This window comes from Aulonocara sp. 'chitande type north' Nkhata Bay, linkage group LG13 (genome assembly GCF_057382095.1).
Source record: "Aulonocara sp. 'chitande type north' Nkhata Bay isolate Kocher_YH1m ecotype deep benthic linkage group LG13, A_spYH_male_GT1.1, whole genome shotgun sequence".
Lineage (NCBI taxonomy): Eukaryota > Metazoa > Chordata > Actinopteri > Cichliformes > Cichlidae > Aulonocara > Aulonocara sp. 'chitande type north' Nkhata Bay.
The window spans coordinates 596,499-668,587 of NC_141356.1; the positions used below are offsets into that span (position 1 = coordinate 596,499).

At 41.9% G+C, this 72,089-nt stretch overlaps 2 protein-coding genes and 3 pseudogenes across 10 annotated transcripts in view; 2 read left to right on the forward strand and 3 right to left on the reverse strand.

Moving 5' to 3' along the window:
- pitx3 (paired-like homeodomain 3) overlaps nt 1-4,587 on the forward strand; it is a 17,613-nt gene extending 13,026 nt beyond the window's left edge. For both annotated transcript variants that reach the window (XM_086258195.1, XM_086258196.1), the window contains exon 4: nt 3,182-4,587. In XM_086258195.1, coding sequence (XP_086114321.1) covers nt 3,182-3,754 — 573 coding nt within the window. In that variant the 3' untranslated portion in view covers nt 3,755-4,587. The remainder of the gene's footprint in view (nt 1-3,181) is intronic.
- Nucleotides 4,588-24,849: 20,262 nt separating this feature from the next.
- On the reverse strand, nt 24,850-27,589 carry LOC147315394 (uncharacterized; annotated as a pseudogene).
- A 9,698-nt stretch (nt 27,590-37,287) lies between these two features.
- On the forward strand, nt 37,288-41,457 carry LOC147315395 (uncharacterized; annotated as a pseudogene).
- A 5,065-nt stretch (nt 41,458-46,522) lies between these two features.
- On the reverse strand, nt 46,523-48,187 carry LOC147315396 (uncharacterized; annotated as a pseudogene).
- Nucleotides 48,188-71,370: 23,183 nt separating this feature from the next.
- hspa12a (heat shock protein family A (Hsp70) member 12A) overlaps nt 71,371-72,089 on the reverse strand; it is a 373,254-nt gene continuing 372,535 nt past the window's right edge. For all 8 annotated transcript variants that reach the window (XM_086258187.1, XM_086258184.1, XM_086258183.1 and 5 more), the window contains one exon: nt 71,371-72,089. This exon is cut by the window's right edge and continues 3,404 nt beyond it. The gene's annotated coding sequence lies outside the window, so the exon portion shown is untranslated.

The following is a 72,089-nucleotide window of genomic DNA, read 5'->3' on the forward strand; positions in this document are numbered from 1 at the left end:
ACAGATAAATGAAGCTTTTAACCTGCTTGTGTGGCTTAATAGAGTCGAGGTCTCAGAGGTCAGCACGTTTGGTCTCTTACTCTAAAGATGAGACTAAATTGAATAAACAGCTCCCAACAGTCAGGAGTGCTCTGGGTTTGCTAAACCTGTAAACTAAAGCTGGCAGTTGTTGAGCGGGTTGCTGTGAAACCTGATTATTGTTTGGTAGGTTTGGCTTTCTGACAGCTCGGGTCAGTCAGGTGACGCACTAAAGACGGGCCCAGTCTCTGCACTGGTAGATGTGTCAACAGACGAAACTGGGTCAGAGTTTCTGTGGTGACTATTTTTCAGGCACAGACAAAAAGTAACAAAGTGGAGTACGGTAACCAGTCCATCTCATCAAATGTGTCTCACTGTGGTTTCAGAGGGATCGTTGGATTTGTGTATTTATTTCAGCAAAAGACGCATAAAAGTGAAAAAAACCTCTCTCAGAAACCTTCAAACAGCATTGCAGACGACTCTCACAAGCTTGTCCTGACACTTCTCTGTTACTGTAGGATCGGGTGATGCACAGCATGCACCAACACAGAGGTTCAGGAGGATTAAAGCAGCAGAAAACGTGAATATGACAGACATGTGGTTCTGAACAGATCACCAGGAAGCAAATATAAAGTGTTTTTCACAGACATGTAGTCACAAAGCTCTGTGCATCACAAATGAAAACGACAGGAATAATGACAATAAACTCATAGGAAATACAGTTAATAAGATAAAAAAAACAAAACAAGGAAAAATACAGAAAAAAATAAATTCAAACAAAACAGAATAAAGAAACAAAAATGTTTGTAAGGACTTTGAGTCCATAGAGTCAGCTGAACAAAGTCTTTGTGCTGAAAAGCTCCGTCACCCCGAGCTTCAAGGGTAGACCGCCCGCAGGGGCGAGACGGGAATTAAAATATATATTTATATATATGTAAAATAATTTAAAAATGACTTCTAAAATCTGCAGGAAGCCAGTGTAAAGAGTATAAAATAAGAGCACTGAAGCACATTACTGATCTGGCAGTGGTATTTTCTATAGCTTGGAGATGTGACAGAGAAGTGGCTGAGTGGAGCGTCACAGTCATCTGTGCACGATATCAGAAATATATGCACAATTTTCTCCGGTTCAGCCGAGGAAACTCGAGCTCACAGTTTAGTGTTGCTTAATGAAAGAAACGGGGATGTGAAATAGCGTTTACATGTCAATCAGAGTGAATCAGATATTACACCAAGTATTTATATGGATGGTGGAGTGTGTCAAACACCATTGTTCTGCAAAGTTTGTCCAGAAATGTAGCTACAGAAGAACTCCTCTCATTTTGAAAAACCCTAGATTTGAATTTTCCACTAAAGCTTTAATCCGATATATATCCTCCAAATATAGGGCCATAAAAGCACCAATGTGACGCTTGCCCTTCCCTGACATTTCTTTCATTGAGATTTCGCAATTCAAATAAGTGAATTATGAGTTTTAATAAGCCTTTCCTAATATGACTGTTTGACAGTACACTTACTGTCTGTGATCATCACGTATTTCAGAGACTGTGGGTTCGTGCGCACACAATATTACTGAGTATTTGACAGAGAGTTATGGTTAAGAGACAGTTTCTAACTTTCTTGGTCCTTCGCTTTTGTCTTTGTTATTGAAATAAAATTATGAGTGAAACTGTTAGACGTCAACTTTCAGATAAATTACATCTTCCTGTCTGTGGCATTTCATGCTGTGTGTTTCTCTACAGTTTAACCTTTTCTACCCTCAACATTACCTGTTGGCTCTGTCATTGCAAATGAACTTTCATGTAACTTCCACAAAACAATAAAAAACAAAAAGAATAAAAGTTTTTTAATTAGAGCTAGTCTTAATTTGATGTAGCAGCTAAAATAAGTATTAAAATGTTACCAGTTTTCTAAGTAAATATATTTGTAAATGTGATACAACAACACATATAAAAGGTGTCACACAAGGAACATCTCATGATCTCAAGACCTCTGCAGCCTCACTGCTGCAAAACATACTGATGGCGTTGGTTAAAGAAGAAAGGACTGAAGGTGCCAGCGAGCACTGTTGGGGCCATAATCACCATAACCACGTTTATAATGACACAAATTGCCAGATATTTATGAAACTATTCTTTTTAGTGAGATATAGCCTTCATGCTGTTCTTTAAACCAAAATATGTTATGGAAATATGAGCATGCTGTGCAGCACTGAGAAAGCTTACATGCTGGAGTTGTAACAATGTTTGAAAAATCTCAAAATAAAATATATATGAACTTATATTTGTATGATTATACAAACTACGATTCTGAGCCCAGTGCAGAATTGTCAGGTATAGTGTTCCCACAGTGTTCCCACAGTGTTCACATAGTGTTCACATAGTGTTCCCACAGTGTTCCCACAGTGTTCCCACAGTGTTCCCAGTGTTCCCACAGTGTTCACATAGTGTTCCCACAGTGTTCCCACAGTGTTCCCAGTGTTCCCACAGTGTTTCCACAGTGTTCACATAGTGTTCCCACAGTGTTCCCACAGTGTTCCCACAGTTTCCACAGTGTTCACATAGTGTTCCCACAGTGTTCCCGCAGTGTTCCCACAGTGTTCCCATAGTGTTCCCACAGTGTTCCCACAGTGTTCCCTTCCAAACTGGCAGATGTACAAACATCCAGAATGACCACACAGTGATATCTGTGAGTTAGGAGATGCTGAGCATTGTGTATTGTCCTAATTATGATGAGTTATGTATACCTGTGTTTAATGGAATTGTCTGGGTTTATTAATGACGACAGAATAAAACAGTGTTTTGGGGTTACAATACATATACGTATATGTATGTTTTTATAGATGTTCCAAAAATGTAACAAATACAGACAAAATGTAAGGTTTTCTTCTGAAAAGAAGGCAGCTGTAACGATTCACTGTCTGAGCTTGTTTGTCTGATGGTTTCTGTGCAACCTGACTGTGGAGCTGCAGCTTTCACGAGTAACTGAAGGATTTAAACCAGGAAAGTGAAGCCAAAAAAGAGAATTCAGAACATGTCCAGCTGTGTTTGTGAAAAAAGAACGTTTTGGATGCCAAAACAATGTTCTTATGCCTCACACTGACCTGTTCATACACACACTGTATGAACTGTAACATATAACTAGCTATTTTTGTGCGTCCTAGGTATGGTTCAAGAACCGGCGTGCCAAGTGGAGAAAGCGCGAGAGGAACCAGCAGGCAGAGTTATGCAAAAATGGCTTCGGTGCCCAATTCAATGGACTCATGCAGCCCTATGATGACATGTACACGGGTTATTCCTACAACAACTGGGCCACCAAGAGCCTAGCAGCAAGCAGCCCACTCTCTGCCAAGAGCTTCCCATTCTTTAACTCAATGAATGTAAGCCCCCTGTCATCCCAGCCCATGTTCTCCCCACCAAGCACCATCCCCTCCATGAACATGGCCTCTAGCATGGTGCCCACAGCAGTAGCTGGAGTTCCTGCTACGAGCCTCAACAACCTGGGCAATCTCAACAACCTCAACAGTCCCTCAGCACTCAACTCGGTAGCAGTGACCGCAGCCACCTGCCCCTACGCCACCACAGCCAGTCCCTACATGTACAGAGACACCTGTAACTCCAGTCTGGCCAGCCTGCGGCTCAAGGCCAAGCAGCACACCAATTTCGCCTATCCAGCAGTGCAGAACCCCGTGTCCAACTTGAGCCCCTGTCAATATGCTGTGGACCGGCCAGTATGAACTAGAAACTCTGACTCAGTCAACCAGCTGTAAACTCACTGCTACCCCACTTCACATCTCCTTAGTTCCATCTGTAACGTGGCCGATGCACAGCAGACTGCCAGCTTGTGTGTTCATGGTACACAATAAGAGTTATCTCCACAACTGACACAACAAATAGACGTGTTCAGATGGACCACTGCGCTTTGTCGCTGAACTGACCAACTGCTTCAAATGATTTTTAAATATTATTGTTCCTTTTCATTTTTGCCTTCTTTTGAACTGCATGATTAGAATAAATGTAGAAACCAAGGCTAAAGAAAACAAAGATGCTGCAACTGGACTGCTGCTGGCCCACAAAACCCTTTGAGCTGCAGTCTTCGCTGCAAAGACAACTGGAAGATGTATATAGTTGAATTTTTCTGTTTGTTTTGTATGTGAAAAATATATCAAATGTAGTACGGATGACAGGAGCATGTTCTACAAATACAAAGGCCTAGTTTGATGTTCTATGAGCACATTCTTTAAGAACTTTATTGTGAATTCCTCGACCGTTGAAGGATCATAGGTCAAAGGTCGGCTTGGAGAGGTGACAGGTTAGTCCTGAAATACGAGCACAACCTCGAATTTAAACAAACAAACACACACACATGCACCAGAATGAGCAAGAAGTTTCAAGTAAATATAAAAAGCCATTGAGTATATAGATTTGTGTGGTGTTATACAAAGAAAGTCCATGACTGTAAACATGTATGTAAGAGTGCAGTTGTTATAACAAAAAACCAAACAAAAAACAAGCGAGCTTTCTTCCTGGTGTAGCCTGCTTTGTCTCATTCATGAACCAATTAAAGGATCCGATTCTATGAACCGTGGAGAGCATCTATCACTCCGTTTCTCTCATTTCAAAGACGTGACACGAACTAAAACATGCTGTTCTCAAAGCAATGTGCATGATGTGATGGAAACAGACTCACCTCAGCAGCAAGTAGCAGGCTGGAAGAGAGTTCGATGGGAAATAGTGCTCACTGATATGTTTGACCTACAGTGTGAGTGGTGCCCACAGGAGATCCAGTAACGCTGAGAGAATTCACAGAGACGCTGCCAGTATTATATAAAGGCTTTGAGGAGCAGGGTGTCCCAGCAAAGTCAGAAACAAGGAGTTTGCATCAACATTTCCACTGCTGTTCCCTTTATCGGACTCATTCAGCTTTAAACCACAGGGTGACTTTATCTCGAGTGGGTTTTAACACTGAAGCACTGTGAAACTCCCAGAATTAATATGGAGAGTATGAAGAAAATGAAGACACTTAAAAAAATCATTTTATATAAAAATTAAACAAAAATCTTAATATTCCTTTGATTATGGACCGTGAGGCAAATACAGAGTTTAAAGAAAAATCTCTATGAATATGTTTAGATCTTCTAACACAATTTTCAGCATGTTTTTGTGACACAAAGTCAGAAGCCATAAACAAAAAGCAACAATCAAATGCCACACGTTTACAGTAGGAGCCTTTTACCTTTTCAGTGCTTTTCTCTCCATCACTTTTAAGACAGTTTTTACTCAGAAGACTTACCAGATGAGCGTGCTTTGGAACAATGGAGAAGAAGATTTAATGTGAAGCATCGTGGATGTTTGAAGCTTGTTACCAGCTCACGGTTAAGCTAAATCAAGCCTCAGAGACCAGGGTGGGGCTGGAAAACAAGATGTTAGAGGGGCAAATATTTCTTCTTATCCATATTTAAACACTTATTGAATTACCAATGGCTGAACTTAATGCACGCGTTCTTTGTTTCTCTATTGATTTATTTCTATGTATTATAATTATAAACATATCTATATATTAATTAGATCTATTTCATTACAAATGTCATTTATTAGACCAGCTGTAAGAACACAAAAAGGAAAATATTTTAGAAATCTGTCAAAGACGTAAATAACTGGTTTCACACCCGCCACATTGGAGTTCTCTGAGAAGCCAGAAATCAATCAAGCTTAATATTCAACGACTCACATTTTTCATTTCTTTTCAGGAATACAAATAAATATGTGTCATTTTTGTATCTTAATTAAATAAACAAAATAAAAAAATTTTCAGCTTTGTTGAAAAACAGTAAATTTAAAATGAAAAAATAACAATAATTAGAATTAAAAATATTATATTTTGAAATCTAATTTCACATATTGTGAACGCTTGCAGGTGGATTAACATCACACAAACAAAAACAATGACTCTCAGCTGTCCTATTGGCTGAGGGTGTAATTAACTCATTAAGGCCTGTATGTCCATAATTACATTACAGCCCTGCAAAATCAATAGAATTATTTTACTTCTCAGGCTGAATGAGATGCTTGTTTTTAAAATGAAATATTAAATCCTATAATAATAAAATCAAACAGACATTCTCCAGTGGAGATCCTGATCACAGGACCTTTCATCAGATACTGATTGTTGTGTGAGTGTTTTTTAAGATTTGTTGTAATAATTAATAATCCAGTAATATTCTTCATACAGCTGAAGAGTCACATTTGCATAAGCTTCTATATAAACTTCTATTCACCAGAATTATGAATATTTAAAAACAGGCCAAATCACCCACATCTAAAGAACAGTAATGACTACATCACCCTAAATGTTAAGCTGTAGATTAAGGGTGTTGTGCACACACAAACATGTGCTGCAGTATTAAACACACCCTCAGAGACAAAGCAGCACTGTCAGATTGTACAACAAGCAGCAAGGAGCGCTCAAATTAACCTGCTGATCCAGCTGCAGCGAGTCTCCTGGTGGCCTCCTCACAGACCTGTTTTGTGGAGTGAAGAGAAACGGTCACAGTATGTGCTCCTCACAGCCACACCACAATAAAGAATCAATACTCCACCGGAGGGTTTATAGGTCCCCGATGTTTCCTCAGACCCACAGAAAGAGAGGAGAGGGCACAGAGCGTGGTCTGGAAAAAATACAGAACGAAGGAAGTTCTAACAATTACCTCAGAGAGTAGGGGAGAAGAGCAAACTAACAGGGAGGAGTTAGCGCTAGAAACAGAGAAGATTCAGCCGTTCTCTAGTTTTGCTTTAACCTAATATTTCATAAATGGTTTTAAAACAATCCCGACACCTCAGAGGAAGTCAGGGATTATGCTTTAAGAAATGATGCATTAATTACTTTTAACATAAGGACTTTAGATGATTATGTTCAAAATAGAAAAGGATAGATTTGATATATGTACAACACCGATGAAGACGTAATCTAATGTTTGTAATATTTTTATTTACATTATAATCACTACTATATTACTTTTTTAAAAAAAGCATAATTTTAAAATAGAATTAGACAGGCGGCGTGGCATAAATGACACGTCTGGAGAGTTTAGGAGTCAAAAATATTAATTAGAACATATTACAGTTTTTGCCCGTTGCCTGAACACATTTTGCAAAACTTTGCTCATTGTGCCAAAACCCTAAACACAAGTACACATGACACAACACTGGGAAATATACCATTCACATCTGCACCAAATTGAAACTCTACTCTCAAAACCTAAACTCTGCTATCAAAACCTGACATTCCTTTGTCAAAATGTAACTCTGTTGACAAAATGACACATACTTGCATCATATGCAAACACTTACAGAGCAGGGGGAACACACTAGTCTACTTTATATAAAGCACTGCAGTCTTTGATTTCCATTGTTCATTCAGAAGGCATATTTTCAGGAGACACATTTGCAAACAACCAAAAAAGCAAATAGGCCTACTCAATATTGTACATTGCAGCACTGTACATTGCAGTACCATGAATTCAGATAAAGCAAAAAAACAAAACAAAAACAAAAAACCCATAATACAGTAATAGAAAAAACACTATACTGTAAACAAAAAATCATGACTGTTACACCCCGGCCTAGGCAACCGGGGTGCAACGTAGCAAAGCAAAGATAATGAAAATAAAACTACGAAGAAAAACACTAAGGCTCTCCACCAAAATCCCAAAAAGTGTCTCAAAACGAATTTATTTACATCAAAACACAAAACGTCAAACTATTTACAACGGGGGGGAAGATCGCGACCATGACATACAGAAACACAGGGCTTAAATACATAGAAGGAGCAATCAGGGAATGGACCACAGGAGGGAAACACAGCCGGGGCAAATTAGAACTGACGAGACAAGGAAACGTAAACTGAACACACTAAGATGACACAGACTTTCAAAGTAAAGTAGGAAACACATAACAGTCACGCAAAAACAACACATTACCAACGCCAAATCGTAACATACCCGGAGGAGCACCTAGACACTCAAATCCCCACACAATTACGGCCACAGTCGTAACAATGACAATTGTGCATACGTGGGCTCATGGATCCCGCCGTCTGTTGGGGTCTGGCCACAGGACCTCATCAATATCGCAAGCAATGTCTTCTCCCGCTAGGCACTGGGGAAAATATCCTCTTCCATGTCAAAACCATCCATGGATTGCTGTCACCTGAATGTCGCCGCAGGCCTGTTCCATTGCCTGCAGAAGAGGCATGCAGGCATGTAGTTGGCGGTCATATACACGCCATCTCCAAGCCTAAAAAAATTCCTCTATAGGGTTTAAAAATGGTGAGTAAGGGGGCAAGCATACCACTTCAAGTTGACTGTGGTTGGAGAACCAGGCCTGGACCAGAGCAGCCCGATGGAAACTGACATTATCCCATATCACCACAAACCTGGGCTGATCTGCTCTGTTCTGTACAACTATATCATGGAGAGCATCTAGAAATGTGAGTATATGTTGCCTATTGTATGGACCTAGTTTTGCATGATGATGCAGAAGCCCTCGAAGGCTTATGGCGGCACACAATGTGATATTTCCCCCGCGCTGCCCTGGAACGTGCACAATTGCCCTTTGGCCAATTACATTACGACCCCGTCGTCTTGTTTTGCACAGGTCGAATCCAGCTTCATCAATGAAAATGAATTCATGAGGCTGTGCAGCTCCATCCATGGCCAAGATTCTCTGTAAAAAAAAAAAGAAAAAAGAGAACATATTACTGTACTACAGTGCTACACATACAGAACCCTCACCCATCACACAGGTACCTGTGTAGCTCTCAGAATGTATTCATGTGGTACTGATATGGTACATATTCAGCTCGAAGTCCTTTGACCCTGTCACTGTTCCTCTCAAATGGGACTCTGTAGAGCTGCTTCATGGTGATGCTGTGTTTACCCAAGATGCGTCTGATGGTGGTGATGCTCACATGGTTTATGTTGTTGAACACTTGCCTGTCTGCAAGTATTTGCTTTCGTAGCTGGTGGAGACGCATAGCATTGTCTGCCCTCACTAGGTCCACAACGGCAAGTTCCTGCCGTTGTGTGAACAGGCGTTGGCGTCCTCCCCCAGAAGGTCTTCGAGTCATTCTAGAGAAATACAACCACATATTGTCATCGGTTTGCTTATTTTTCTTACAGTACTTTACTGTATATAGTGTATCATCCACTGTACAACACTGTACTTCAATATAAGTAATCATGGTATGTTTCACAGAAACTACCACTTTGGCTGCAAAAGGAGCATTAGCACCCTGCAGTACCCTGCACACTTGATATGGTAACTGTAGAACAGTACTATAAAAACCATCTGAGTAGAGTAGAAGGCAGTGAGATGAAGACAGACCTGTTTTCTAGTTGGAATTTTCTTACAGTTTTTTCTGATTGCTTAAGCACATTTTTTGTAACTATTGGCTAATTTTGCAAAACTCTTCACACAAATAAGAAAACCTGTCACCCAATCATCAAAACATTGTAGTTCTCTTGCAAAAGCAAACACAGCTAGACTAACTCTTCACACCTTCGTAAAAATGGTGTTTCCGTATCAAACAGTACACACAAGCCATCATCTACTAAGCACACAATGCGCCAACTGCACACTGATGGTATGAATACAAAACACATCTGGCTTTTGCTTTCTCTGTGCACAAGGTAGGCTATGTCAGTTTGAGCTCATACTTCTGTCATAGATCCATAAGCATAGAGGGATCCAAACTTCAAGTACTGGTGTTTAGTCAAACACATCAAAACAAACACAAGTGTTTATTTCCAAGTATAGGATTATTTGCAATCGCCATAATGACTATATGGGTTACTTGGTCTGCAGTGAACATGCTTCCTCTCCCCCCTCCTCGTCTTCCTCTTGCTCCTCCTTGTCCTTGTCGTCCTCTTCATCCTACTTCTTCACCTCCACGTCCTCTTCCTTGGCCTCCTCTACTTCTCACTCTTTCTGCTCCCTCCATTGTACTCCGCACACACAGCTTACCTGTATTATAGTGCTTAGGCTGATTGCAAAGTGAACGAATTATCTAAGAAAGTTTTCACATGTGAAAGTGTGCCAGACAGTTGGCAAATTAGTGTTAATGATAGCCATACATGTGTATACTTTTGCTAGGAGTGTGTTGGAAATTTGGTAATTGAGTGTTGTGCAGTGAATTGTGCCTACAGTCTTGCAAAGTGTGTGTTACAAAATTGCAAACTGAGTGCAAAGCAGTTTTTGTGCTTTTAGTTTTGCACACTCAGTGAGTGGTTTTGCTATAAGTCTGACTAGTTTTAGAAATTGTGCTACAGGATTCACAGTTAGTGTTTAGGCATTCGGTAAAAACTGTATTACAGATGCCACTGTGAAGCGGCTTAGATGTGGGTGGACTCTCTGCCCAGCTTCCCTCATAGTCAGGCCGTGGTTGATGACATGGTCCACCAAAGTTGCTCTTATATCATCAGAAATATGGGTCCGTGCATGGCCTCTTTGACCTCCTCCTCCTCTTCCTCTTGCTCTCCCTCCATCCATGCTTGCAAAGTTCTTGAAATGGCTAAACTGAGGGCTTTTTGTGGTTGGCTAATTGGTGTTCAGTTTTGCAAGTAAGTGCCTTCAGGTGTATATTTGAGTGGTTGCAATTACCCGATGTGTTTTGTATTTTGGATACATGTGTTTTCCAAATGGCACCCTGAAATTTCATTTTTGAACGAAGTGTCTTATGTATGAAATAGAGTGTAGTATGCAGGACCATGTGTGTTGCATAATTGCAACCAGAGTGCAAAGCAGCACTTTTGTTTAAGGTATGGGTACATGTGTTTGGGGTATGGTAACAAAAGCTTCAAGTTGTGTTACTTTAGTCTAAGCATGGGTTTATAGTGTTCAAGCAACGAGCAAAAACTGTAAAATGGCGACCCATGACACTATTGGCAGGACTCATGCATTATGGGAGTGCTGCTAAAACTCCTTATGTGTGTGTTTGACATCTATCCGCCCATTTTCTTGCTCTTTCTGGGATTTAAGATCACCTTTATTAGTCCCACACGTGGGAAATGTGTTTTGTTACAGCAGAAAGTGGACAGTGCAAAGTTACATAGCAAAAATGAGAAAAACACTGGTATAGGATAAGATGATAAGGCCACTTCCAGCTCATCTAGGAGACACCAAAATGTTCCAAAGCTAGTCAAGAGACATAATCTGTCCAGTCTGTCCTGTGTCTGCACAGGGGTCTCCTCCTGGTAGACCATGTGCACAACACCTCCTCAGATGACCCAGTTAGAGGCCTGAACCACTTCAGCTGGCTCCTTTTGTTATGGAGAAGTAGTTATGGTGCTCTGTACCTCCGAATGACTGAACTCCTCACCCTATCAGTGAGGGACAGCCCAGCCACACTTCTTGGATCAGCAGTCTCATTCTTTTGGTCACGACCCAATGCGTGAGACCATAGGTGACGATATAGGATAGAAAATGGGACTGACGGTCATGGCAGGGATGGGCACCGCTGCAGTGGTTGCGGGACAGTGTCAGGCTTGCAGGGCAGCTGGGACTGACGGGGTAAAATGAACTCAGCTGAGCTGGAGACACGGTGACTCAAAAGTCTTAGTATCACAAAAATGTGATTTAGTGTGGTCGTGTGTTGATATTGTAAATGATGATGGGTTAAGGTTAGGGTTAACGATACACCAGGAGCAGGCAGTGGTGCATTATGTGCAACTAAAGAAGCTGCAGGCCTAGACCAAGTGCCAGATGTAGGGGCTAGAGCAGCTGGTCCCACAGTCTGGATCTTCTCCAGTGCTGCTTGTCTCAAGCCCGATAGTGACACTGCATTGAATCGGGAGGAGGATGATACCCAGGCGTTCCTGGAGACGATGCAGGAGACAGCAGAGGCATGGTCACTGTGGTTGTTGCTGCTGTCGGGGGAAGCCCAGCCTGCAGCCAGCTTTGTGAGGGTGCTCTGCTGAATCCATAAAGTATTTATGGACTCACTGGGCCTCTGCAACACCAGGATGGAGGTGTATGATTGCCCCTTTGCATTTGTTATCCACATCTGAAATTGGCCATCCACAAGCAATTTGTGGAGGAACTCTCCCGTGAGACAGCCCAGTGGGCCCACTGCCATCAGCAGCCAAGCCTGGAGGCGGCAGCCACACTGCAGAGTATCACCTGGTGGCACCGGTCCCTGCCCTGAGGCTCTCCAGCCCTGCTCCTGCTTTGTTGATTGTTGAGCAGTGTGTCTCTGGAGTGAATAATGGACTGATTTTATTGGCCGGGTACCTGACAGAACGTGCACCAATGATGTGCATCCTGCCCGCACTGTCAGCTGCTGAACCAGCGTGCCATTCCAAAAGTGTCTTTGTGCTCATTACCAGTAGTTAAGCACAGTGGCCTGGACCTTATCGGGCCATTTCACTGGAGTGCTTGTATTGCTTTGTATTATTTCTGGTGGATTATGGACACAGTATCATGAAGCTGAGCCAGAGTTTCTGCAAAGAGTGTATTTAATTTCTGCTAGTGCTGTTTCTGGTTATCTCCAAGCAAAGATACTGACTGACTGGGCACATGTCTCGCACACTGAAACAGCTGTATGAAATAGGGGGAATTAATCTGCTACCACCCTCAGACTGACGGGTTGGTGGAGCGGCTGAAGAAGAGTTTAAAATCCATGACTCCTTAGTTAATTCCCGAGGATGAACACAATTGGGATCCTGCATAGTCACACCACTCTCACAGAGCAACATGTTGAAACACATCCCTACAGGTTAGCTGAACACAAGAGGCAAATAGCTCAGAAGGAGGTGACTGCTATGCTGGAGATGAGTGTAACAGAGAAGTTCCACAGTGCCTGGCGTAGCCCCATAGTTCTTGTATTGAAGAAAGAAGGGTCTGTCTGGTTCTGTGGGGACCAGGTGGCCAAGGTGAATGACGTGTCACAGTCTGATGCTGGAAGGATGTTGCCCCTAGTCCATGACACCTGGGCAGACACATGCCATAGCATGATGGTCACAGTCCAACATGGCCAACCCAAAGAAGTCTTCAGTTGCATGGAGGGAGGTGCAATATCTGGGTAGTGACAGCATCTGGGTACATACAGGCTGTGTCCCAATCCAGCGACCGCACGCTTCGTAGTGCACATCTGGAGACCGATTACGTCACAGCGACTCGACGAAGGGTGTCCCAATTCGAAGTGTACTCCAAATGCGGTCGACAAATGCGCAGTTCATTTCCCCAAATTTGAAGTGTGGTCCGGTGTAGACTTTGTGGTCCCACAATTCATAGCGCGGCGGTGGGTGTGGATATTTTTTTCGGAAAAAAACGCAGATGGCTGAAGCGGAGCGGCCGAAGAGTAAACTGTCAAAAGTAAGTACTGAATATGATGTCACTTATGTGCGAATGTTTAGTAACAAAGAACATTAAAACATGACTGTTGGCCACATGTCGGCAAAGTTATGTGACATTAGCGATGTTTGTACTAACTTGATTTTAAAGCCTTTACTTTAAAATATGCGCCGTTCAATAGTCGACCTTAATCTGACAGAGACTCTGATGATTTTGTGGATAATTAAAGTCAGTCATATATCCACAAACACAACGAGCTGAAAGTCAGTGATGCTGCTCGGTTTGCAGTCCTGAATATCACGGCACAAGCAGGATCCACTGCACTGTTAATGTTAGCTATGTTATATTGTTGCCTCTGTGCGGTGGTGTCGAGCCAAACGGACTTTAACGTGTGTTTGAACGAGCTGACGGTTCACTCGTTAAGCTGAAAGAAAGATGCTGGGAGAAAGTACTCAGGGCCTTCAGGTTACACACTATGAAAGGCAGCAACAAGTTTAATGTTCAGAAACCTAAAGTCTGTATCAGCAGCAGAATGGAGCTAAAATAAATGTTGGTTTCAGTTCTATGAAGCTTTGAGTATTTTGGATCAGTAGCTGCTGTGTGTGTTGCATCATATTGCTGTAACTGTTTATATGCTTTATATATTCTGAGCTAAGTTGATCTATAGTGTTACATCATATTCTATAAGGATGTTATGTGTTTGTAGACTTTCTGCCCAGTTTGACCCATTTAGCAGACATCAGCCTGTTTAAGGCTCTGATGTCTATTCTGTGTGACTTACAGCAGTTATGACATGGTCTGATTTTCTCACCCAATAAAGGAACATTTCATATATCAGTCGACTCTTCATTCTATCAGACACAGTTATCACAGCTCCTACATTTGCTTTTTATACATGTATGTAAACATTGAGCCAAATTTAGTAATGCCAACATATTAAAAGAACAATATTTGTCTCTTATATATAACACATCTGTATATACACTGTCACAGATACTTGTCTTTGAGTGAAGATTTAAGGTGACAGGAAATATAAATAACTGCGACTTGAATCTTTGAATCTTTGACACAGAGTTCAAGCTCACTGCTGTGATATATCATAATAATCTGACAATAAATATAACATTGTCCATATTATATTTACATTACACAGTGAGATGACTTTAGTCTCATGAACAACATTAACTAATTGTTATTTACTAACTAATCTTAAATGACTGTTCAGCACAGAAATGAAGCCCAACAATCATGTTTTACAGTCCGGTGGTCTCAGCCTCAGATACTCAACTAATCAAAGTGATGTCATGACAAAAATGAATGAACAAATGGTTGCTAGGAAACCTGAGCAGCGCGACGAAGGCCAGACCGTCCCATTTCACAAGCCTCTCACTTCCGCACTTCTCATACTTCGTAGTACCCGCCGTACGTGGTCCGTGAACTGCGCGTACTCCGAAGCGTGCGGGCGCTGGATTGGGACACAGCCTCAGTCTCTGATGCACCTGCCAGCCTCCCAGGTGGGGGGGGGGGGGGTGGATCCACAGATGGAGAAAGCTATAGCCATCACATACCAGGACCAAAAAAACAAGTGGGGCAGTTTTTGGGGCTGCTGGCTACTACCTCCAGTTTGGTAAATGGACTGATTCTTATACAGCGCTATACTTCTCTCCCAGAGTACTCAAAGCACTCTATACAACACACAAGTGCTCTACACTCACACTCCAGAGGGCAACTTTGGATTAGCATCTTGCCCTAAGATATTTGACATGCAGACTGAGGAAGCCAAGGATCAAACCACCAACCTTCCAATCGGTGACTGATCTGCTCTACCACCTGAGCCACAGCCACCTCCAAGTTTGTGCCTCACTGCACAGTGCACTGCTACACCACCACATGAGGAGTGCCACCACCACCGGGTTTTGCAGGTTTGAGGAGAGTGCAGTGTGTCAGCATGCTATGGTAGATGCGTTGTCTTGGAGAAGGTGGACTGAATGAAAGCAAAGAATGTGACAAATATAATTAGGATTCAAGCAGAAAAGCAGTTCACAGAATTACTGTTGAAATCACAGAGTAAATCAACAGACGGGTTACTGTTTGTTCCTGGGAGGGGATTAGAAAAAAATGAGAAGAGCCGGGGTGGAGCAAGCTTTTGAAGTAGTTAATTAAAGAGACTTTTTGTGATGGTTTTTATTACCTCGTTGTTCACCTTTTTAAAGTGGAAAACATCTCAGCTGTTAATTGCCAGCAGTAATTTGGAAAAAGATGCATGTAAAGATGAATAAGTGTGACACATAACTCTGGATATTTGTTAGCGCTTGAGCACCACGGTGACACTACTCTATCTGCTGCAGTTATTACTACAAGGGCTGGCACATCAACAGCATGAAGGCCATGTTGTAGCTGCTCCATTTATTATTATTTGGTCAAATGAAGTTATTTTACTTATTTTTAATCCTGTTCTGCAGAATCATGGTCTGAATGCTTTCTTGCGGCAATCACGTTTGCTTTCATAAGAGGAGCACTGTAGACTCTTCTTGTTAATCTTGTTGTTTTATTTATTCGTTTTATTTTATTGTATCTTTCCTATTATTATCTGTGCGTTATGCCGGAGTGGACGGGGGTTAAGACCAGGTTGGTGAAAGAAAGGAGAAGAAAACAGAGGACTAGAACGAGAAAATGGACAGAAAGAAAGAGAGAAAAGAACATGCGGGGTTTCTGCTACATCTGTAACAAAATACACCGAACAAAACCCAGGGAGGCACACAAACAAACATGTGTGTGTGTGAGAGAGTGAGAAAGTTGGCCGAGGATGGGGTCCTGGACCCAAGGCCCCCCCCATGGGATGCAGTTAATCCGCCCCCAGATCCCCAGCCAGTATTCAAGAAACGTACTGTTGCTGAGTCCATGTTTTGGTACCTTAAATGAAAGTTTCCATCTTAAATAACCTTTTCTAGGTTTCCGCCTTTTCGTGCCATGAAAACTTTCTTTTTCCTGACAGATATCTGGATTGTTCCAAATGGATGTTGGTTTACATGGGATAAGTGAAGATGCTGTTATTTTAAAAAATCGCCATCAGCCTCTCAGCGGTGTTTATATAAAGATGCTTAATACTGGTGCTTATGAGAGCGAGATGAGACGTTTTTACAGGGTTCTTGTTCTCGATCCAGCCACAGATCTAGAACAAGAACTCCATCTTGATTTGATCCATTCTGAAACATATAGCAACCTGTTGGATAAGAAATAGTCATGAGATTGTGGTAGTTCTACACCACCATTGTGTTTTTGTTTTTTGTAGTTTTCAGACTTATTCGTGATGGTTGATTTTTCTGTAAAAGTTTCGAGATGGTTGAGTCTAGTGACCTGAACTAGACAGTAGAGGGTTTATTGGGAAACAGTGGGAACAGTTTATTTTAATTGTGTTGTAGGTAAAGTGCTCCAACATGTGAGATCATCTTCTACTGATTTTAGTAGAGCAATATGGTTCAATCATATGGTCTGAGCATCTGGTGGAAAGATTATACCCGACTGTAGTCAAGATGTTCTGAAATGTACCATTCAGAGGCAGAACTGTAGATTTCCTCCAGGTAACAGAGTAGTCTGACATGGATGAGAAAGTATCTATGAGAATGATTGTCTTCAGAAGAGAGGTTTGGGAGTTGCACGTAGGCTAATCTTATGGTCTGGAAAGTAACATCTACATGTTGGTTGCAAAAGTTCCAGTTTACCCAGTCAAATGCTTTCTCTGCATCTATAGAGACAGCTGTTTCTACGCGGATGATGGTGGAATAATCTGTGGGTGTATTATTGGCTCAGTGTCTACCTTTGAGAAAACCTGTTTTATTATGCTGTATTATGAATGGAGCGATTTTTTTCATCAATCCAATTAAATCAGATTAAATTCAGTTTGATTTCTATAGGGCCAATTCACAACAACAGCTGCCCCAGGGCACTTTATATTGGAAAGTAAAGACCATACGATAATACGACCCTCTTCATGTTTCTAAAGATCACTTTAAAGTCTCTGGTTTCATTTTTGCTTTGTGTTCATACCTAAACACTAAGAGTAAGATCACATGTGTGCTGGTGTGTAGGACTGTAGCCTCAGGTATATATTGTTAAACGATAATTATGAGAGAATGTGTTTCAGGTCATTTCACAGAGAAATGCAACAGTAATGTAGTTTAACGACTTACTTCCTCCTGGGAATAATTAAGTAATGCATTACATTACATTTAAGGTATTAGTAAGTAATTAACTCAAAAATGGTTCTGTGTAATACATTACTTTTTTTGAGTATTGACACCTACGCTGATCACAGCAAAGTGCAGAAATACCAACACCCACAATCCTTTGACCTACAGCATGTAATCAGTTTGCAGGAATGTAATGTCTTTGATTTGCTGCTTAGAGATGGTGGCGACTCTCAAACCGGAGCCGCTAACAATTAATAAGGGATTGATAAGGAACTAAATCGATAATGGAATCGTAAGTGCTAAATTCTGATCAATCCCCACCTTTAGCCCTAACTATATCAAAAAGGTGTGTGTGCAGAGCGAGAGCGAAGTGCTCTAATAGGGTGATAGAGGAATGGCTTATTTGAAGAGTTTCAGTCAGGTTTCAGAGCTCATCACAGCACAGAAACAGCTTTAGTGAAGGTTACAAATGATCTTCTTATGGCCTCTGACAGTGGACTCATCTCTGTGCTTGTCCTGCTAGACCTTAGTGCAGCGTTCGATACTGTCGACCATAATATCCTATTAGAGCGATTAGAACATGCTGTAGGTATTACAGGTACTGCACTGCAGTGGTTTGTATCATATCTATCTAATAGACTCCAGTTTGTTCATGCTGAACACCAATGAGCTTTGTAATAAAAAGCCACCAGAGCAACACAAATCACCGGGAAAAGACTCGGGTGCTGCTGAAACAGTGTCTTGGATCATGCTTGAAGGAGGCGTAGGACTGGCTGAGCAAGTGTGATCTGTGGGGGGAGACAGCCGAGTAGGACCTTCAACGGTCCCAGAACGGATGTCCTGAGAGAATCTGCGCCAGTTAGTCATTAATGGATTTATAATGCTGTACTAACAATCGCAGGGACTGCTCATGTGATTATGATGCCCTGCTTTGAAATAGCGGTCCTGACTGTACTGTCACTGTACAGTCCGATACGTGGGAAGGACCCAAAAGCAGACCCAATGAACAACAAATTAATTAAGTGAACAACCTTTTATTTGTCCAGGGGGTGAACTGGGGTAGTGGGCTGAGGTGAGAGTCTCAGGCATCACTGGAAACAGAGGAAGAGAGCGGTTAGTGGAGGGACAGAGAATAACAGCCTGGTGACAGAGAAGAATGGAGAAGGTGCTTCTCAGGTTGAGAGAAGTGAGGCCTTGGGGGAGGAGTGTGTGAGAGGTAGACAGTCCAACCTTGTGAGAGACGGGCAGGAGGGCAGGCAGAGAAGAGAGCCAGCGGAGGCTATTCAGGTGAGCCGTGAGGGAAAATCCAGCGACGGCAGGTAAGGATGCAGAGAGCACAGGAAGACACAAAGGTAGCACAGAGACCGCTCCCAAATTCAAGAGTACATGAGCCAAGTTACCACCAAGGGTAGTAGACGGTCTGGCAGAGAGTGGAAGTCTTAAACACTGGATGGCTGATTGCTGTTTGAAGGCTTGCAGGTGGTCACAGCAGGTGAGAAATGGAAACCACGCCCTGATGGATGGCAGCACACAGACCACGACAGATAACTGGTGTGTACACAGAGTCGAGCTACATGTTTCAGTCTTCATATAAAACTATGGAGATTGTTCTTCACATCACTTTTCACAATGCATGTATTATAGCTGAAGCCAGCGTTGTGTCATGCTGGAGACAGAAATGGGTGTGTACCGCACCATGGTTGAGGTCGAAGCTGAACTTGGAGGAGAGCTCAGGCAAATTTGTGATGGAGGCTCAGTGAAGCAGGAGCTGGCACATCTCGTATTAATAGGACAGGAATGATTTAGGGCTTTCAGAAAACCTATGTTCATATGCCAGGTGGTGGAAAGTTTGAAAACACACAAACAGACAATACGTTACCACACTTCCTTTTATCTTTCATCACATCTGCCTACAGTTTGTCTTCTCTCTTCTGACCTTGTATTGTGTCTCCTCTCCTGCGTCTCCTCCCCCTTTGTGCCCCGAGGCCACGGGTCAGCCTGTGGTCCTGTTCTTCCTCCAACTGTAATACATTAGGAGGATTAACATTCCTACAGTAAGCCTTTGCAGTGCCGAGCCGACCGATCTAGCTTTTCTGTTCTCTTCTCCAGCCCCTCCAGCTTGTGCTGTCTTGCATGTAATTTCCTGTTTGCCTTAAAACTCCCCCCACTATCCTGATCATGGACTCCAATATGCATGCCATGCACACAGTTTGAAGAGATGTTGTGAGTTTGTGTTGCAGACACATTGTCAGTTTACGGCACGGGCTCTCCTCACTTTCACTTTATTCTTCTTCTTCTGTTCATGTTCGATGCAATCTCCTGTAATCAGTAGATATGTTGAACATAACATGATGATTCTTCTTCTTGTTGTTGTGATAAACCATTGGGCTTATGTCACTTTTTATTCCAAAATACTGCTGTAAAGAAAGTCACACAAAAAGAAACTAACAACATTGACACAACAGTAGAATTAATCTACATTTGTACAATAGCTATATTTAATGAGAAACAATAACATATTTTACTGATTCTCTCCAAAGGCTGTAGCTCTTCACTCTAAGCCCACAGTTTCCTATTAAAATAGCTTTATTGTGTCGTCGCGTTTATCAGTGAAAAAATGCTTCTGTAGAAAACTGCAGAGGATCAAAATGATAAATATTAAGTCAAATATAAATATGCCTTTTTAGAACCTGAAATGCTACTTAATAATGATGCTATATTTGTCTATATACAAAGAAACTTACATGTCTGTGACGTATATCACTGAATATCCATTCTTAGGTTTATGAAGTAAAACTATGAGGTTATCTTTGCAATGATGATTGGAAAATGCCTTATGTGTGCGCAGACACACACACACACACACACACACACACACACTGACTGCAGACTAGCCTGGTATAAAACCAGTCCCAGGCACCTCTAATTGGGCGATATTTATCCAGGAGCCCAGGAGAGCAGAGTGCATGCAGGGCTGTTTTCACAAGGGATTAACCCAGGTCCAAATCCAAACACTGTTCACAGAGAAAAACCCCGACAGTCTCATTGCATTATCTGGCAAAGACTCGCCCACTCTTATTTATCTCATTGTTTTGGAGCAGCAGGTCTGCTGGAAGGTGACAGAGCTTCAAAAGCACATTAAGTTATAAAAATGTGTCTTTATGTAGAGACTGCAGTTTTGACAAATTAAACCCCTCAGTGATTATATTCAATCAGGGTCGATATCTATGTATCGATGTAATGTGCAGTAAGTCCATTTACTAACAGTCAAGAGAGGAAAGATCTAATATGACAGTTTTCAACACAGTGTGCATAGTACCAATTAGCTGGGACAGGCTTTCTCTCTCCTGTTCAGAAATAATGACAATCACAATAACATGCCTGTTATGAGTGATGTACAAATCAGTTTTTTAAAGAGTAAATGTATTTTTTTTGTTCGCTGCAGCAGAACATTATTAAATAGTGCCTGTGTGGTCATCACGAGTCGGATTAGGCTCTGGTAGATGGGATCTATTAGGTCCTGAAGTTTTCACTGAACACATGGTCAGTTGTGGCCATCTTCCAGATGTCCTGTTGTTTGTTGTCTTATCCTGGATGGTGGTTCGGATTCACTAGTTCTCAGCCTCCTTCCTTCTGTTTAGCTGCTGGTCATGATGTCGGTTTGGATATGTGGTGAGAGGGAAACATGAAGATGAAACCAGGAGATGTCCTTACTGAATTAACAGGGAGAGGGGGGCCCAAAGAAATACTTTTCTTTCTTATTCTCATTTAAAATGTCTCACTTTTATTATATAATTATCTGAATCTTACAACCAAAGTTTTTATCTGACGTAAAATGTATAGAAATCATACATATACCAACAAGACTGTACATCACTGTCACAACAGCGTTTTCATTCAAAGGCTTTATGGCTTTAAGACCTGGTCTCTAGTCAAAATGCCCGGATTGATTTTTTGTCCCAGTCCAGCCCTGTCTGCAATGTTGCCGACCCGCTCAGTTAGCAGTTAGTTTCCCTCAGTTACCATGCCACTGCACTTCTCCAGTCTGAAGTCATCACTGTAAATAAGGGGTGTCGAATTCCAGGCCTCAAGGGCTGGTGTCCTGCAGGTTTTAGATATCACCCTGGGTCAACACACCTGAATCACATGATGACTTCATTCCCAGGCCTCTGGAGAACTTCAAGACACGCTGAGATCATTTAGCCATTTAAATCAGCTGTGTTGGATCAAGGACACATCTAAAACCTGCAGGACACCAGCCCCCGAGGCCTGGACGTCAACACCTGTGCTGTAGATCCTGGTGGTGTGGATCAGTGAATCGATGTCTCGTTCACTCCTGGCACACAGCTTGATGTCATACAGGAGGTGCCTGATGATTGCTTGTGAAATTAGCTTGTAGTTGGTCTCTAGTGTTGTAGGCCACATCCCCATTGACTTCCTGATGAAGGCCCTTAGGGTCTTACTAACACTAAACCAGTGAACTACTGTGAATATTGACATGAGCTTGAGCTGTTGGTTCACCTCGAGGCTGATCTTGTTGTAACACTACTGCTGATGTGTTAACAGACCTCTCTGCATTGAATCATATCTGTTATTAACCTCTGTCTCTCTTCCACAGCATGTCTTTATCCTGTCTTCCTTCTCTCACCGCAACCAATCACAGCAGATGGCCCCGCCCCTCCCTGAGCCTGGTTCTGTCGGAGGTTTCTTGTTGTTAAAAGGGAGTTTTTCCTTCCCACTGTCGCCAAAGTGCTGCTCATAGGGGGTCATATGATTGTTGGGTTTTTCCTCTGTATGTATTTTTGTAGGTCGACCTTACAATATAAAGTTTGTTCTAGCAGTTGATATACCTTGGACAAGTAAATATGACTGGAGCATTACATCTTTTCACAATCTGAACTACTGATGTGAACTTTGGGGGAGATCTTTTGGAGAACATTTGCTGTTCTGCATCATATGATGTCCATCTGTCAAAGCAAAAGCATAACCCCACATCATGATGAGCAGGTGCTGAGCTTTAACCTCAAGACGAAAGCTGCAGGTCCCAATAATATACCGAGTCGTCTGTTAAAGGGATGTGCACAAGAACTCACTCACATCTTCAGGGAGATATTCAGCATCTCCTCGTGTCAAGCTGCTGTGCCATTCTGCTACAAAACTGCAGCCTTCAGCGGTGCCAAAGAAACCCTCAGTCACCTGCTTAAATGACTGTTGGCCTGTAGCACTTACATCCTTGAAAATGAAGTGCTTCGAGAGACTGATTAAGAATAACATCACCTCACTCTGCCACTCTCACTTGACCCTCTTCAATTTGCATATCAAACGAACTGAGGATGCTATATCGACTGCACCTGAGCCTGAGTCACCCAGAGGAAAAGAACTCGTGTCCGGATGCTGTTTGCAGAATTCAGCTCAGCATTTAACACCATAATCATCCAGCATCTGGTAAAAAAAACACCCGTTCAAAACTGGTACTCGATTTTCTGACAAACAGGCTTCAGTTTGTGCGGGTGGGAAACAACACATCTACCATCTAAGCACTGGTTCTCCTCAGGGGTGTGTCCTGAGACTGCTGTTATACACCCTAATGACACATGACTGCTGTGCAAAGTTTGGTACAAATCACATCATTAAGTATGCAGACGATACAACAATGGGGAGACTCCTACAGGGAGGAGGTGGAGCGTTTCACGTTTCACGTGACGTTTTACGTCAGGGTACAGCAACAACAACTTGGTCCTGATTTAGGATAAAAACAAGGAGTTACTGATCGACTTCAGGAAAAACAGCTCACAGTCACACCACTCTAGATCAACACCAGCACAGTAGAGAGCGTGCAGCACATTCCTGGGAGTTCATGTGATGAACAATCTGTCCTGGTCCCTGCACACCAAGTAAACCACTGCCTGCACTTTTTTGGAGGCTGAAAAGGTTGCATCTGAGTCCAGATGTTATCACCACCTCCTACAGAGGCACAGTTGAGAGTGTGCGCTGACAAGCACAGCCTACAATTATATATATATATATATATATATATATATATATATATATATATATATATATATATATATATATATATATACCCATACCAACAAACCCGTGCATGCGCACACACATGAAAATATTAGACAAGAACACCCTATCAAATCTCTACCTTTTCCCTGTACCCTGTAAAAACCATATCCTTAAACCGCTTTTTAAACTGCGCCATGCTTGGACATTGCTTCATATCTTTACTTAGTCTGTTCCACAGCTTCACTCTACACACAGAGATGCAAAAACTTTTTAATGTTGTACGGATACGAGGATGTTTTAAATTTAATTCCCCCCTCAAATTGTATCCCCGTTCCCTTTTAGAAAACATTTTTAGAATATTGTCAGGAAGCAGGTTATTTATTGCTTTATATATAATTTGTGCTGTGAGAAAATGAACCAGATCTGTGAATTTTAGAATTTTTGATTTTAAGAATAGTGGATTTGTATGATCTCTGTAACCAGTTTTATGGATTATCCTTATGGCCCTTTTTTGTAATATAAAGATTGATGATAGCGAACATTTGTAAGTATTGCCCCAAACCTCTGCACAGTAATTCAAATACGGTGCAATCAGGGAACAATAGAGAATGTGGAGTGATTTGTGGTCCAGAATGTGTTTTACTTTACTCAAGATTGAGACACTTCTTGAAATTTTGTTATGTATATGATTTATATGAGACTTCCAGTTTAATTTATCATCTATAATCACACCAAGAAACTTATGTTCAAGTACTCTTTCAATTTCCACACCATCTACATGAATCTGCACTTGTGCATTTCTAAGGGAATTCCCAAATAAGATAATTTTAGTTTTACTTAGATTTAGCGATAGTTTGTTCCTGTTAAACCATTTTTTAATTTTGCACATTTCTGAAGTAATTGTATCCAGCAGCTCCTTTAGATTCCCCCCAGAACAAAAAATATTTGTGTCATCTGCAAATAATACTAATTTTAATATATCAGATGCCTTACAAATATCATTTATATAAATAATAAATAATTTTGGACCCAGTACAGAGCCTTGTGGAACACCACAAGCAATGTCCAAGCATGATGAGGAATGGACACCCAGCTTCACAAATTGTTTCCGGTCACTTAAATAATTTTTCACCCATTGCAGTACAACCCCCCTAATCCCATACCGTTCCAGTTTATTAATTAATATGTGATGATTGATTGTGTCGAATGCTTCCTTGAGATCCAGAAATACTCCAGCTGCATACTGTTTCTGATCTATAGCATTCGTAATCTCCTCAATTGATTCGATTAATGCCAGAGATGTTGATCTTTTTGATCTGAATCCATATTGACTGTCAGAGAGTAATTTATATTTATCTAAGAATTTGTCTAATCGTTTATTAAACAGGTTTTCTAGGATTTTGGAGAATTGTGGTAGTAAAGAAACAGGCCTGTAATTTGTGAAGTGGCGTCTATCCCCGGTTTTATACAGCGGCACAACTTTAGCTATTTTCATTTTGTTTGGCACTTTTCCCGTCTGAAATGATAAGTTGCAAATATATGTTAGAGGTCCTACAATTCCTTCAATGACCTTCTTGACGATTTTCATGTCAATATCATTACAATCAGTGGATGTTTTATATTTACACATGTGTACAATGTCAATTATTTCTTTTTCCTCCACTGATGTGAGGAACATTGAGTTAGGGTTCCTATCAATCAGGTTTTCACTACATTCTACTGATGGCAGTGACTCAGGAATTTGTTCTGCCAGTTTTGGTCCAATATTTACAAAATAATGATTAAAGCTGTTGACCTTATCAGCAGTGTTTTCCATAATATTGCCATTATCGATAAAGTATTGTGGATAACTTTGTTGTCCAGAATTATTTTTAATGATACCGTTTAAAACATCCCATATTCCTTTCATATTATGTTTATTGTTGTTCAATATTTTACTATAATACTCCTTTCTACATACACGTATAATATTGGTCAACTTATTTTTGTATTTTTTATATTTATTTTCAGCTTCTTTTGTTCTTTGTTTTAGGTATTCCCTATAGAGTGTATTTTTCTTTTTACATGCATTTTGTAAACCCTTAGTGAGCCATGGTCTATCTGAATATTTGTGCTTTCTGTTGTATTTTATTGTTGGACAGTTTTTATCGTACAACTCCATGAATATTCTTAAAAATATGCCATATGCAATATCAATATCAGCTTCTTTGTACACCTTGTCCCAGTCCTGATTTAATAGATCGTTCTTAAATGCAGTCATCGTTTCTTCTGTCCTTACACGTCTGTATCTCAGTTGTTCTTCATGCTGATTTTTCTTATAATTAGTGTCATAAACTGCAAAAACTGGTAGGTGATCACTGATGTCATTAATTAATATTCCGCTCACAATGTTGTTTTCCATATTGTTAGTGAAAATATTGTCAAGTAAGGTGGCACAATGTGGTGTAATTCTGCTAGGCCTGGTTATTTTAGGATGTAAACTCAAACTGTACATAGTGTTTAGGAATTCGTCGGTCATTTTATGCTTTTTTGGATTCAACAGGTCAATATTAAAATCACCACAGATAAACATAACTTTTTGATTTGTTTTAGAGAATATTTCCTCTATGAAGTCATTAAATACTTGAATACTAGAGCCAGGTGTTCTATATATACAGCTAATTATTACATTTTTTTCTTTTTCCTTATAAATTTCAATTGTTATACATTCTAGTAAATTATCAATTACAGTTGTCATACTTTCTACCACCTTGTAGTTTAGGTTTTTATCCACATACACAGCTACTCCCCCTCCACTCTTGTTCCTTCTATTTACAAAATTCACTTCATATCCCTCCAGTCCAAAGTCCATTCCTTTCTCCGCATTGATCCATGTTTCAGAAATGGCAATAATTCCAAATGGATTTGCCAACTCATTGAGATATTCCTTTATATTGTTGAAGTTGGCATACAGACTTCTGCTATTAAAATGGATTATTGATAATTTATTTTCCGTGTTGATGGTGTGCTTAAACTGTTCATCAGTGAAGTAGCAGCAGTTACAGCTGATGTTGTAGAAGAAATTATTTTCCGGGTCTATATCCTTTTCTAAGTCTAGAACATTATGGTCTGTGTATCGAAATGTTCTCAGTTCCAGATTATCATAAAGAGAATTCCAATGAGTCATGTTGATATTGTTGCCGGATGCAGATGAAGTTCTTTTGGACTGTGCCATGTGTTGTGTTGTGTGTCACGTCACATGTGTATTCATACCTCCAGAGTAAGTTGACCTCAGTATTTGTCCAGCTCTTCCATATTTCTGATGACCAACACTTTGGCTTGTTCCGGTGTTCCATTGAGTTTAATGAATACTTCGCAGTTGGTGGTCCATGTATTTTGAATTTTTCCCTGTTTCTTCAAGTAACGTGCTTTCCTGGCAATGTCCGCATTTCTTTTTATCAGATGTTCGTTCATGAAGACATCGGATCCTTTCAGTTTCTTTCCTTGTTTTAACAGTGCTGTTTTCTGTTTGCAAATCTCACAATGATGGCTGGTTTGTCACTGTCATTTTTTCGGGGTAGAGGGTGGCAAGCCTCAATGTTGTTATAATCCACTTCCACACCTTTGGACCGTAGAAAGGTAACCACTTGATGCTCCGTGGAGTTGACATCTTCCTCTCCTGGCCCTCCTACATTGTCAGTGGCGACCGCCCGGGCGTATGACCGGGGTTTGATGCGAAGCCCCGTGATGATAACATCGTTCATCCGGGTGTCCTGCTCCAAATCCACCACTCTGTTCTCCAGGTACGCCAGCCGCCGATCCTTCTCGGCGTTCTGGATGCGGAGAGCCTTAACTTCCTCGACCAGGTCCAGGATGGCTTTCTGCTGCAGTTTGACAGTAGAAATCTCCTCTGTCATAAACTCCAGCGACTTCTTAATATCGTCTCCTTCCTCGGCTGACAGAACTTTTTTCGGGCCCATGCTGAGAGACGCTCTTGTAGCTTTGCCGTGACGACCGGCTAGCTAGTTGATGCTAGCGTCCTTCCTCTCACTCCTTCCTCTCAACGTGTTACCCACTCACGTGGGTAACACGTTGAACCAAAAGAAATCTGTTCTTTTACTGATGTGAGATTTTTATAACTGTTAACATTTACAGGAAGAGCTGCAGCAAGCTGCACATTTGTGGAACACCAACAGAATACGCAGAAGCAGAGATGCAGTTGCTCCAAGTGGATGCGTGATTCCCACGTACACCATCCCTCATGGTTTTAGAGGACAGGATCCTCTGAAACAGTTCCTCGGGAGGCAGTGGATGCCAGCAGAGAGGACCTTATACCTGTGATGAACCCATTCTCACCTTGTGTTGCCTTATCACGTCAGAGAACCTCTTACTTCAACCAAGCACAGCAGATGAACCCAATGAATATCTTTTCCTATAATACAGAATGACTTATAAACCTGCTTTGGGAAATTTTGCTAACAAAAATGATTTTTATTATTTGTTTTGATTTTGTGTTCAAGATTGTAGCAAATGAATATGTTTAACCAAATCAATGTTCTCAAGTGAACGATCAAAGTTGAACCAGGTCCTTGACATGAACTGCCCCACGCCCACCCGTGACTACGGTTCCTGCACTGTTACCTTTCCATCCTTAGCTGAGATCTTTAGTTGCAGTGACAGCACTACAATCCAGTTTCTGGGACAGACACGGCTTATTTTTATTCTTTAGTTTTAAACAAAGAAAGAATTCATTGTTTTTATCTGATGTTAAAAACTGGTTGATTTGGGGATGTTAATTATTAATTTTTTTTACTACAGATAGCTTTATAAAAGTAGTATTGTTTTTCTTTTTTAATGTTTTGACTGACATATTTATGCAAACAACAGGCGTTTTTTTCCAGCTAAAGAAAACATTTTAAACCTGTTTATTAGGTGAAATGAAAACTTTGTAAATATTTAAATACTCAAAATGTTTAGAAAATAAAAGAATAGAAAGAAATGCATTTGATCCTGTTTGATTTCTGTTTTCAGATTAAACTGCTGATTTATACATTCGTTCATGAATTCTTGTTACCAGTGTTTTCAATATGACTAAACATGCTGTACAGCTGCTACACACCCTTGAACAGTTTCTTGTAAACTAGTAAATGTAAAAGTTCAGGATTATTTATCGATAAACAAACACTGTTAGATATTAACCTGCATTTTATTTGTGTTTGAGGAAGAGAAAACATGACTCTTGATAAACACTACAGAACTTAGATGCCAGCCTTCTGTGTATTTTATTCTGGTCAACTATTGCATCGAACACACTCCGATGCAAATAAGTTATTCCTCGATACATGTTCTAAAACAGATGACTGGTGTAAAGGTTAAAAACACTTCATATTAAATCTCTTAAATTATGACTAAAACGAGATCCCCTCCAGCAGACATGTTGTACAACATAGACCCGGCTTTGACACGTCATCAGAACTCTGTCAGAATAAACACAGTTCCAACAATATGAACTGATTAGAGATGCTTAGTTAACATTTCAACTAGTAAAACTTTGAAGTATGAAACTTTAACATTTATGTTTTTCATGATGAACACAAATTGATGTTATTCCCCATTTTTGAAAAGAAATTCAAATAACATAAAAAGTTCCTGTGGGTTACTACAAAAACACATCCCTGAAATTTAAGCTCCTTTTTAATCCAATGATGTGTTTCCTATATGTGGGTGAAAACAAACAAATTAGCACCTCATTGTTCCCTCAAACCTGTCATCCAGAAACAACAAACTCTTATCCTTTGGGCAACTGAAGAACACTTGGCTCTTTAAAGCTACAGTCACTGGTGCAAATACGCTGATTACATCTGGGTCAAAATCAAAATCCATGAAGTAGAGTCGTTCACTGCTCACATTTACTCAGTGGATAGAAGGCATATTCGGAAAAGCACATGTCGGTGGACTGTGTGTTTACATCAACACAGAATGGTTACCGAGCACTGCTGATGGAATTTATCTATTTCTCCTGTTTTGGCTTCCTGTTAAATCCAGAATTCAAAATCCTGCTCCTCACATACAAGGTCTTAAATAATCAGGCCCCATCTTATCTTAATGACCTTGTAGTACCATATCACCCTATTAGAGCACTTCGCTCTCGCTCTGCAGGCCTACTTGTTGTTCCTAGAGTATTTAAAAGTAGAATGGGAGGGAGAGCCTTCAGTTTTCAGGCCCCTCTTCTGTGGAACCAGCTTCCAGTTTGGATTCAGGAGACAGACACTATCTCTACTTTCAAGATTAGGCTTCAAACTTTCCTTTTTGCTAAAGCATATAGTTAGGGCTGGATCGGGTGATCCTTCCAGGTTTCTTCCTGTTAAAAGGGAGTTCTTCCTTCCCACTGTCGCCAAAGTGCTCGTTCATATGATTCTTGGGTGTTTCTCTGCATACATTATTGTAGGGTCTACTCTGCAGTATAAAGCACCTTGAGGTGACTGTTGTTGTGATTTTGTGCTGTATAAATAAAACTGAATTGACCTGAATTGAAATTGAGCTATGAATACAGTGTAGAGGAGTTTTTGACCATACTTCCTGGGAGATAGTTGATTGAATTGCTCTTGCTCCTCTTTGAGAAAGAGGGCACATTGTGAGCCTCGGCTGAACGAGAATATTCATTCTCTGACGTATCTGCAGACAAGCGCAGTGAAAATGAAAAGAGGAGGCACTCCAAGATCCTCTCCGGAGTTTCCTGAAATTCTTTGAACATAATGTTTAGTATCAAAGAGCTGTAAAGAAGACAAATCCTGAGTTTTTGTATCACCACCCAGGTCTCAAGTTCCTTGTATGGTTTTTATTTCTCTTATTGATCTTCTGACTACAGATCAATATCTGTAGTTACATTAAGCAATATAATGTGTGAGATCTTATTGAAAAAACTTGTAACCTTATGCAGAGAACCTGTTGTTATTGACCTCTTAATATCCCCTTTATGTCCTGCTCTTTGTGATGAGTGTAATTATTATGTTCCCCTATTTATCTTATTTAATCCTGTTTTTATCACTGTTGGCTGTCGTATTTTAACTGTGGTCAACACATCTCTTAGTTCACGTGCAGTTCTCACTTTCTTTAAACATGCTATTGTGCAACCACTCATAAACATGCATTATATAAACATTATTTACAAAACAGAACTCAGAGCTCAGCATGATAACATTCACAGAGTCCTGAGAAACTTTGAAGGCAGGGGACGGAGAATGTTACACGAGGGGAACACACAGGAAGTGATGTAACGGGGAGCCAGTGAGTCCTGGGGGAGATGTCCATCAGAGTGTGCTGTGGGGTGAGCACAGTGAGGGAAGGATGCAAGGTGAAACTCACATACAACCTCATCTTATCTTTGTCTAACATTTTAATTTGTTTGATCTGAAACATTTAAGTGTGACAAAATCAGGAAGTGGGGCACTTTTTCACACCAGCACATGATGCCATCTCTGACCTCCACACAGCACATCCAGTGTTTTCAGGTCTGTATCTTGATATTACTTACTACACATAACAAAATGACTCATACTTTCTTAATCACGCCACTTAAAATGTAGATTGTCCTGTGGAATACTGGACTTGTCCCAATGGAAAAGCTGTAAAGAAATCCCAGGCTGAGTTATTCCAGATGGACCATTCTGCGCAGATATTTTTGATAAGGGATGATGATGTCCTTCTGAAATATGCTGCTGAGCAGAGAGGCTCAAGTGACAGCATTGGTGCCATTCCTGGGTCTGGAATGGAGGAGATGAGGGTGTTGTCACAGTGGTGACTCTGCCACTTTTGATCCTGTGGATAAGAGCGGGTGAGTGGGAGCTGGCGCTGCATAGTTCGAGGTCTTGGAGTGCCTGTTTTTCCCCGTACTGGAACAGAAAACAAAAGGACCCCTGACCTCTTTCTATGTCTGTCTCTGCACTGCACTGTCTCACATTCTTAGTCTGACTCTCAGATTAGTTTTAATGTTCCTACTCCTCTGTGAAAATAAAACTGAATTGGTAGATGTGAGTCATCTAAAATGCCAAGTGCTGCTCAGCGCTCAGAAATACTGATTTAAATTGGCTGTGAAACTAGAAATAATTCAGTTGATTCAAACTGAACTCATATTTTGCTAAGTGAAATTCAAGGCTTTAATAGTGTATGTATTTCTGTCTTTAAATATTGCTCCTTACCTGATAGCATCTCCGTCTCAAACTGATCGTTAAACACACCACGAGTTAGATCATTTTTATTTCTAAGACCTTTGAGCATTTTTACCCTCTTTAAATATATTCTGATAATAGAAAGAAAAGAGAGAGAGAACCCACTCAGTAAAAACATGCTTAAAAACCCTGAAGAGAAGTGAAAGAAGACTTTGCCAGATGTCTAAAAATGTTGAGATTGGGATTGCACCTCTGCAAACACCTCATAAAACAATCGATTCAAACTCCGATCTGTCCTGCTGTGAGGCAGTGTTGCTAATCACTACACAACTGCACATATATGAACCCATAAATGTGCTTTTTTATATTGCCATCTGGAAATCTATGTTCTCCTATGCTCAGAGTTGTGTCACTGTCTGATAACAACCATTTCGCAAATAAAAACAAAAGTTCAAGTGTTTGCAACATGTACGTGTCATAGATCGGCTGTAGGCTGCAGGGTGGACTGAAATGCAGGAGACATCAGAATCCTGTCAGGCAAAAATAAACAAAGTCTAAAAACACGAGGAAAGAGTCGGAAAACATGGCACAAGGACTTGAAAGGAATTAAAACTAAACATCAAGCACAAGAAACAAAGACTGCCACGAATGAAATGGGAAGTAACGTACCACAGAGATGAAAATGAACAAGGATGCAGGAATATACAAGAACTTAAGGAATTAAATATACATCCGACCGTTACCATGAACAGAATTAGATGAGAAACTAAAACCACAGAATATAAATATAAAGAAAACAACCAGGAAACTATGTTATAAGAAAAATACTTATCATATAAAGCAGACCCAAGTCTGCCAGGTCCAAAGTCAGGGATCTTAATCGTAGGTGTTATGTAGGTGTCCCCTTAAATGTAACTTTTAAACCAAATGAAACAAAATTTTAGCTTTGATGTTGACAGTGCACCATCACTTTTCCCTTGACTGGAAGTCTAATCAAGACAAAATTGCTCAGTAGGTAAGTGTGAATTCAAATTTAGCTGATTTCAGGTCTTTGAACAACATCACACCCATGGCTTCATTACCCATGAATGCTAATTTCAGCCCTAAACACATGCTAGGCTTTGAGGCAACAATTCTAACAACTACACCATCATGCTAGCCAACCACTGGTGCTTCAGGGGACATGATCATAGACTGGGAATTATGAAACTATAAAATAGTGATCAGTTTAGTCGTCTTTGGAGACCACTCTCTCCTTATTTGTCACATAATGAGACTTGGTCGCTGCCCTTCAGTGTCACATTTGAAAGCACAGAGTATCACAGTAGATAACGTAATATTTCACTGACAGGCAAACAGGTGTATTGAATTCAAACCACGATGTAATCCCAACAATAACCTGCAATCTATGGTTGAACTGCTTGCAGGGGCCGCTGTTATTTTCATGGTGCTGGGTGTCTGACCTGCATCTTAAAATTCAGGCCTTGTAGAGTTTTTGCTTCTTTGAGTTTTATATTGTAGGTCATTGTTTTGCTTTTTGTACTTTAGCTCGGGTTACTTTTGTAGTGTTTCAGTTTAGTATAGCCTCCCCAGTGTCCTTCTGTTTCTTGTGAAGTCCTCATATCTGTTTCCTGTTTGTTACTTCCTGCTTTATTTTGGTAGTCTTTTGTCTCCTGTGCTTTGTATTGATTATTCAGTTCCTTCTTGTCTTGCTATACCCAGATTCTCTTCACCTGTACATTATTTTCCTCAGCTGTGTTCACTTCCTCTAATTTGTGGACTTTGACTTAGTCCAAATCGTAAAATAAAGGCATGTTAATAGTTTATTCTGTTGCCTCAAAAGCCTGCATTTGGGTCCTCCTCCTGCAAATCCTTTATGCCTATCACCACTGACCAAAATATACTTCCTAAATATACTTTGGACCAAACAATTTTGTGTGTGCACGCATATTTCCAGAGGTGAGAAGTAACAAAGTACAAATACTTAAGTAGAATTTTAGGCGTCTTTAATTTTCTGCCAGCTTATATTTTACTCCCAACTACTCAGTGATGGAGAAAGAGGAAGATGTAAGAAACAGGACAGGAAAGAAAGAATGGAGATTGGACTGATTTTTGTGTGTGGTGGATGGGTTAATGTAAACGGGCATCCCCCATGGATGGTAGGGACAAATGTCCATGTTAATGACACTATATCCTTGCTTTGGACATGTGTCCCAATCAACAAAGAGCAAGAATGGCCTCATATGTCTTCTACCATTCTGAGAGATGATAGCATCTCCTCGTTTATCTCACAAATGCTCTCTGCTGTTATTCCAGCAGGCCCAGCTGGCAGCTGCACAGTCAGTCTTCTCCTATAGAGTAACTTACTGCAAAAGCATGAGACTTCCCCACATTTATATTTATAGGGTGGAAATCTGTAACATTTGAAGGAGTAAAAGGCCAAAGGTCTTTCAGAGTTGTCACTTTTTCCTGGACCGTTCACTGACAGGAGAAAATTCCTACACTCGATCACAGGATGAGCTCATTCTTGACACCTCACGATGCCCTTGTCTTCAAAGGGAAAGTGTTTCCCATGTGCAGACAATAATTGTCCACTGATGAGCCATTATGTTGACAGGTTTACTGACTGATGGCATTTTCAAGATGAAGTACTTCCTCAGCACAGACAGTTCAAAGCCCTGTCCTTTCTCCAATACAATATATAGATTTGACTTTCACACAGTTTGTAAGAACTCAGTGTTTAGATTTCACTATAAAAAGAGATGGAGATATACCTGCATTGTTTTCCATTCTTTAAGCTCAATGATGACGGACACTAATTCCATTAAATCAATTTTGTCACTTCAGGAAACTTTGCACAGTAAGACCAAGGCCCTCAGGAGCACACATGTAACAAAACACTAAAAGGAACCAAAACATGTCATGTTAATTACATTTAGGGACTTCCAGTAATGGCAGGTGAAACAACTGCTGGAGATGTAAGGTAGAGCAGAACAGAAGCTAAATATAGCCTAACTTTGTGGTAGTACCAGCTGAACATATGGGGGGGGGGGGGGGGAGATGAGCAAGAGTTAGTTCTCCATCATCAGCCTGACAGTAACCAACTGTCAGGTGATATTTCTAATGAGAAAAGTCAGCTGCTGCTCTATGCTGCTGACTATGTTGCCATCAGTTTCACCGGCTCTGCAGACCCAAGTGGAAGATGATGCGGTGGACAGTGGGAATGAGCATGCCTGAGCAACATCTGGGGATGCCTATGTAGGATGCCCCCCTCAGTACCTGGCTACGCAAACCAGGGGTCTCACCTGTGGCACCTCCTTCATGTCTCTGGTCCTGGTCCAGCGGATCCAGCAGCATTGCCCAAGACTCCCTGCTCAGGAAAATGTCGGGCCTGGTTAATAATACCTGTGCATACTGGACCACAATGGGCAGTGCATTACCAACAATCCTGTTGTGTTTTACGTTGCACTGTTGTTATTTTCACAGTTTGGCAAGTGCAATAGGTCAGGCCCCCCAAAATTGCGTTATGGAGTTTGTTACAGACATGCAGTTACAGTTGGGATGTTCTGAATGTTTTATTTACATAACTGAAATCATCTTGTTTGTACAAAACAAATGTTGGGGTGCCAGCATAAATAAAGTGCAACTATGTACATTAGCTGTCTGTGAACATGACTCAATCCTTTTTCTGCTCCACTGGCTTCTCAAGGACACCTAGCAGCCTGTCCATCCTCTCGGCTCTCCGTTCCTCCATTTGACGTTGCTGTGCCATGTCCTCTTTTATTAGAGCAATGAGTTCATCCTTCCCATCCCTCCTCCTTTTTTGCCACTCGTGCCTCGTGCAAACTGCAATGTCAGGCAAAAAATTTCTTGTGGGACAGGGGCAGCACTGACTAAGGCCACACATTTACTTTTTCAGGCCCTAGGTTGGGGTCAGGGGGTTCTGACATGGCAGGTGTGATAACCTTTGCAAATATATGATGTGCTGCAGACACAGATATTTGGCGTGTACACAGCTACATTCCTGCCTGGTATATGTTGACATTTCTGTTTGTGGCCCAGGAAGGGTCATATTAGTACAATTGATTACACGTGTAGTGGTGATACTTCTATTCACACTGCCTTCTGTCTGGTAAATGATTCACGGATTTGTGGGACTGTGCATTTACGGTCACGTGGGTCCGACAGGTGTCACAAGATTCACCTTGACATTTACTGTTCAACTTCCACTGACTTTTACATCTTGGTATTTGTTTCGCTCCTTCACACATATCTTACATTTTAGGGTGTTGCTGTCCTCTGCCGCCGTTTCAACCTCCTCCGCCGCTGATGCCATCATTACGCACTGACCTGGCTGCGTCGCGCTATGCATTGTGGGATATATGGGACCACAAAGCGTGCACCGGACCACGCTTGAAATTTGGGGAAACTGACGGCACATTTGGAGTACGCATTTGGAGTACACTTCGAATTGGGACAGCCGACGTTGTGTCGCTGTGACGTAATAGGTCTCAAAATGCGTACTCCGGAGCGTGCGGTCGCTGAATTGGGACACAGCCTATCTCTCCACACCGTTACATATTCCATATGTACGGGTTACGAGCCCCCTTGTCCGTGGCTTGTGGATATTTCTTTAAGACACCCGGCTGTGCAGACATGACACCAGTGATTGTTTGACCTCCACTTGTGTTGTGTGTGTGTGTGTGTGTGTGTGTGTGTGTGTGTGTGTGTGTGTGTGTGTGTGTGTGAGTGCCTTGAGAGTGCTGTATGTATGTGCGTCCGTTAGGAGCGTGCTTCGGCATCCTCCGTGGGCACTGCCTCTCCCCCGGTATTCCCCTGGTAGCCCCGGTATTTCCGGTATGCCCTGGTATTCCTTAGCTTGGTTCCCCCTAGCTGGCCCTTTGCTTCCCCTTGGTTGGTCTCTCTTCCCCAGCTTATTGCCTTGAAAAATAGGCTTATGCGCCGTCGGACCACGCTGTGCGGCTGCTGGCTAGCGAGTAGCTCGGTTACAGTGAGCAAACACAGCAGGGACACAGCTTCAGCGTTCAAGCATACGCTGTCGCCCGGGCACTGTGCAGCTCGGCTGCAAAGTATGTAAACACAGAGGGGCTTCAGCATTCCAAGTGTTCGCTGTTGGCCTGCTTAAAACTGTGGGGAATGAACAGTGGGGAATTAGGCTACGGTTCGTGCTGGCTAATTGTTAGCCGGCCTGCGAGTAGCATTCCAGCCAGTTAGCCTGTTTGGCGTGTCGCCGGCACTAGCGACACTGCTCGGTAGCAGAAGTATGGCAGCCCACACGTCCCAAACATGTCTGTGTATGGCACTTTTGCCTTTTGACGATAGGCATGAGCAGTGTTGCTGTGCCTGGGTGAAAAAGGGAAAATAACTAACTACATAAAAGCAGCCTAGAGCATGCTGTGCTGGCTAAAGAAACTGAGGCTTGCATGCACTGCTTTGTTGCCAGCACGAACTAGGCAGACCATGCTTGGTCTTCTGACATCATTAAATGGCCCGCCCCTCCCCCTTCTCCTGCCTCCAAAAATGAGAGAGCAGGCCACTATGGGGAACATGGCTGCCACTGCTGTGCCACCAGTTAGGCAGGCCATGGGTTGGGTCCCCTCCCTCCCACACCTGTTGCTGATTCACTGCTGGCCCCTCCCACAGCGTCCCTCCCATGGCTCCGCCTCTGTGAGGCCTGGGCTGGTGGAGGTTGACTATCAGGTGACGGATGTTGAAGAAGCTTCCATCCTCTCCTCCGGTGTTGCCCACCTGTCCCTGGGCTGCGCCCTGCTGGTCCCCAGGCACAGTGTCGGGCGAGATGGGTCCCTTCAGCTCTTGATTGGAGCATGCCGGGTGTGGGAATTAGCCCTTCCTGAGGTGCCATCTAGTAGAGTGGAACTCAAGGTTGATGCTGTCACGCTGCCTCAACGCCTCCTGTCTAAGGTGCCGCTGCTGCCTGGTTGGCCTGGTTGCAGGCAGTTGAGTGCCCTGCCTCCCAGCATTTATGGTCCCCTGCCCGCAGTTGGTTGCTGCCGTGCATGGTGGGAGTAGTTACCTTTGGCCCCTCCCCAGATAGCCCTCCCCCGGTCCCTTGTTTCCCCTTCGGGCCTTCCCTGGGCAGGGTGGCATGCCCTAACAAGGGCGTGAGGGTTACTTATGCCCTGCTGGTGGCCATTTTGTCGCTCCCTCTATGGGGTGGAGCTTGACACGACAGCTGCAGGCCGACTGGGCATGGAGAGCCTGCCCCAATCCTATGCCTCTCAGGCTAAATGAGGATGATGGCTGCAGCGTTCCCTCCCATGGCCCTGCCTCTGCGAGGCCTGGGCTGGTGGAGGTTGATTATCGTGAGGTGGATGTTGAAGAAGCTTCCATCCCCTCTGGCTATCACTGGAGTGGGGCCCCAGACGAGTGAACCCATTTCTGGGTCGCCTGATTCCGGGCCCCTCCGACAGCATTCCCTCCCATGGCCCTGCCTCTGTGAGGCCTGGGCTGGTGGAGGTTGATTGTCAGGAGGTTGATATTTATGACGCTCACTTGGGCCCTCAGTGGTCTGAGCCACCAGCCCCTCCCGTGTCGTGGATGGTGCAGGTCAGCTGCTCTGCTCCTGGGACAGGCCCTGGGTCTCGTCCTACCTCGGCCATCCACTGAGTGGCCGAGCTGCTGCAAAAGGCTCTCTCTCCCTGGCACTGTGTCACTGCCTAGTGCCAGGTGGGTATCTGTTGTGACTTGACATCTCCAGCCTTCCCGTATGGAGCGTCATCCTTTTTTTTTTTTTTTGTATGGAGCGTCATCCGCATATAGCGGCTTTCTGTCACAGCGATAGCCAGCTGCTGTGCGCGAGTGGCTTGGTAGGCTGTGTTCCCCTGGCGGTTCACCCGCGTTCGCTGGGTTACACGCCAGTCTCACCTCGCTGGGGGTGAAGGAGGCAGGACAAAAGACACGCTGTCCAGGAATAAATAACTGAATGAAAAGAGGTAAGAAGAAACACCTCAAGTGCATCATGGGAATCCCCTGGCAGCCTAAAACTTTTGCAGCATAACTAAGGGAGGATTCAGGGTCACCTGGTCCAGCCCTAACTATATGCTTTAGCAAAAAGGAAAGTTTGAAGCCTAATCTTGAAAGTAGAGATAGTGTCTGTCTCCTGAATCCAAACTGGAAGCTGGTTCCACAGAAGAGGGGCCTGAAAACTGAAGGCTCTGCCTCCCATTCTACTTTTAAATACTCTAGGAACAACAAGTAGGCCTGCAGAGCGAGAGCGAAGTGCTCTAATAGGGTGATATGGTACTACAAGGTCATTAAGATAAGATGGGGCCTGATTATTTAAGACCTTGTATGTGAGGAGCAGGATTTTGAATTCTGGATTTAACAGGAAGCCAAAACAGGAGAAATCTGCTCTCTCTTTCTAGTCCCTGTCAGGACTCTTGCTGCAGCATTTTGGATCAGCTGAAGGTTTTTCAGGGAGTTTTTAGGACTTCCTGATAATAATGAAAGGTTCGGCCTGATCGAGAAGTGTAACAACAAGACCCCTTACACCATGAACCGCAGTGCCATGAAGATTCATCAACTGCGCCAGGAGCTCAGGAGCCTTAAGAAGCAGTTCAAGAACGCTGATGTGGAGGAGAAGCAAGCTTTAGAGGAACTGCATAACATCTTGCGGAAGAAGCTGATTACCCTCCGTAGAGCAGAATGGCACAGGAGGCGAGGAAGAGAGAGAGCCAGGAAACGTGCAGCTTTTATTGCTGATCCCTTTCGCTTTTCCAAACAATTGCTTGGGGTTAAGCGAAGCGGGCAGTTGGAGTGCTCAGCAGAGGAGGTGAATAACTTCCTTCATGAGACCATGAGTGACCCACTGAGGGAACAAGACTTGGGACCAAACGAAGCTCTCATCAACCCTGCCCCACCATCAGTAGAATTCAAGTTGACGGAGCCAAGTTTGAAGGAGGTGTGTGAGGTCATCAAAGCAGCCCGCTCAGCATCCTCCCCAGGTCCCAGTGGCGTACCCTACCTTGTTTATAAGTGCTGCCCAGAGCTGCTTCGCCACCTGTGGAAGATCTTAAAGGTGATATGGCGGAGAGGGAGAGTTGCTGATCAGTGGAGGTGCGCAGAGGGAGTCTGGATTCTCAAAGAGGAGGATTCGAAAAACATAAACCAGTTTCAGAGCATCTCGCTATTGAGCGTGGAGGGGAAGGTGTTTTTTAGCGTTGTCTCCCGGAGATTGACCGAGTTTCTCCTTAGAAACAATTACATTGATCCATCAGTTCAGAAGGGGGGGATCCCAGGAGTTCCTGGTTGCCTAGACTCATTAAGTCTGGCTCATTAAGGTGGATAAGTCCGGCCTGCCTGGAAGATTTAAAGCCTGGATCTACCAGCATTCCATCCTGCCCCGAATCCTGTGGCCCTCGCTTGTCTATACAGTTCCAATAACTACTGTGGAATCCCTTGAAAGAAAGATCAGTGGCTTTCTTCGTAAGTGGCTGGGACTTTCCCGCAGTCTCACCAGCGCTGCCTTGTATGGGGCAAGCAACAGCGTGCAGTTACCCTTCAGTGGTCTCACAGAAGAGTTCAAGGTGGCTCGCACACGAGAAGCCCTACAGTACAGAGATTCTAAAGACTGCAAGGTGGCATCAGCAGGTATTGAGGTAAGGACAGGAAGAAAGTGGAAGGCTGAGAAGGCAGTTGAGGTTGCGGAGTCACGCCTAAGGCAGAAAACACTGGTGAGGGTCTTAGCAACAGGGGGAGCAGGCTTGGGGTACGTCTCAAAGGCCCACGTCAGCAGGGCACAGGGAAAGGAGACACACCAGCTACTCTAGGAAGAGGTCCGATCAGGTGTGGAGGAGGAGTGAGTAAGTAGAGCTGTAGGCCTTAAGCGGCAGGGAGCATGGACAAGGTGGGAGAGCACCTTGCAGCGCAAGGTCACCTGGGCAAACATCATGCAGGCAGACTTCCACCGGATCCGATTCCTAGTGCAGGCAGTATACGACACTCTGCCAAGCCCAGCAAACCTCCATCTGTGGGGAAAGAGCGAGACACCTGTCTGTCCCCTGTGCTCTGGAAGAGGGACCCTAGAACACCTCCTTAGCAGCTGCCCAAGGGCCCTGGCCGATGGTCGGCATCGTTGGCGGCACGACCAGGTGCTCAGAGTAGTTGCTGAAAAGATTGCCTCAGCAATCAGCACCAGCAAGCATCATCATGCTCCGAGGAAGGCAATCTCTTTCATTAAGGCTGGAGAGAAACCCCAGGTGCGCCCGAATTTGACAACTGGCCTCCTCAACACAGCCTCTGATTGGCAGCTACAGGCTGACCTGTGTAAACAACTAACTCAGAACATTGCAAAAACATCACTCTGGCCAGACATGATAATTATTTCTGAGGCATCAAAACAGCTGATCATGCTGGAACTCACAGTGCCCTGGGAAGAGCGGATTGAGGAGGCCAATGAAAGGAAACGAGGAAAGTACCAGGAACTAGTGCAGGAGTGCAGGGGAAGGGGCTGGAAGACTTTCTATGAGCCCATAGAAGTGGGTTGTAGGGGCTTTGCAGGACGATCACTCTGCAAAGTCCTAGGCCGGCTGGGCGTGGCTGGGGCAGCCAAGAAGAGGGCCATCCAGGCTGTGAGTGAAGCGGCAGAGAAAGCCACAAGGTGGTTGTGGATCAAGAGGGCTGATCCGTGGGTAGCTACTGGTACGCAAGTCGGGGCCTGATCACCCCCGGCTGGGTCGCCTGGGCGAGGGTGTATGATGTTGTGAGACCCGAAACACCTGATGACCCTAGGATACATCACTGAGATGTGAGATGTGTCTTTGTAGTATAGATCTGAAAATGGTTTTTGAAGTGAGGTTACTATTGAGAGCTTTATCCTGTTTTTTGTGAAATCCATGCACCATTTGAAGCATTTATTAATGGAGTAATAATTACATCAAAATATTGATTTATAATTAGTGATTTTAAATACATTATTAAGTAATACATTACTTAAGTAATGTAAATGAAAGAATTAAAAAATTTATTTTAAATAAATTCACTAATGCATATTTTATTGCACAATTCATTATTGAAGCATGAAATTCTTTATTTTGGTGTGTGTTACCCTTCTGGTCAGGCTTTCAGATGAATATAAATTTTATCGAGGTTTCTGATCAAAGTGCTGGAGGTAAAAGCTGCTGCCCTCCTCAGCCTGTGCTGTGAGAATTCTGCAGGCTAGCAGGACTTGTGGGTGTTGATTTGTGGGCCCTGATAATGACACCCTGTGAGCCACTGCACCAGCTCCTGGTTGATGGAGCAGCACACCAGGCAGACCAACCTGAACACTGGACAGACTACAAGAAAGACCAGTAGTGGCTCACGCTGATATTGGAATACAAGGCAAATAGTGCACTCATGGCATTCATCAAGCACTCAATGGGACTGTGAAGACAACACTGGAGGCCAACTCAAGAATGGATAGAGATATCGATTCAGGAGAGGACATGGATTGATTCTTACAGAGTGCTTTTTCACTCAAAGTGCTTTACACAACATGCCACATTCACCCATTTACACCAGCACTGTTTGAATACCATCAGAAACCTCCTGTACATGGATGATATTAAGCTGTAAGCCAGGACTGAGCGACATTTCGACTGACTGATCCATCATGTCACCATCTGTATCGAGGATCCGGGAGGGCATTTGAATTGGATAAGTGTCACCAAATGGTTGCAAAGAGAGGGAAGGCAACACAGCTGGACTGATTTTTTATGTTTGTTTGTTTTCTTTAATGGTATAAACAATGAAAGGTGGTGGATTTGCCAATTGGTCATGATGGGCTCTGGGCAGGACCAATTACAATACATCATTACTGAGGTGAAGAGGAAGCGATTGGTCCTGTACTTCAGCTAGAATGAAACCAAGACACAAAGCTGGATTTATTCTGTCTTTGCTGCGCTGCTGCCTCTTCTTCTCCCCCCCTCCCTCTCCTGTTCATACATCATGAAACTGATTAATGATCAGCTGATCGGCTTTTCTCTCTCATTTGTTTATTGCCCACTTTGCGTCAGAAAGAGGAAACCAGCGGATAAACCACAGCAGCACGTTTAAGCTTAATAAGCTGTTGTTAGAATTGATTTAATATCACTGTCTAGTATCAGCTGATGTTTGCTGGAGCCACAGCCCTAAAGTTGCTGGTCATGATGTCGGTTTGGATATGTGGTGAGAGGGAAACATGAAAATGAACCCAGGAGATGTCCTTAAGTGGCCATCTGGTGTGAACTGTATAGAAATCATACATAAATACCAACAAGACTGTACATCACTGTCACAACAGCGTTTGTTTTCATTCAAAGGCTTTATGGTTTTTCCTGTAAACCTGGTGGGCCGGTCTCTAGGGCCAGCCCAGCCCTGGAACGTGATCTGGATTTAAGGGGTAGAAAAATTACTCTATTAAACTTTATTCAGTTGTATTTCTATACTTTCAAATCACAACATCAGCTGCCTCAAGATGTTTTCTATCATAAGGTAGTGTAAGGAAGAGGCCTCCCTTACTACTATTTATTTATAATCTGTTCAGCACCTTAGAAGCACCTTTCACTTTATTAGAAGCACCTTATCTAGCACTTTATTTAGCATCGCACTTTAAGCATAGATTTGCACAGGAAGAACAGTTGCACACAAGGAGTTTAATTATTTATTGAATATTTATTGGGTATTTTAAAATCAGTTGGTAGCCTTGTTTCAGGTCCTGCACAGCTGCTGCTTATCAAGGATTGTGGTGGTTGTCTTTAAAAAGGCAAAGGTTGTGATTGAGAGTAAATAAGGTTTACCAGTAAGGAGAACTAATGCATGTGTGTGTGTAGAAGTCTAGAATTAAAGGGGGGGCAAAGAAATGATTGTAAGATGTGATTACTCACCTTTCTTTCCTGGTGTTTGGGCAAATTCTTCCCCGGGGGTCCAGACACCATGGGTTAAGAGAGTGTGGGGAATCTCTGGTGCTTGGGTTTTGGGGGTTTTATAATAATGGGTGTGGTGTCTGATTAAAGTGTAAAATATTTAATAATATGGAAATATGAAATGTATGTATATCTTTATTCAAATTGTGTTGTATACTGTGGTGGAAGGTTGGGATTTAAGAATTTACCTGTGAGTGGAACAATGTCTGTGACAGCTGAAGGTATTTAAGGCTGCCAGTTGTCATTAGAGAGGGTGTTTTGTTTGGGAGGAGAGCTTCATGTTTGTTCCACTAACACTTGTCTTGGTCTGCCTTGCAGTAACCCTACGATATGAAGGATAACTAAGATCCCAAAGGGGTATGTACCCCTGACACATAGAGGAAGTGGCAGTGATGAATGAATCCATCATTGACTAGAAAAGGTTAGAACAAAGGCTCTAATAATGGCAGCACATGAACAGGCACCAGATCTATGGAGGCATAGGCAAACCACATCCCACAGGACGCAGGTTGCAGACTGTACAAAGGTACGCTATAGACTATCTGACACATAGCAGCAGGATGTGAGATGCAAACTGAGGCAGGGGACACTGAGAGGCACAGCCAAGCGGCTGGGATAGTGTACAAGAAGATCTGTGCTGTATGTGGACAACAAGTCCCAGCGGGAGACGCCACCAAGAGTGACTGAGAACAAAAGGGCTCAGGTGTATGGGACTTTCTGTGTCAATCCCCCGAAACCCAGGTACAGTGCTTCCGAGGTGGAGCGGCAGATAGGCAAAGGAAATAAGACGTGACTTTGTCTTTTCTCTTCATGTCACAGAGTGAAAACAAACCCTGATTAAAGATGAAGAGAAGAGATTTTACAGTTTGGATATAGAATTGAAAAAATGATTTACTTTGCAATGAGGAAAAAATCCATCATTTATTAAACTAACACACTTTTTCTCATTTTAATCCATGGCCACATTCAGCCCACTGATCTCCAAAACAGAAAACACAGTCACCTGCTGCATAATAACCTGAGAACAAAAAGCAAAATGCCCAAATGTTTGGGAAATGTTAAAAATGGATAGCAATGAATAATAATAAATAAAACAATGTTATCGAGTTTTACTCGGCCAAAGAAGAGTGCAACTGCTTATTCTAAAATTAGTGGAAAACTTATTTTGCATCTGCTTTTTTCTCTTTTAACCTTTTATAGCTATCAGCTGTGTCCTCATCATCCATTTAATGTTGATAGTACGCCTCCTAGTGGTGTCAGGAATAATTTCAGAATGGAGATTTTAAAGATGTGATTCAGGCCCTTATCTCATTAAATAATGACTTGCTTGTTTTGTTTTTTATGATTTTGTTTCTCTTACATGCCCTTGTATGAACAAATGTACATGGATGCTGTTGGTCCAATAAGTCAGAGACAACACACAGCCAGCATGTTTGTGTCCTAATGCTGGAGGTCACCTGGGCTGTAGAGAGGCTGAGCACCCTGATAACTGTAAGGAAAGCAACACAAATAGATTTATTTGGAATATAGTGAAGGTACTTTTTCCATAAACAACATGCAACATCAGAAGTACTAAAGTAAGTAATGACTATCCTAATATTAATATCCTAACACTATTTGTATGAAATCTAGAGCAGTCATGCACTTCTGAGTTGGTGAAACACCAACGTGTTACTATGGAGTAGGAAAGGGAAACTGGGATGTGTAAACAGAAATCCTGACAGAGCCCCACTGACTCTGTGTCCAACTGCAGCAAGTGCTCTGTCAAATGAACTCACTAGAGGGCAGCATGGGACTGTCTCTACTGCCACCTAGTGGTGACTGGAGCTGGAGGACAGGATGGGGATGGGGTGGTTGATTAGTTTTCATGATTTAATTTCATTGGTGACTTTTTTGTTACAGTACACTTTCAGTTAAAGAAGAAATGCTCGGGGAAAAGATTTAGAACAAATCAATTTCAATTAAAGGTGCATTTGTTATTTTTATAATTATCTGAGTTATTACATCTCAGATTGTGAGCACATGCATATTTCAAACATTTACTGCATAATTAGATTTATTTCTCATAAAAATGTCAGTGTATTATTATATTCCATTGCTATTTATACAACAGTAAATTAAACATGATAGGTAAATTAAAATATTCACATTCTTTGCTGCAAAGTCTTATTCGGTCTCTGTGTATATCTCATTTTATTCCACAATTTCTTCTTTTGTGGATGTTGGGAGAAAACTGTAAAAAACCCAGGAGAAATAAAGACACAATGAGACAAAGTTACTTTCTTTGCTAAACGTGTACACGGGTGAGCTGCTGAGAACAACTCACACCATGAACAGAGGCTTGGCACTTTTTATAGGAGAGACAGTGAGAACAGGATAAGAAAATAATAAACAGATAAAATAAACAACTCCATATGTGGTGCTAGTCTCGTCAGCAGAGAGCTGGGAGAGAGCTGTGAGAGATAAAACAATATCTCCCAAAACAATATGTCTTTGCTGGGAAAGTCTAAAAGGATAATTCTAAACTAATCTAACCATAGACAAAGGGCATCTTTGTACATTTAAAAGAAGGTAAAGAAACATAATCATTTTTCCTGTAACATATTCCCTCCTGTTTTAACTTATTTTAAATGTATACAACAATTGTCTGTAAAGGTTATTTATTAAGTATCTTTAGCAATTTTTTAATTGTCAAAATGTCAGCATAGCAGAAATGTAAATCATGTGGTCTAAAGAATAAAACAAATAAAATAAAAAGAATTAAGGAAAATACAGTAAAAGAAAGCATAAAAGTAATAATGAAGAAAAAATAATAAAACTAAAACTACAAAAAATAAAAGAAAATAAAAGAATAAGAAAATCTTATGTTGTACCTGTATAAACTACTAATGTGTTAATCAGTGCATGATCACTTGACAAGTCATTTTTAATCACCACGTCATTTATTAGCAGCTATTACAAGTTCCTCTAACAGAATTGCGACGGGATGCTGTTCTTCTTGAGGCACGGCAACATAAGCAGTCATTGTAGTTGTTATCATCTTTGAAATCATTACTCTTAGACATGGCACCAGACACAACACTAATATGAGCAGTGCTACCATGATGAAACCTAGAAAGACAAACGGCTTCGCTGCAGCAGCCAACCACGAGCCGCCAAATAGCCAGTCCAGCCAGCCTTGTGGTGTGGCTGCTCCAGATGTGTGGTCAGCGACATATTTCTGCAGAATGGTCAAATTCTGCAAAGCTTCATAAATGTCTCCTCCAGCTTCGTATCCTTCAGGGATAAACGTGCAACATGTCTCCCCGATCAGCTTGCAAACTCCTCCTTGTGATGCTGTTAGCAGGTCCAGTGTCAGTCTGTTCTGCAGCACCATCGTTCTGATGGCCTTCTGTTCTCCTGCTAAAACAGTTCCCAGGGTCTTAGTTAAGTTGATGTGTCGTAGCAGAGCATATCGGTTGATTTCCACGTGATCCCGCACCTCGGCAACTCCAATGTTGGGGATCAAGCTCTGTAAGAATTTCACTCCTCCTCCCCAGATGCGAAACTCTCCCGGCACTCCAGTGTCCACTGTAATGCCGAAAGAATTGGGTGAGGCGATGTCCACTTCACGTCTCTGTCGGCTGCTTGGGTGATGTGCAACACTTTGCATGAAGAAGACGTGATCCGATAGTTGCACCAGGGCGCACAGACCCCCCCCCAACCTTCAGGGAGTGACAGATAAGCCTTATTGCCACATAGGAAGTACCAGTCAGCCAAAACTCTGGTTCCTCTACTGCTGGGTGCCGTCCGTGCACATCCTGTCTGGTACTGAGTCTTTGTTTGTAGTGGCATTCGGTAGCTGTAGTCGGAGCGACAGTTGAGGCTCATCAGCGTCGCGTTACTGGCACAGGTTGTGTTGGTTGAACAGGCCATACACTTCCTCTCATTCCTCGGTGGGCAGAAAGTGTATATGTATTTACATAGGTGAGTAGGCAGCTCCCCCACTGCCCGCGATCCATTGTTCATCACACATACTGGCAGTTGTGCTGCGTTCAGTTTGTTCAGTAGAATTACATCAGGCAGTGGGTCTGAGACTTGGGGCCAGGTCAGTAGGTAGGTCTGTCCGGAACAGTTCACATTTGTGGGTGATGATGACCTCCAGGTTGCTTTTGCTGGGATGCTGTAGTTGGCCTTGGACCAAAGAGTACCGTAGCCTGGATGTGTTGCCAGGCCCAACAGGCACCAACTGCGATCTTCAGGTATGCTGTACGGCCACAGGCCAGACGTCTGTGAGGATAGGGGCATATGGGTACATGCATAGCAGTCAGTTTTATTATTCAAGTGAGCTGTAGTGTTCATAAACTGCCACCAGAAGTTAGTGGCGTAGCCATGGGGAAACTTGGTGTACTTTCCTTTGTCATACAGTGTCTGCCTTTTCTTCATATAGCGTGACTTGTTGTCCCTCACGGAAGCAAAGATGAGGAGCCCGGCCAGGGTCAGGGCCGCTGCAGTTATTAGGAGCCACCACCTCATGACAACAGGACACACCCTCCTGTCGTGAGTAGACCCCCCTGGCCAGAAAGGCTGTTCCCTCCACCGGGCGAGATCACAACAATTGGGCGAGCCTGTGTCGACTGAGTTTAGATGGCTTCAGTCGCCTGCAGTGACTCTGATGGATCCAGGATGGTCGTTCCGCAATTTTGCAAGCGGTGGGCGTGGTGAGGAGAACCTGATGTGGTCCCTCCCACCTGGGTGCGCTCCAGTTTTTTCTTTGGAGCACCTTTATCAGAACCCAGTCACCGGGCTGTAATCTGCAAGACACTGGAGAAACATCATCAGGTTGTTGATTATGTACAATGATCTCCTTGTTTTCTAACAGCTTAGACATCCATTCTGCTAATGTGTTTTCTCTGATTGATTTGTCTATTGGTTGACTGGTGATGGGCAGTGGGAACGGCCTACCATGAATGATTTCAAATGGAGTTAGTTTATGGGAGCCTTGTGTTAAGCGCATCCACATTTTCACTAAACCCAAACATTCAGGCCACGGCCTTCCTGTTTCTGCCATGCATTTCCTGAGCCTTTGTTTTATAGCGCCGTTAGTTCTCTCTACAAGGCCTGCGCTCTGAGGGTGATACGCACAATGGTGTTTTATGCTGAAACCGAGTGCTTCAGAGACCTTAGTGATGACATCATTTACAAAATGAGTGCCGTTGTCTGATCGTATCAAAGCTGGGATGCCATATGTGGGTATGAAGTGATTGCACAGGCACTTTGCTACTGAAATTGCATCTGCCTTTTTCACTGGATAGATTTCCGGCCATTTTGAGAACACATCTATAACCACTAGGGCGTATTTCGACCCTTGACATTCGCTTAGCTCAATAAAATCCATATGAATTGTGTGAAAAGGGTGAGGTTTTTGACACGTCATGCACGTTCTGACAAATTGTTTTGCTGAAGTTTCAAAATTTACAGTGTAGAAATGAGAGTTGACAATACAGGTCATTCCCCCCGATGACAAATGCGTACAGCCATGAGTCACTAATGCCGCCATCTTGTGGAGAGATTTTGGCAACACTAGCTTGCCATAACACATCATTAAGTCGTTTGTCAGAACTGCACCGTGTTTTAGCCATTTTGTCTGTTCGGCTGTGCTTGCTGCTTTTTGTTCATTTTGCAACACATCCAGTGGAATCTGATGTGTGTTAACTGCCATCAATGTGATGTTTGTCATTTGTGCCGCCTGTTTTGCTGCTCTGTCAGCAAAGTTGTTGCCTGTAGTAATGAGTCAGTAGGCGTTGTAAGAGGTTGGCATACTGAACCGGTTTGCCAATTGGTGTAATCATTCCTCTGTTTTGCCAAATTTTTTGCAAAATGATGCACAGCAGAGAAAACATACTGGCTGTCTGTATGTATATTTATTAGTTTGTCTTTGTGTATTTCACTTTCGCGTATCACAGCTATCAGCTCAGCGCTCTGTGCAGAACATGAAGAAGAAAGTGGTTTTGCTTCTATTATCCTACTATCTGTGGTTACTGCGTAACCTACACAATTTCGGCCTGTGCTGTAAGGTCAAATGCTGTTCTCCTAGCTTCCACACTTGCTGATCATAAAGTGGATCTGGGCCTGGAGTTTGTTTAAATCTCAGAATGTTGTGATACTCGGTCGGTTTCTGGAAAGTGGATGTGGCGGGTGTGTGTTGATGGGCCACATCGTGTAGTGCTTTTAGCTCTGGTGGGGTGTCATTTAGCATGCACTCAGCAGTTAATTGTTGTACAATTGTGTGGCCTGCAGCTGACTGTACAACTAATTTGTCCTTTGAAAACTGTAAGTTCGTAAGTGGCTGCCTCAAAACTGTTTTGCATTATTTCTCTGTAGCCTACTCCTACAATCTCGTGTGAAGTGACCTTCCTCTCCACGGTTCTAGCAGGCATTGTCTCTATTTTATCTGCTGTCTCTGCGTGGCTGTCTGCAGCCTTGGTGTCTGTGACCTTTCTTGCCTCTCTGTTCCTGATAGCCACCTGCAAATGAGTCTCTTAGTCTATTGTCAACACGTCTGCCTTATTTTTAAGTTATAGAATGCTTCTTCTTTTTTCTCTTCTCTATAGATGCAACACTACATTTTCACTTAAGGCATTTTTAGATAATTTCTAGTTTTTCAAACAATTCATGCATCTCACACATTTCAAACTTTGAAGTTAGGGTTGTTTCCCATTTATACAAATATATATATATTTAAACTTTGCATTGCTCACAGCTCATAGCTCACAGCTCTAAACCTAGGCATTTTTCAATCATATGCCTAATCACTATGTGTCATTGTGATTCTCAAGTATTGTCACAAGTTTGTTTAAATTCGTTTCCAAAACCAACAAAATAATCAAACAAAAACAAAAAACATACACGTGTCAGGACACAAAAGAAAAAAGAAAAAAATGCTGCCACCCGAACAAGGCAGAAGTCTGCATATGTTGGCTTTTAATAGCATGCAGCTTCTGCTCTAAAAAAAAAAACAAATAAATAAAAAGAAAAGAAAATGTGGAACATGCTCATCAGCAGTGTCTACATATTTAATTCAGCTTCTCAATCCTGTAGTTTTAGCTGTTGTCTACAGGGTTTTGCTTATTGGTTGTTATTATAGGTGTGCTCTATATCTCAGCAATGTGTCATTCTAGGATGATAGGTTTCAAGCTGGTCAAGTGCCTCTATGCACTTCATTAGTTTAGTTATTCTCCGTATTGTCTTCATCTCACATGTCATTACACTGAGTTTCAGCAAACCTTAAGCTTGATGCAGACTACTGTTTAACAATTATCCACCTCACATCATAACCGACTAAGGTGCCTCTTCATATTAATATTATGTCATTGTTAATATTATCCTCTTTGTCTTATATAACAGCAATAGCATATTATACTATTTTATTAGTGTGTACCATTATACTACTACTGAGCCAATTTGATAGTTAGGATCATCTTATTCAGCAAACAGATAATTTAGAATTCATCCAATCTGCGGTCACATTTGTTCTCTCTGTTGCATGGCGGACCAGGCAGTTCTATTATATTATTTATATTTTATTTTGTATCCATCAAGGGCTTCAGATGACCTGCAGAATCATCCTTTTCCCAGGATGGAGACAGTTACCTTTTCACACACTGTCCTTGGCTGAACAATGACACAGCCTTAATATACCTTATTTATTTTATTAAAATATTTTCGTGTGAATTATTTGCTTTATATTCATTTTATACATTGTGGGCATGGTCATCATGCCAACTGTGTTTCATTGTTAATATCACTTTACAGGTTGTTATCCTTGCTATTATTAATTTCAAATACTCTAAAGATAATTTCTACTGTAATTTTCCCTTTGTTTATCTTTATTTCATACTTTTTATATTTATATCTACTCAGTGGGGTCTGTTTTCAACCCTTTTAAACTACCTCAAACTACTTTGATCTCTAGTTTTCACTTAATAAGGGATTATTATGTTCTTCCTGATATGGGTGTTGCTGCAGATGCGGCTGCAGGAGTGAGTGTTGGTTTACTAAAAGGATTGTGGGCACTGCACAGTGTCTCGTCTTCTGGTTTTACTAAACTGGCAGTTGAGTTCTGTTCTTCTGACTGTTTATATTTTGTTTTCTTAAATTTCTCAATTTACAGACATTGTTTTGTCCGGCCCCTGGACTTTTCTTTTCTCACCACTGCTCGTCAGCAGGAGTGAGTTTTAATTTCACTTGCTTGATTACCCATCTTATTTGTGTATTTACTTATTTTTGTTTAAGTAATGTATACGCGATACAGCTGCTATCACCTTCGCTGGTATTAGAGACGAGAGTGGTTGCTCACACGCCCTTCGACTTTCGGACTAGTTCCGAAAGCGGTGTGAACTTTACGAGACGGAACTCGACCGTTCTCTCAACTCACCAGCACGTCAGTGAATAGCAGTAAAAGAAAAACACAGTAGGAGCAGCTCAGTCTCTTATTGGACCGTGAAAATTCAGCTTGCTCCGTTAATTAAAACAATACACACACACACACACACACACACACACATTCACAGCTTCGACGCGCGCGCGACCGGAACCCTTATGATAAGGGGAGCTCCCAGAGCTACTTACTCCCTAGACCCAGTCTAGACCCAGCTGGGGGAGCTACCCAGAGCTCCAAACCTAACCCACAGAGGTGGGGAGCTTCCAGTCGACGAGCTCCAAGCTACCAGTCGACGAGCTACTTCCGCTATTTCAAATTCCCTGAATTTAAAATACGCTTTTACGCAAGATTGTGTCAGTGTGTCTGTATCTACCTGGTCAGTGTCGCCGGGTCTGGTCCACCTCGATCGGGTCCCACCACCGTGGGTCGCTTTCTAAGAACGTTGGCCAAGACCCGAATTTAACGCTCTTGGTCTTTTATCACACACCTGGTGTGTGAGCTGTCGACAGGCGAACAACGTGGACTGGTCACGGAGATGGGACACGATGGAGGCGCTCCGGCTCGAAGGACCAAGAAATGTTGGGAGAAAACTCTGTAAAAAACCCAGGAGAAATAAAGACACAATGAGACAAAGTTACTTTCTTTGCTAAACGTGTACACGGGTGAGCTGCTGAGAACAACTCACACCATGAACAGAGGCTTGGCACTTTTTATAGGAGAGACAGTGAGAACAGGATAAGAAAATAATAAACAGATAAAATAAACAACTCCATATGTGGTGCTAGTCTCGTCAGCAGAGAGCTGGGAGAGAGCTGTGAGAGATAAAACAATATGTCCCAAAACAATATGTCTTTGCTGGGAAAGTCTAAAAGGATAATTCTAAACTAATCTAACCATAGACAAAGGGCATCTTTGTACATTTAAAAGAAGGTAAAGAAACATATAATCATTTTTCCTGTAACAGTGGAACAGGAAATGTTGAGAATCCAATCCAGCCTGTGTTTCCAAGCCATGCTTAACCAACCACAATCACCATTTCACTTTAGCTTAAGATAATTCATTTAAACATAATGTGCAGTCTGAGTTTCAACCTCATGGATGTAGTAGGTTTATACAGTTACTGCACAATGACACAATGACAGTGGGGTGCAGCGAAAAAGGCAAAGTCAGTCCACATAAACAAACGTCCTTACTGCATCTTTGTCCTGAGGTTGGGTGCAAAAGCAGGAAATGCTTAAAGCTTTGTTGTTTAAAAAACCCAACAGAATAATCAAAATTATTAATAAGCATTCTACTAATGTTCACTGGAAAGCACCAAACAGTTGCTTCCTTTACAGGAAAACTCAACCTGATCTTGGTCTAAACATGTACCGAAAACTTTTAGTGAGAGTACAACCAAAGAAACATGTAGAAGAATATGCAGAGAAAACTGTTTTGTGTCATTCCTCCCGCCATGTGGTTAAAATGGAAAGCCTTTCATAAATATGCTCATAGTTGTAGATGTAACATTTTCTGCTATTATATTCTGATTACTACAGGGAGTGCAGAATTATTAGGCAAGTTGTATTTTTGAGGAATAATGTTATTATTGAACAACAACCATGTTCTCAATGAACCCAAAAAACTCATTAATATCAAAGCTGAATGTTTTTGGAAGTAGTTTTTAGTTTGTTTTTAGTTTTAGCTATTTTAGGGGGATATCTGTGTGTGCAGGTGACTATTACTGTGCATAATTATTAGGCAACTTAACAAAAAACAAATATATACCCATTTCAATGATTTATTTTTACCAGTGAAACCAATATAACATCTCCACATTCACAAATATACATTTCTGACATTCAAAAACAAAACAAAAACAAATCAGCGACCAATATAGCCACCTTTCTTTGCAAGGACACTCAAAAGCCTGCCATCCATGGATTCTGTCAGTGTTTTGATCTGTTCACCATCAACATTGCGTGCAGCAGCAACCACAGCCTCCCAGACACTGTTCAGAGAGGTGTACTGTTTTCCCTCCTTGTAAATCTCACATTTGATGATGGACCACAGGTTCTCAATGGGGTTCAGATCAGGTGAACAAGGAGGCCATGTCATTAGTTTTTCTTCTTTTATACCCTTTCTTGCCAGCCACGCTGTGGAGTACTTGGACGCGTGTGATGGAGCATTGTCCTGCATGAAAATCATGTTTTTCTTGAAGGATGCAGACTTCTTCCTGTACCGCTGCTTGAAGAAGGTGTCTTCCAGAAACTGGCAGTAGGACTGGGAGTTGAGCTTGACTCCATCCTCAACCCGAAAAGGCCCCACAAGCTCATCTTTGATGATACCAGCCCAAACCAGTACTCCACCTCCACCTTGCTGGCGTCTGAGTCGGACTGGAGCTCTCTGCCCTTTACCAATCCAGCCACGGGCCCATCCATCTGGCCCATCAAGACTCACTCTCATTTCATCAGTCCATAAAACCTTAGAAAAACCAGTCTTGAGATATTTCTTGGCCCAGTCTTGACGTTTCAGCTTGTGTGTGTTGTTCAGTGGTGGTCGTCTTTCAGCCTTTCTTACCTTGGCCATGTCTCTGAGTATTGCACACCTTGTGCTTTTGGGCACTCCAGTGATGTTGCAGCTCTGAAATATGGCCAAACTGGTGGCAAGTGGCATCTTGGCAGCTGCACGCTTGACTTTTCTCAGGTCATGGGCATTATTTTGCGCCTTGGTTTTTCCACACGCTTCTTGCGACCCTGTTGACTATTTTGAATGAAACGCTTGATTGTTCGATGATCACGCTTCAGAAGCTTTGCAATTTTGAGACTGCTGCATCCCTCTGCAAGATATCTCACTATTTTTGACTTTTCTGAGCCTGTCAAGTCCTTCTTTTGACCCATTTTGCCAAAGGAAAGGACGGTGCCTAATAATTATGCACACCTGATATAGGGTGTTGATGTCATTAGACCACACCCCTTCTCATTACAGGGATGCACATCACCTAATATGCTTAATTGGTAGTAGGCTTTCGAGCCTATACAGCTTGGAGTAAGACAACATGCATGAAGAGGATGATGTGGACAAAATACTCATTTGCCTAATAATTCTGCACTCCCTGTAATAGAAAACATGTTGATGCATTCGTTTTAAAATTTGAAAACTCTGCCGTTTGATACCTGAAAACAAAACCTTTAAAATGAGCAGCAGAGCTTACATGCATCAGTTTTTTATAGTGCCATTACTGCAGTGTTATCATTGTCGTTTTAACCACCTCAACAACTGCAGAGTACACACCGCACATGTCCAACTTGCTCCTTCTCTGCTTAACAAAGCCAACGGCCCGCTGATGCCTGTCAGGGCAAATATCATCCTCCTAATGTTGCGATATCGTTTGTGCAAACACAAATCAACAGTAGATTATACGGTGAGGTCGCTGCTTTCTCCTGTTCGTTTGGATACAGAACGGTGCCAGACTAAATCTTGTCTAGTGTGTCACATATATCTGTAATTCCAAAGGTCCTTTGCATGTATGTGTGTGGATGCAAGTGTGTCTGCAAAGCACTTATTAATCTGTCCATGGCCTTTCCCTAGCTTATGAAGTGCTGATTGTTTGTCATTGTTTTGGCTTCATTTATTTGAACACACACCCCATAATCACGCTTGCAAATATACAGCTTTAAAAAGGCGAGCTGCCATTTTCATCATGGCACTAACAAAGTGCATTTGAAATCACTTTGACTTCCCCTGAGCTGAGCCGTGAGTGCTTGCACAATACCAATCAGAAGAAAAAACTCTCGGCTTCAAAGCTTCAAGCTTGACTACATTAATAATATTAATAAAACAGCAAATTGAATATGTGGGCTCAGAGGTGGGGGGAGAAAACGTCTTAATCCTCTAAAGACATCCATCTTTGTCTGCGACTCTTGTTTCTCTTTTCATTATTGGCTCATTGAAAGTGAAGGCTAATGACAAAATAGCAGGCTAATTCCTGTAATTATCTGTATTTGTCAGAGGAATTTTTGGAATGACAGTGCTTCTTTTTCTAATCTTTAAGCCAGTTGTGAGGGGTGGCATTGTTACTAACAAAGCATTTATAGACAGGTCATGAATTAGCGAGGTATAGATGTAGGTGGCAAGAAAAATAGCTTCCCTGTGGAATGCTTGCACAACAAACTTAACCCCTGGCCGTTAGTGTCTATTGCAACAGGAGCAATTCAACACTGACGGAGAGGTAACGAGAGAGCATTTTTGCAGGAGGGTGCAACATTGAGGAACAACCAATAAATGAATGTTGACTAAAAGCATAACAGGACACATTATGCTCACAGACAAACCTGAAAGGAGCAGAGACCTCACACTGAACAGCAAAACGTTCAACTGTTCACTGTCTTCCCACATTGCCAGCAGAAAGATTAGGTCTGTGTTACCCTTATAATAAAACACTTTTAAATACCAAAATGTGTTTCGACCTTAATAATAAATGATTCCAGCAGTAATATGAGATACACTAAGAAGTCTGCATAGTGAGCAGAGGCTGAATAAAATGTTGTCACACACAGTCAGAGCAGTGTTTTACAGCAGCTGCTGACATTAGCTTTAACTTGTTTTGTGCTGATACTTGACAGCTTGAGAAGACAACCGTTGCTGTGCTTCTGCAATTCATTCACACATGAGGGTATGTAAGGCTGCACATTTCTGTAGTCTAGATATATATATAATCTTATATCTGTGCTGATCTTTATGTCATTGAAGATAATGTATGGCAAAAACTACCGTTCTCCAGACTATGCCTGGACTACTGTAAGTTATTGTGAGAATATCCTAAAAACTCCCTGAAAAGTCTTTCTTCTGTGCTGCTTCTGTGGAACCAGCTCCCAGTTTGGATTCAGGAGACAGACACTATCTCTACTTTTAAGATTAGGCTTCAAACTTTCCTTTTTGCTAAAGCACATACAGGTGTGAACAAAATTGTTGGTACCCTTCGGTCAATGAAAGAAAAACTCACAATGGTCACAAAGTAATAATAAATAAAAATTCTATAAATGTTTACCAGTGAAAGTCAGACATTGCTTTTCAATCATGCTTCAAGGGAATTATTTAAAAAATAAATGCATGAAACAAGCCTGGACAAAAATGATGGTACCCCTACTGAAAATAATGTGACTAAAGGGACGCGTTAATCCAAGGTGTGTCCACTAATCAGCATCACAGGTGTCTATAATCTTGTAATCAGTCAGTGGGCCTATATATAGGGCTCCAGGTAGTCACTGTGTACCACACTCAACATGGACCAGAGAAAGTGAAGGAACTAAATTAGAAAGAAAATCATAGCATGTTGAAGGTAACAGCTAGAAGACCCTCTCCAAGCAGCAGATGTTCCTCTGACTACAGTTGCACATGTCATTCAGAAATTTAAGATCCATGGGTCCGTAGCCAATCTCCCTGGACGTGGCCGCAAGAGGAAAATTGATGACAAATCAAAGAGACGGAAAATCCGAATGGTAACAAAAGAGCCCAGAAAGACTTCTAAAGAGATCCAAGCTGAACTTCATGCTTAACGAACGTCAGTGTCAGATCGCACCATCCGTCGTTGTTTGGACTACATGGCAGACGACCGAGGAGGACACCATCGTTGAAAACAAATCATAAGAAAGCCAGACTGGAATATGCCAAACTACATGTTGACAAGCCACAAAGCTTCTGGGAGAATGTCCCGTGGACAGATGAGACCAGAATTGAACTTTCTTCCAAAGCACATCAGCTGTTCACAGACAGACAAATGAAGCCTATCAAGAAAAGAACACTGTCTGAACTGGACATGTGCGTGCTTAATAAACTGGCAAATTACAGCAGGATATTCCTATCCTTGGTCAGAAGGTGACTTATATGATGAAAGAGGGGTCCACAGCAATGATAATATGGGTTCCTTTAATCCAAAAACATCTTCGGAACATTTGCGATCTTTAATCTTCGTATGATTAAGTGAATCTATGTGAGTGTGTGTGGTTCTGTAAAATAACAGAAATTACAATTAGAAAACAATTAAAGTAAACCAAAACTGTTCTAAATAATACAGAAAATCTAAATCAAAAATGAATAAACACCACCCCTGGTGGACACACATGGGATGCTGCACAGGGATAGACTCCATCTTTACTTTGGGCAGCTCAGTCCACAAGGGTGGCGCCATTTTGGTCAATTCAACATGAGTAACTACAGTGTCTCGTGGCTATACAAACCACTGGCAAACTGTATACAAGCATCACACAACTACGGTGGCCCCTAGAGACAAAGCACGTACAAACTCCAAAACACTTGCAAACCCCAAAAAACACGTGCAAATTCCAAAACACAGCGGAAGTGCTCCAGGACGCTAGGGGCAGTGTTGAGCTCGATTTGCAAAATAAACGGCAAGTTTGTCTGTCTCCGTCGCGCTTCCCAGGTTGCCTAGCAACCATGATACTAACCGCTGGAAACAACTTTGTTTGACAGAAATGAGGGAGAACATATTTTGTTCATTTGTTTGTTTGTTTCTACAAGAGCTTTGTGTGATTTGATAAGTATCTGAGGCTGAGACCACAGGACTGTAAAACCCATTCTGCTGCTGATACATACTTTAGGTTTCTAAACATGAAACTTGTTGCTGCCTTTCATACAGGGAGTGCAGAATTATTAGGCAAATGAGTATTTTGTCCACATCATCCTCTTCATGCATGTTGTCTTACTCCAAGCTGTATAGGCTCGAAAGCCTACTACCAATTAAGCATATTAGGTGATGTGCATCTCTGTAATGAGAAGGGGTGTGGTCTAATGACATCAACACCCTATATCAGGTGTGCATAATTATTAGGCAACGTCCTTTCCTTTGGCAAAATGGGTCAAAAGAAGGACTTGACAGGCTCAGAAAAGTCAAAAATAGTGAGATATCTTGCAGAGGGATGCAGCAGTCTCAAAATTGCAAAGCTTCTGAAGCGTGATCATCGACCAATCAAGCGTTTCATTCAAAATAGTCAACAGGGTCGCAAGAAGCGTGTGGAAAAACCAAGGCGCAAAATAACTGAGAAAAGTCAAGCGTGCAGCTGCCAAGATGCCACTTGCCACCAGTTTGGCCATATTTCAGAGCTGCAACATCACTGGCGTGCCCAAAAGCACAAGGTGTGCAATACTCAGAGACATGGCCAAGGTAAGAAAGGCTGAAAGACGACCACCACTGAACAAGACACACAAGCTGAAACGTCAAGACTGGGCCAAGAAATATCTCAAGACTGGTTTTTCTAAGGTTTTATGGACTGATGAAATGAGAGTGAGTCTTGATGGGCCAGATGGATGGGCCAGTGGCTGGATTGGTAAAGGGCAGAGAGCTCCAGTCCCACTCAGACGCCAGCAAGGTGGAGGTGGAGTACTGGTTTGGGCTGGTATCATCAAAGATGAGCTTGTGGGGCCTTTTCGGGTTGAGGATGGAGTCAAGCTCAACTCCCAGTCCTACTGCCAGTTTCTGGAAGACACCTTCTTCAAGCAGTGGTACAGGAAGAAGTCTGCATCCTTCAAGAAAAACATGATTTTCATGCAGGACAATGCTCCATCACACGCGTCCAAGTACTCCACAGCGTGGCTGGCAAGAAAGGGTATACAAGAAGAAAAACTAATGACATGGCCTCCTTGTTCACCTGATCTGAACCCCATTGAGAACCTGTGGTCCATCATCAAATGTGAGATTTACAAGGAGGGAAAACAGTACACCTCTCTGAACAGTGTCTGGGAGGCTGTGGTTGCTGCTGCACGCAATGTTGATGGTGAACAGATCAAAACACTGACAGAATCCATGGATGGCAGGCTTTTGAGTGTCCTTGCAAAGAAAGGTGGCTATATTGGTCGCTGATTTGTTTTGTTTTGTTTTTGAATGTCAGAAATGTATATTTGTGAATGTGGAGATGTTATATTGGTTTCACTGGTAAAAATAAATCATTGAAATGGGTATATATTTGTTTTTTGTTAAGTTGCCTAATAATTATGTACAGTAATAGTCACCTGCACACACAGATATCCCCCTAAAATAGCTAAAACTAAAAACAAACAAAAACTACTTCCAAAAACATTCAGCTTTGATATCAATGAGTTTTTTGGGTTCATTGAGAACATGGTTGTTGTTCAATAATAACATTATTCCTCAAAAATACAACTTGCCTAATAATTCTGCACTCCCTGTAGTGTGTAACTTGAAGGCCCTGAGTACTTTCTCCCACACTGGAAACACTGGGATGATCACATTATTTGAACATTACCTAATAAGACTGATTCAGCACAGACAGTTATGTTAAACTTTCCTAGCAGTCCTTCACAAACAGGGAACAGTCTGTCTATTCTCTCCATCTGTCAGCTGCTGCTGGCTCTTCCTCCTCCTCTTCCTCACACACTGCTGAGTTTGTCCTGGTGGATCATCAGGGCTGCAAAGCCTCACAGATGATGTGCAGCAGTGGGTCCCTCAGTCTGTCCTCACTCTGGACACTTGCAGTCGTCACACATGGAAATCAAATGTGTGATAAGCTGCAGGATTCAAACACAAGTGTAACTTATAAACACATGTTCATACTTTTATTCCACAATCAGAGAGAAAGAAACAGAGAGAGAGTGCAGGACAGACAGACAGGTGGCAGTCTCAGGTGTACACACTGCTACACAACAGCACAAAAGAAGCAGGATTTAGTGTTTGTGTTATTACGAGTGTAAACAAGAAGAGTTCCAGATGGTGCAGTGGACACATGTGTGACTGCTGTGATTAAAGCATCTTTCTTTCAGCTTAACGAGTGAACCGTCAGCTCGTTCAAACACACGTTAAAGTCCGTTTGGCTCGACACCACCGAGCAGAGGCAGCAATATAACATAGCTAACATTAACAGTGCAGTGGATCCTGCTTGTGCCGTCATATTCAGGACTGCAAACCGAGCAGCATCACTGACTTTCAGCTTGTTGTGTTTGTGTATATATATATCTGACTTTAATTATCCATAAAATCATCAGATTCTCTGTAAGATTAAAGTCAGCTATTGAACGGCGCATATTTTGAAGTAAAGGCTTTAAAACCAAGTTAGTACAAACATCGCTAATGTCACATAACTTTCCCGACATGTGGCCAACAGTAATGTTTTAATGTTCTACATTATAAAAACATTTGCGCATAAATAAGTGACATAATATTCAGTACTTACTTCTGAAAGTTTACTCTTCGTCTGCTCCGCCTCCGCCGTTTTTTTTCGGCAAAATTATCCACACCACCGCCGAGCTATGAAGTCTGGGATATGTTGGGCCATGAAGGCAGGGAAATTAAGGACGCATTTGAGGGCCGCATTTCGAGGACTCCAGTCACCCCAGCCATAAACTGTTCAGACTGCTTCCATCAGGAAGGAGGTTCTGCAGCATCCGGTCCCGTACCAGCAGACTGACAGACAGCTTTTTCCATCAGGCCATCAGACTGCTGAACACGTCATAGACACCTCAGCTTCACTACTGGAACTTCAACATTATGCACTCCACACTGTATATAAATGCCACTTGTTTTGCACATATTCAACTCTGTATATTTTATATATTTTATTATTATTATTATTATTATTATTTTTTATTTTTATTTTTTTACTATTTAATTTGTAAAAATGTGTATACACACACACACACACACACACACACACACACACACACACACACACACACACACGTAGGAAAATATTTAGTATACACATCCAGAAATGCATACACTATTATATATTGTACATATATTTATTAGTTTCAGGTTGGCCATTCTTGTATTTTGCTCGTTTGTGTTGTTGTGTTTGCACATCTCTGTTGCTTGTGGGGCTCGCACACAAGAATTTCACTCGCATGTGCTGTGCCAGTGTGCCTGCACATGTGATGTGACAATAAAAGTGATTTGATTTGATTTGAGCAGCCTTTGAATTGGGACAGCCTTCGTCGTGTCGCTGTGACGTAATCGGCCTTAAAAAATTTTATTTTATTTTTTAAATTTTTTACTTTATTTAACAAACAATGAGTATACAACATACGAACAGATGAAGTATACAACAGAACATGAACACAAAAAGCCAAGGGTAAAAGAAAAAGGTAACAATTATAAGATTCACATACATATATTGTTTTGAGAGGCTTTTTGTTGGTGGAGTCTGATATTGATTGTATGTACATTTCCACATCCTTAAAATAATGAAAGAAATATGGTGTTTTATTAGTAAACTTACATTTACGGATAAAAACTTTAGCTAAAAGTATTAACAAATTTATCATAAAAAACATTTCTCATACTTCTTGGGGAACTTAAAGAAACAGAATAAAACATTTTCCCATCGTAAAGAAAACTCCCTTAAAATATGGACAATAACAAACCTGCTAAATTCCTTCCAGAATCTCTGTGTAAAAGAACAGTACCAAAAAAGATGTGTCACAGTTTCTGGATGATCCCCACAGAAAGTACAATTAGTATTTATGTCCCTTTTAAATTTGACCATGTAGTGACTGGCTGGATAACATTTATGTAGAATTTTAAAAGAGACTTCTTTCACCTTATTTACAATCAAATATTTATGGGGGACCATCCAGACTGTCTTCCACTTGATATCTGGAACATATCGGTGCCAATAAGATGTTATATATGGGAGAGACATGATATCTTCTTGGAATAAACTACGTATTCTCTTATTGCTATTACCAAGTTCCTGTGAAAAGCAGATTTTTCCTGTTGGTGACTCAGCTGGATCAGGGAGAGTGACTGAGGTAGATATTGAGCTGTCAGTGTTTTTATATAACATTAAAGTCCCTGAGGGTATGGCACCAAGCACCATTGAGAATTCCTGAACACTGATTGGAAAATTATATAGTGCAATAAAGTCGTCGTATGTAAGTAGTTGTCCCTCTTTATTAACCAGCTGAGCCATCAATAGGATCCCATTCTGGATCCAAGTTTCCAGGAAAAGTGATTTATTTTTCTATAAAATATCTCTGTTGTTCCAGATAAGGTATTTGTGAGGTGAGAAGTTGTGTTTATAAATGAGGGTCCACGCTAAGAGGACCTGCTTATGGAAGGATGAAAGCTTTAAATCGGCCTTAAAATGCGGCCTTTAAGGCTGCAGACCCCAAATCCGGTCATTAGTGCTTCCTGGCTTGTGTAGTTACTAGGTAACAAAAGCTCAACACTGCCCCTAGCGTCCTGGAGCACTTCCGTTGTGTTTTGGAGTTTGCAGTTATTTATTTGTAAAAAATGTTTGGAATCATGTCTGATTTTCGTTCCACTTCTCACGTGTGCACCACTTTGTGTTGGTCTTTCACCTGGAATTCCAATAAAACTGATTCATGTTTGTGGCTGTAATGTGACAAAATGTGGGAATATTCAAGGGGGCTGAATACTTTTGCAAGCCACTGTATGCAATTTCAACAATGTTAAAGTGTTCGGTTAATGTTTTTGCTATAATTATTCTGCATGCATACTCTGACATGATGTGAGGATAGTCAGCACTACAACTACAGCACACACTTTAATCCGCTCGTGCTACACTGTCAGTGTGACAGTCCAACCAGATTAACACAGGTGATTAACAGGTGACACCCCCACCGGGATTCATTCTAACCAGATTAACATTTCCTGTTTCATGTTAAACACATCAGATACAACCGCTACAGCTGTCCATCTTTTTGTATGTACTACCCTCTTATAAACTAAGATATATATAAAATTTCATCAAGTCTATTTCTGCTATATTTAGAATGGTTTTATAAACTTATTCAAATAATCACATTGCTGACCATCCTGACATGACATAAAAGTGTCAAATAGGGGAACAAAAATACTAACAAAATATTCTAATAACACAGAAATAGAACCAACAGTTTGATTAATGGTTACTTTGAATTAATAATATTTAACCATAAGACGAAGTAAAAAGGCAACTCATAAGTCAAAAAAAATATACCACATTTAAGATAAATTACTTTGTTTATTTTCACCTTGGGAAGTCTGTATGTCTCAGTCTCAACGTAAGCTTCCTGGTTTTATTTGATACTCTCTTGTCCTGTGTGTGTTATGTTCAGTTTCCCCTGTGGTTAGTCTTTCTTAATTACCTGTGCCCATGGTTTCTGCAGCTGTGTTCCAGCTCCCTACTTACCTCATGTGTTTTAGAGTCCTCCGTTTCCCTCTGTTGTTCATCAGATTATCATCATAACTCTTCATGTCGTGTGGGCTCCAGTCTGTCAGTGTCTGTGTCAGTCTCTCAGTCAGTCAGCTTCAGGTAACTCTGCCTTGAGTTTTTGCTAAGCTTCCCAGTGCTAGCTAATAAAGCTGCATTTTGAATTTACCTCTGTCTAAGATATCCTGCATTTTTGGTCCCTCCAACTAATACACAGCACCCTATGACATGTGCACACTACAAACAAAAGTATCACAGAAAGTTCATTCTCTTCATCTGGACATAGCGTTTCATCATCATCAGGTGACTTCTTCAGTCTTAGTTGACTGCAGGTTTCCAACCTTATGAGCTTAATGAGTGAAATGTTCACCACTGACTAACAATGGGCTGAGATCAGTTTCATGATCATTAATATGAAAATGATGTCTGCACTCTGTGCTGGATGACACAGAGACGTGGAGTGTAGAGGAAATAAGATACACAAGTAACTAATTTCAACAATGTCAAGTATAATATAATATAATATAAACCAGAAATATATAATATTATATGTGTGTGCAGTGTATATAAAACTAAGATAGCTCATGTTTCATAAAAGTGTTGGTGTATGGGGTTACTAATGTCATAGCTGTGAGCTAGCACCACTGACCAACAATGGGCTGAGGTCAGTTTCATGATCATTACGTTTTGAAAATCAATCAAGATCTAAAAATATTACTAACAAATTACTCTATATACCAAAGTTTACAAGTTTTCAGAGACTATGTTTTCAAAGGCACGAGCAACAAAGAGGATTGCAGCAGATAATTGCAGGAAACCTTCAGCAAATGTGCACGAGGCCCAGTAGGGGGCACAGAACTCAAGCAAAACAGCTTCCTCCTAAAGTGCTTTGAGTGGATGGTAAAACTAGTGATGTACTATATAAATGTTAGTACAGTCAGGGGTAAGGGCAAAGCTGGTGGTTGTCCCACCCCTGCACCAAAGGAACCAATCAGGAGTAAAAATGGAAAACATATGGATCAATCATGTTGCTACGCTGATGCAAGATTTCATTGAGGGCAATCTTGGCTTATTGTATAGATAACATCAATCAAATGGTAAATGGACTGCTTCTTATGTAACGCTTTTCTACTCTGAGCACTTAAAGCGCTTGAAAGAATGAGAACATTTATTAGAATTAACATGAAGCTTCTGCTTTGTGGGATGATTGTGACGGCACGCATGAGGAGGAGAAGATGAGGGCTTTTGGCATTTTTATTTTTTACATTTTTTAAAAAAATATGAGATTCTACAGATGCACTTGTTACATACCTCCAGCCATAGAAATGCAGGCTCTGTCCTCATTCATTGGGTTGAAATTGGGTTCAAAATAAGTGCCTCTGAAAATATTAAGAGCCTCAGAATTTCTGATGATCATGTTGCTAGGCAACAAACAGGGAAAGGCTTTGCAAGAACTGACCAGGTTTGCTAGTGCTGGTTCTTGTTGAAGAAATATTTTCACTGATTACTGCCAATCTAAACAATAGAGAAGGTCACAGAATGGAAATAACATTTACACATTATGTGTGTAATATAATCATGAAGCATGAAAAAACATTTTTACTGATCACTGTCAACCTGAAGTGCAGATAAGTCATTGAAAAAAATAAATAGTATACATTAGATTATTCAAATAAATGTCTTTGTGACACTGTGGAGAATCAATGCATGTGATTATGTCAACCGATTTTAGACTGGAAGGTGCCAGTTTAGCTCAGTGGGCGAGCAGGCAAGTACATGCTGCATGAAGTAGAGGCCTGGGTTTGAGTCTAACCTGCACCCTTTGCTTCCTCACTTTCCTGTCTGTCTATCCAATAAAGAGCAAGCTAAGAAGATTGCACCCTGTCAGAAGCTTGTTTACAATTTTGACCTATATATGTACCTTGATTCAGTTTTTTCTTAATAAATCCAACAGTAACTATGTGAAATAATTAATATCAGTATATGATGTATGTGCTTTTTCACTTCATCTGTGTTCACCTCTTAATACTATGACCTGTGGTGCTCTCTAATAGATAATAACACAGTCTTTCTCCCTCAGTGAGCCTGTGTTTGGTTCCTTTACAGGTGAAAACTTCCTGATAATTTAAGAAGGTTACACAAATTTTCCATTAGGTTGTTGAACTTAGATTCTGTCTTTTTTTCATGACAGGAATCATTAACGAGCATGTGTGTCAAGCTGCCTGTTATTGTCCTGTGATTTCATTGGTTAGTCATATTGCTCTGAACTCTGCCATTAACTGCAAGAGAACGCATAAGTGAGAGGGCAGCTAAGCTGGCAACTAAAAGGCCATTTGGAGAGTCTGGGTCCCTCCACATTGCTGTAGCAACTACTCTGCTTCATTGTTACGTGAGGGAAGTTGGCCACACCTATCCAACTCTCTCACCCTTTCTCTACAGGCCCCTTCTACTGACCCTGGCACACACACACAAACACCATACCCAAGCTAAAAACAACCTTGCCCTGTAAAGGGTCGAGTAGCTCTCTACCTGCACTTGTGTAAGAATAACACACTCTGCATAAATGTGTTCTGGTTACTGAATAAGTGGTTGTGTTTAGTTTTATATTCAGCTGAGTGAATCACTGGTGGTGGTGTTTGAAGAGAACTGAAAGAGAAAAAGCTGAATTTAATGGAAAATTGGTTCCTCTATGGGGGTTTGTAACCTTTAAAGAACAGCAGAAACAACAGCTTGTTTTGTTCTTTCTTGTTTAGCAGTCAGATTTACTTACGACCATGTCTTTCTTATTAAAACGGAAAATACACCCATGAGCCTTTATACTGAGCTCCTCACATCTGTGGATATTGTGTAAATGTCAGTGTAGTCATTTTGGTCTGTACAGAGAACTGTAATGTTTTGGTTCAGATGGTTGTATGCAGGTTGAAATCCTTTAGCTAACAAAATGTTTAGGCTGTTAGATTTGGCCCACATCTTAGCCTCCATATCCTGTAAGTGCAACACAACATTATTACACTGGATTAGAATAGATTTGCCATATGAAAAGATACAAAGAGATACAATCTTGCCTTGTGGTGACAGTTGTCGTAATTTGGCAATACATAAATAAAATTGAATTGAATTGAACTTAATTTCTAAGACTGTAACATAACAATATCAAAGAATGCACACACACACACACACACACACACACACACACACACACACACTGAATTCAGTGAATTAATCTAAGCGTCATTAGTTTAAATTCATCTCTGCTACACTTGATGTTACCTAACTCTGCCCATGAACACAACAGCCACTATGCAGCAGTGCAACACAGTGCTTTACTGTAAATTCACCACAGTACTGCAAGCAAAGCTATTTGTCCCGCACTGAACTGCTGAGTGTTTTGAATAACATAATATATTTCAGTTTGTTTTGCAGGACATTTTACAATATAAAAAACACAGCATTACATTAGATTCATAGTTACTTTATGATTTAAAAAAGTATTTAAAAATGCATGGTCAGGCGCTTCCTGGTCTTGATGTCAGTGGCTTCTATCTCCTCCTTTGACCAGCTTATTATCTCAGCAGGGTATCTGATCACGGGCAGGGCGTAGGTGTTGATAGGCCGGATCTCATTGTTAACGTTTAGCTGACTGCTCAGGACTTGGCTGACCCTCTGCGGGTACTTGGTGGTTGCAGCTTACCTTGATCTTAGCCTCTAGCCTTCTCCATGGAGGGTACTGCCCCCTGTGGCCATTTAACTTTGTAGCCAAGCATCTCACTGATCACTGCTGCCATATTGTAGATCAGCTTGTTAGTCTCGGTATTGGTAGCTGTAGGTATCGTCCGTAGTGCTGTATTAATGTCATCTAGCAGACCTTCTGAGGGTACCCTATTAGAGCACTTCGCTCTTGCACTGCAGGCCTACTTGTTGTTCCTAGAGTATTTAAAAGTAGAATGGGAGGCAGAGCCTTCAGTTTTCAGGCCCCTCTTCTGTGGAACCAGCTTCCAGTTTGGATTCAGGAGACAGACACTATCTCTACTTTCAAGATTAGGCTTCAAACTTTCCTCTTTGCTAAAGCATATAGTTAGGGCTGGACCAGGTGACCCTGAATCCTCCCTTAGTTATGCTGCAATAGACGTAGGCTGCCGGGGATTCCCATGATGCATTGAGTTTTTCTTCTTCACTCACTATGTATTAACAGACCTCTCTGCATTGAATCATATCTGTTATTAACCTCTGTCTCTCTTCCACAGCATGTCTTTATCCTGTCTTCCTTCTCTCACCCCAAACAATCACAGCAGATGGCCCCGCCCCTCCCTGAGCCTGGTTCTGCCGGAGGTTTCTTCCTGTTAAAAGGGAGTTTTTCCTTCCCACTGTCACCAAAGTGCTTGCTCATAGGTGGTCACATGATTGTTGGGAATTTCTCTGTATCTATTATTGTAGGATCTACTGTACAATATAAAGTGCCTTGAGGCGACTGTTATTGTGATTTGGTGCTGTATAAATAGAATTGAATTGAATTACTTCACGCAGTCTTGGTAACCGGCCAGGTTTCAAGCTTGGCCATGATCCTACCTTTCAGGTCAGTTCCTCTCACACTCAATGATCCTTCTCCTCTTGCACTTGGGGCGTGGTACCCAATCTCAGGTGGGGGTGATGATATCTGCCACTGCCTTTTAGATCTTAGCTTTGAGGTGTTCGGGCATCCTCTGATAACACAGGATGCAGGTCGATTCACGCCATTTAAGCCATGCTGTGTTGACTCATAAGAGCACATCCGCGAGGGTCTCACTGTCCACGCAGACCATGGTATTCAGTGGTCTTCTTTAACTCCTGGCCATCGATCTGGATCAATCCCAGAGTTCGAGGGCCACATTTTAGGTACTCCAGCTTCTTGGTGTTCAGGTGCATTCCACTTTCTTCCAGCCAGTCCTTCTACTCCTGCAACTGCTCTTGGAGGGGCAGGTGGTCTGGGTCAGCAAATGCAACATCGTCAGCGTAAAGGAAGCTCCAGTGTATTCGTGATTGTAGGTCGGCCGTTGCTGTGTCCATGCAGAGGATGAACAGCAGGGGTGACAGGGCTGAACCTTGGTGGACGCCGATGGTGATGCTAAACGGTGACGAGGTACCTGCAGGGCATATGACTTTGCTGGTGACATTTTGGTAGAGTAGCTGCATCCATTGCACTTATTCTTCTGGGATGCTATGTGACCTAAGTGCTTTCCAGATAAGGATGTGTGGGACGTGGTCGAAAGCTTTCTCCAGGTCCAAGAATGCCACATGCGCCATCCCGTTCATCTCCCTGTGCTTTTCCATAAGCAGTCGAGCAGCATGAATGGCATCCGTGGTGCTGGAGCCCTTGACAAATCCACACTGGTTTGGGGTAAGCTCAACGATATCACGAAGGCATTTATTCAGGATTCGCTCAAAGATTTTCATTGCATGACAGAGTAGTCGAATCGACGCAGAGTTGGTGCACTGGCTGACATTCTCCTTGCCTTTCCAGATCGGCATGGTGGTGCTGGTTGTCCAGGCCTGGGAAGGCTTGTTCTCGGCTGCAATACGATTAAGGAGATCAGCTAGGAACGCATCTTCCATATTTTGGCTGGGATGTCATCTGGTCCGGTTGCCTTTCCATTCTTCATCTTCTTCAGTGCCTTCCGCACACAGGTACTGGGCGGGGAATGGGCGGGGGGACTTTGGATCGGCGGGTGTGGGAATTCCTGATTGGAGATGCCAGCAAGCATCTAAGATAATTTGAGATTTCCAGTTACAGATGGACAAAATGGTGATGGCCAACCAACCGGACATTTGTTAGCTAGAATCAAAATCAGTGACTTTTTGCCTGCCCAACAAATACTTTTAAGTATTAGAAGGCTCAGACAAATAAATTAAAGAGCCTTTAAAATTAGGAGAGAGTGGGGTGAGTTGTGCCAGTTTTTACTTACAGTGAGGCCATGACAGTAATGCTTCCAACTAAAACATGTACTTATATTTCAGGATGTTTCAGGATGTTGTGCATCCCTGGGAACAATCACTGTGGATCCAAAACAAAGTGGTCTTGTGGCACACCTTGCCCCCAGTGCGGGGTAAGTTATAAAAGCAAGTTGCGCCACATGAGCACATCCAAAGTCAATTTTATTAAACAAGGCCTAGCGCCACACGGCCACATGTTCAGAACAAAATGAAATTCAAATGAAGATGAAATGAATTGCAATTGTCTTCACAGATCTGGCCTACTTCATAACATCCCACTCTTTGATGCTACCCACTACCACCAAGTTTTTGTGATGTGGGTAGTGTTTTTATACACTAGGGATGACTCCATCATCATCTTCTTTGAAAGTGAAGCTGGGCTTTCCATTCACAGACCTATTACTACTTGACCTTAAAAACTTGCACCACTGTTGGAACCATCAACCATCTCAACCAATCCAGCGTAGTCGTAGGATTTGGCTTTGTTGCAATGAGGCTCTCTTCCTTGCAGGATGAGTAAAATGGTTGACTCTTCAAAAATGTGCAGTCGCATGACCAATTTCCTCTATGGCTTTGCAGAAACAAGACCACTTTCCCCTACACTTAAATACAGTAAAGTATTTTTAATTTGTAACTTCCCACTTCTGGTGCAGTTCCCACATAATCTCCTAAATAATTAACTAAATTCAATGAAAATGGAAATTACTTGCAGCCTTTAAAATGAGGTCTGCAGTGCTTTGAGAACTCATGTCAAAAATAACATGCTAGTCCTACGAGCAAACTTTTTTTCTTTTAAAAAAAGTGGAGTCCTTGACGTCTCACAATAATAAAACCAGGGTAGAGCCAGCTCATTCCTCATTAGAGCCACTTGGTGGCAGTGTTGCTTCACAAACATGTAGCCATTGTTCTTCAGATTGTGTCAGCTTGGCTCTAACAGACCTGCTGATAAAACCTTAAAGCGTTGGTCGGTGTGTTAGGAAATACAAAGGTCTAAATCTAAAATTAGATAGCCAATCATACAAGTAACACGCAGGCTGTGGTTGCACATGTTAGCATAGATAAACACACTTTGCGTAACTTTAACATTTTAATTGTTGGTTGCCTTGGCTCTGCTACTAAGACCTATGAAATGACCCCATTTTAACTAAGCTGAAGAAAGTACAGCAAACAATTTGAAATAAACATTTTATTAGTGACAGTGAATATCTGGCATTGGTAAAATACACATAGTACTGCATGAAAAATAATAAACATAAAAATGTCTTTGCTTAAACAATAAAGTTTGCTTAGTTTTTGCGTTCCAGAGTGGCTAAGGTGATCCTTACAACAAGCTCTGTGATTTTAGCTGCGAAATCTTCTGAATTCTTGGATTTTCTAGAGAGTCTTAAGGAGATGCTTAAAGACAACGCAAGCTGACTAGAGTGCTACTCAAATCACATCCAAATAACCTGAAATCATTCACTCATTGACCAAAAATGATGCTTCACACACCAAGAATAAAGTCAGCTAAAGTCAGCTAGTCAGCTAAATCTTGCTAATCTTGTTATAGCTTTAGGTAAAAAGCTGCTACATAACAGTACCCTGTGCATCACATAACACTCAAAGGTGTACAAAACACATAGCAATCATCTAATGTTAAACAAGAAAACCACGGTGCTATTAGAGTCTTACATTTATGCTTTGTGAACACAGAGACGTGTAAAATAAAAGGTTATTAGTTCAGTTATCAGTAATGTTTGTTATGAGCTGCCATCGCTTGAGCTCAAACACCAGAGCTCAAAAAGAGGACACTACCAGAGTAAACCAGTAGTTAAGCGTGGTTTTGTGTATTAGTAATAGCAGCCATTCCTATGTGACACATGCAAAACGTGCATCGCAGAAAGAGTGCTG